The sequence below is a fragment of the Quercus robur genome, chromosome 2 (genome assembly GCF_932294415.1).
Source record: "Quercus robur chromosome 2, dhQueRobu3.1, whole genome shotgun sequence".
Lineage (NCBI taxonomy): Eukaryota > Viridiplantae > Streptophyta > Magnoliopsida > Fagales > Fagaceae > Quercus > Quercus robur.
In genome coordinates, this window is record NC_065535.1 from 85,580,136 (window position 1) to 85,651,675 (window position 71,540).

General features: G+C 35.5%; 5 protein-coding genes across 8 annotated transcripts; 2 read left to right on the forward strand and 3 right to left on the reverse strand.

Moving 5' to 3' along the window:
* Nucleotides 1-3,799: 3,799 nt before the first annotated feature.
* Nucleotides 3,800-15,334, forward strand: LOC126715514 (ubiquitin-like domain-containing protein CIP73). Of its 4 annotated transcripts, none has more exons than XM_050416142.1 (16): nt 3,800-4,189; nt 5,389-5,532; nt 6,728-6,845; nt 8,735-8,815; nt 9,813-9,931; nt 10,036-10,107; nt 10,469-10,594; nt 10,736-10,805; nt 10,922-11,100; nt 11,370-11,534; nt 11,626-11,697; nt 11,838-11,967; nt 12,095-12,505; nt 12,593-13,008; nt 13,226-13,303; nt 15,063-15,334. In XM_050416142.1, the coding sequence occupies exons 2-16, from the start codon at nt 5,410-5,412 to the stop codon at nt 15,069-15,071; spliced, it is 2,169 nt and encodes a 722-aa protein (XP_050272099.1). In that variant the 5' UTR covers nt 3,800-4,189; nt 5,389-5,409; the 3' UTR covers nt 15,072-15,334. The 4 variants fall into 4 exon arrangements, with proteins under 4 accessions (XP_050272099.1, XP_050272098.1, XP_050272100.1 ...); XM_050416141.1 differs by having other exon boundaries at nt 3,801-4,189; nt 10,916-11,100; XM_050416143.1 differs by having other exon boundaries at nt 3,801-4,189; nt 10,036-10,077; nt 10,916-11,100.
* Nucleotides 15,335-35,527: 20,193 nt separating this feature from the next.
* LOC126704613 (uncharacterized) lies at nt 35,528-40,948 on the reverse strand. The gene is made up of 3 exons (XM_050403649.1): nt 40,892-40,948; nt 37,464-39,578; nt 35,528-35,590 (listed from the first exon to the last, which is right to left on the reverse strand). Exons 2-3 carry the CDS (start codon nt 39,411-39,413, stop codon nt 35,528-35,530), a joined length of 2,013 nt encoding a protein of 670 aa, XP_050259606.1. The 5' UTR covers nt 39,414-39,578; nt 40,892-40,948.
* Nucleotides 40,949-41,320: 372 nt separating this feature from the next.
* Nucleotides 41,321-45,297, forward strand: LOC126715515 (probable protein phosphatase 2C 27). The gene is made up of 4 exons (XM_050416146.1): nt 41,321-41,696; nt 42,925-43,122; nt 43,732-43,943; nt 44,353-45,297. Exons 1-4 carry the CDS (start codon nt 41,595-41,597, stop codon nt 44,912-44,914), a joined length of 1,074 nt encoding a protein of 357 aa, XP_050272103.1. The 5' UTR covers nt 41,321-41,594; the 3' UTR covers nt 44,915-45,297.
* A 1,726-nt stretch (nt 45,298-47,023) lies between these two features.
* LOC126715516 (putative glycerol-3-phosphate transporter 5) lies at nt 47,024-49,499 on the reverse strand. Its single transcript, XM_050416147.1, has 2 exons — nt 48,252-49,499; nt 47,024-47,773 (listed from the first exon to the last, which is right to left on the reverse strand). The coding sequence occupies exons 1-2, from the start codon at nt 49,195-49,197 to the stop codon at nt 47,229-47,231; spliced, it is 1,491 nt and encodes a 496-aa protein (XP_050272104.1). The 5' UTR covers nt 49,198-49,499; the 3' UTR covers nt 47,024-47,228.
* A 2,020-nt stretch (nt 49,500-51,519) lies between these two features.
* Nucleotides 51,520-58,892, reverse strand: LOC126715517 (110 kDa U5 small nuclear ribonucleoprotein component CLO-like). The gene is made up of 11 exons (XM_050416148.1): nt 58,546-58,892; nt 56,635-57,399; nt 56,108-56,176; nt 54,790-55,989; nt 54,572-54,670; nt 54,321-54,479; nt 53,980-54,065; nt 53,702-53,900; nt 52,965-53,075; nt 52,587-52,793; nt 51,520-51,938 (listed from the first exon to the last, which is right to left on the reverse strand). Exons 2-11 carry the CDS (start codon nt 57,373-57,375, stop codon nt 51,840-51,842), a joined length of 2,970 nt encoding a protein of 989 aa, XP_050272105.1. The 5' UTR covers nt 57,376-57,399; nt 58,546-58,892; the 3' UTR covers nt 51,520-51,839.
* Nucleotides 58,893-71,540: the final 12,648 nt, after the last annotated feature.

Below are 71,540 nucleotides of genomic sequence, written 5' to 3' on the forward strand. Positions count from 1 at the left end.
CCACAACCCAAAACACAACTCAAAACAAACCCAAATGCAAAAACCCACATAGCAGCATCCAAGCCCACCTCCAAATGAACCCAAAAAATCCAAACCCACTGCCACAATTGGAACCACCAAGACCACCAATATCAACTACCACACCCCAATCAAAATCAACCCATAACCACCAAGATAACCCACAACAACCCAAAAAAACCACCACCACAAACAACTACCAACCCATCACATTCACTTCTTAAAACCCATCCCAAAAAAAAAAAAAAAAACAACAACAAACCCATAACTCACTGATCAAGAGAGAGAGAGAGAGAGAGAAAGATTTGGCAGCGTGGGTATGGCTTGGCGAGATGGAGGCATGGCAAGGTGACCAGCAAGGCGAGGTGACCAGCGTGGTGAGATGGCTAGCGTGACAGGTGTAGGTGTGGCACGGTGGTAGCGTGGTGAGGTTGAAAGTGTGAGTGAGAGAGGAGAAGAGTGAAAGAGGAAGAGAATGAGAGGTTGAGTGAGGGAGACGCATGGGACAAAGAGATGAAAAGTGTGTGAGAGGAGAGAAAAAATGAATAAATTTCTTTAGGATTTGTGTTCGTACCGTACTGTTCATTCATGCCAAATTTTTTAGTATTTAGAACATTTGATGTGAGAGAGTTTTTGGTGTTTGGTGTATAATATTTGGTATTTGGCGCACCTGATGCTAGTGCTCTAAGACGTTGCATCCAAATTCTATTTTAACACATAAAAACTTACATTTTCTACTTTAATATAGCATTTGATAATACACCCTACATCAATTGTTCTATTTTCATGTTCCATTAATTTTTGAACAATGTTTCTTTCCAAATTAGTTTGGAGAGAAACTTTTCAAACTCCTCATATATTTTTATGTTGAGTATGAATTTTGAAAATCTAATTGTTGGATTGCATGTTCTTATTATATTCTTCATGCTTGCAAAATTTCAAGAAAATCGAAAAAATTGCTATGTCATCAAAAAAATGTTAAAACTTCAAGTTTTTGTTATCTAAAATTGTGTATAAAAAATAAGTTTGTTGATTGAATAGTAAATAATATCCGATTTAAACGAAATTTGATATACATGTTAAGAAAATAAGGAACATGAAATTGAACAGTTAGATTTTCAAAATTCACACTAAAAAAAGAAATATATGAGAAGTTTGAAAAGTTTTTCTCCAAACTAGTTTGGATCGAAACTTTGTTCTTAATTTTTTTATTCATTTATCTATTTTTGCGTGCTATCATGTGATAGTTCTTCCAATTTCCTTTCCTTTTTCTCTTTCTTCTTCCTTTGCCGCTCCTGCCTAGACTTACTTGCATTTACCTATACCCTGTAAGGGAACCAAGAAGAACAATAAAAGTTAACCATAACAATATATCAACTTCCCTAAAATATATCCAGCTATCATTGAATGAAGAATATCAACCTCTAAACAAATTTTTTTTTTAGATCCCTTCATCTGATTAGTGATTACATCTGTCTCTCATAAACCAGTCAAACACCATCACCACCACAACCATTAAAGCCCATTAACAAGGGAACCATATCCATCCTAAAACTAGAACAAACTCACCATTCACAATCACAACTCTCAAAACCCATTCCAAAAACAAACAAATTCAACGATCCAAAACCCATCCCATAGCAAAAACAAACCCAAGATCTCCACTGGTGAACCAACCTCGATCTCCACCAACAACCACACCAATCTCCACTAGCAAACCGGCAAACTAGAGAGAGAGAGAGGACTTAGTGAGAGAGAGAAGAAAGAGGCAAAGTGGGTTTAGCTTGGTGAGATGAAGGCATGGCAAGGTGGTCAATGAGGCAAGGTGGGTGGAGGCGTGGTGAGGTTGAGAGTGTGAGTGTGAGTGAGAGAGGAAGAGAATGAGAGTCACAGGGCAAAGAGAGATGAAAATGTGGGAGAGGAGAGAGAAAGAATAAAAAATTAATTTTTTTAGCATTTCTGTCTATACCATTCCAAATTTGGACCAGTATTATTCATCAAAGCCAAATTTTTTAGCATTTAGAACATCTGATGTTAGAGGTTTTTTGATATTTAGTGTGCCAAATACCAAACACCTGATGCTAGTGCTTTAATGGTTGTAAGATTTGCCAAATGTTGTAACACTTACCCAAAGTCACACTATTTCACCAAAAGTGTATCTTTTCATGAAGAGACAACTCTTCGTTATGGATTAGATCAGGTCCATTATGGACATTCTCATTTGGGTTCAACCTGACTCAATATTTCTAATTTTATCTATATTTAGTATCCATTTGGGAATAGTTTATTTAGCTGAAATTGAAAACTTTTTGCTGAAAGTGTAGAAAAAAAATTGAAAAATAAGCTGAATAGTACAATGAGACCCATAAATAAATATAAAAAAGTGTAGTGAAACCCATAAATAGTAACACAAATAAGCTAAAATTGCAAATAAGTTGAAAATTCAGCCCATCCCAAAAGAACACTTAAGCTTCTCCCCCCTTTTTCAAATTAGTTTGGAAATAAAAAATTAAAATGTTTAAGCTTCTTTCCTATTTTTCTTTTCGCCCATATTTCCCTACTAATTAAACACAATTTAAAAGAATTAAAGTTCTTCCCAGCTTTGAGAGAAATACTTGAGAGAGAATATAATGGATTAAAGCAAATTCCATTTTCTCATGAAAAATGTTAAAAGTGATACAAATTTTACTACATAAAGTTTATAAGTTGATATGACAATAAATTTTATTGATAGAATTCAATCACTTTATAAATAAATATTTTAATTGTTTATTTGTGATTGGTAACGCTTGAATTGATAGTAAAACTTGTAGTTTCCTTAACACTACTCTATTCCCATTCACATTCTTTTGATTGCTTCTTATAATCAAATGGTTTGTTTCTACTTTTTTTTTTTTTTTTTTTCATTACATCATATATTCAAATTTCTCTACCAAATGGCTAAATAAAGACAATTTCGAAATATTTTTTTTTTTTTTTTGAAGTGGACAATTTCGAAATATAGTATACAATCCAGACTAAAACATCATTACTTGCTCCCCTTTGTTAGATCACATTATTTGTTAAAGAGTCAACCACACCAACCAATACACTTTCACTTTTTACTTTAAACTAGGAAACAACTAACATCATATCAATGTCAAACACTCACACCAACCATCCGCTCCTAATCCATCAAACCAAAAAAAAAAAAAAAAACAAAACCATCCTCTCCTAAAATTAAAAAGTAATTCCTAAAAATAAATAAAGTAAAACAAGAACAAAAAAAAGAGATAATATTTCAACATCCATTCTTCAAAATCTGAATTTTTTTTTATTCTTTAATTTTTTGTTGAGTTTGCATCAGTAACTTTCCATCAATTTTTTTTGTTTTGTTTTGAGTTTATTCTTTAATTGTACTATGATATCTTAATAATAATATAATAATTAATCGAATATGAGGATCCAACTATTATATAATTATTTCCTTAAAAAAATTATGATATTATTATTATAATCCATTACCCATCCTTTAATCCTTACAAAATCTCAAAAAATAAAATAAAACGCAAAAAATAGAAACCTTAAAAATTGACACTCACTAAAATCAAACATCACTCATGTCTCTTTCTCTCTTAGCATAAAATTGAATAAAAAACCACCCAAAAAAAAGAAAAGAAAAAAGAAAAAAGAAAAAAACAGAAGCAAATAGCAAGTCAGCACTCAAAGTCCTAGGTGCGGCTGTAGACTCACTGTGGTACCAAATTACCAAAATAATATAAACCCATGATCCCATCCTAGCTAAGTGCATGTCTTCCCTTCATCTTCACCAATCAAACCCTCCACAAAATGTTTTTACTTTTTACCACCACATCCACAATAAAAAAACACACAAATAAGACCCTCTCCAACTCACAGGGGTAAAAAGTAAAAAGGTAAAAATCTGTGGAAAAAGAGAGGAAAAAGGAGTGTAAGATGATCTAGTACAGCACGAGCAGAGAGACCAGCATCACTTCTCTCCCAGAGTCCTCGTCCTCGTCCTTCTTCAATTGCCACCCAGTCAGTCAATTTCTCTCACATATACGCACAGAGAGAGAGAGAGAGAAAGACAAAGAGAAAGAGAGCACACACTGTGTGTGTGTGTGTGTGTGTGTGTGAGATTTCTATTGGCTTACCAAGCTTTTTTTATCTGGTAACTATTGTAATCATATGTTTTTTTCTTGATTCTTTGATCATGTATTTTATTGGGTTTTTTAGGATTGAGGATAATTGGTTTGCTTTTTTGATGTGTAAGTTGATTTGTTTTGGTGGGTTTGGAATATAAAGGCGTGAGCTTTTTGTTGTTCGTTTCTGATTTTGAAAGCCCTAAGGATTCCTGGTACAGTGTTGGCAATTCTTTAAAATTTTTTTTTTTTTGGGTTTTTTGTTTTGTTGGGTTGTTGGAGCTATTAACCTAGTTCATGCATAGAAGTTGTTCCTGCAATCTTATTTTTGTGAATGTTGTATTTTGATTGGTTACTTGGAAGGAATAGCTGTAAAGATTGTGACTTTGGGTTCCTATGCTTAAACATTTGTAAGTGTTGGTTTACTTTGGGTTTGAGTTTCTTTGATTGGGATTGATGTTGGGTATTGGAAATTTTAAATCTTTTTGTAACTGGGTGTTTGTTGATACTGGGAAGTTGGGGTTTGTGAGCTGGGTTGATAGGTGGGCAAGTTAAAATAATGGATCAATGGATGCTGTGTCAAATTGAAAAGTTGGGTTCTTGATGTATAATCTTTCATGCTCAGAAAGTGCTAAAATCATTTTCGTGTGTGTGTGCGCGCACATATTTGGTTGTGTAAATATGTATATATTTTTATGGTTTTGATTGCTTCTCTGTGAGAACTGAGAAGCAACTGGGAAAGATTATGAGTTGGGTATATTTTTCTAAGTTCATCCAGTAGTGCTGGCCTGTTAGGTTTCTTCAGGTTTTGTGTTTTTAAGACTAAGATTAATGGTGGGGTTACCTTGGTGTGATGGCAAGTGCCTTCCACCCAAAGCAGCATGTTGTTGGTTCAAATTCAGGAATTAACCTGTCAGAAAAAAGGGGGGGGGGGGGGTGGGGTAACGCTGCTTATCAATCACCTTTCCCACACCTTGCAAAAGTAGGGAGCTTTGTGTACTAGGTACAACTGGGGTTTGGAAAGTTTCAATCTTGATTCATGAAGTTTGGTGATATTGAGAAGAGGCATTATGAACCCAGTGAAAAAGGACTTTTAACTTCTGTGAACCTAAAAGCAATGAAATCTATTTTGCGTGAATCTCCCCCTTCCCTCCTCCCTGCCCTCCAAAAAAGGAAAGAAAAGAAAAATAACACTTGAACTTTGTTGTATACTCTTCTTCTCTTTCAGGTGCCAAGCAATCTGAGAAGGATGGGAAATAATGGTGCTGATGCAGTTCCTAGGGTGGATGAGGCTGGAGGTGCTGAAGCCACCATTGAGATAAAATTAAAAACATTGGATTCTCAAACATATACTCTGAGAGTGGATAAACAGGTAATTTCTGTAGTTCTTTCTTGTTACATTTTTATTGAGTCATGGCCTTAAGTATTTTTGTGTTCAATTTACTTTAAAGTTGTGAATGCTAGTGGGTTAAAAGTTCCTTTATTCGTTACCTGTAATTCAGCTACATTAAGATTCTTTGGGGGCTGTGTTGAGTGTTAGCAGTGCTAAAGTGCACTTTTAGCATATCTACATGGTTGTGTTTTAGTGTTTGAGATGGCTTTTTAAAATTAATGTCTTAAGTATAACAAAATACATTCTTTAGCTATGGAGGGGACAGTGGAATCAATGTTGGTGCTACAAAATGGGAGTGGAAGGAGGGCCTGGGATGTGAGATTCCCCTGGGATTTTAATGATCAGGATGTAGAGCTGGTAGCCTCTTTTCTCAATTTTCTTGATTCCAATATCCCAATTAAGGAAGGACCTGAAAAAATGTGTTGCCGGTTGAAAAGGGATGGAGAACTCAATATTTTTTCCTTCTGTACTGGACTAAAGGTGCATGTGCCTGGGTCTTCCCTTGGAATAGTTTTCCATGTGTTAAGGCCACGTTGAGGGTCTTTTTCTTTGTTTGTACTGCAGCATGGAAAAATTCTCGTGTGATAATCTTATTAAGTGAGGTTATATGTTAGTTGGGTGGTGTTATTTGTGTTGGTGGAGCTAGGAGACAGTGGATCATCTTCTGTTGCACTGTACTGCTGTGTTCAATTTATGGGGCTTTACCTTTAGATCTATTGGGATTCAATGGGTGCCACTTGAAAAAACCCTTGATCTATTTTTTGGTTGGAAAAATTGGTTTGGCAAGCATTCATTAGATATTTGGAACCTAGTTCTGCTATGCCTGATGTGGACCATTTGGAGGGAACAAAATTCCTATACCTTTGATGATGCAAAAAGTACAAGGCCTCAATTGTTAGATATGTTTATTAGTTCTCTATTTGATTGGTCTCACGCTTGGGGTTTCACTAATTGCACCTGCATTCTGGACTTCGTACAGTCATTGCCTTTCTATACAAAATATTGTTCATTTGTAATTCTTTAGACTTCTTTGTATTCTGTACATGAATTAGTCTCTTTGCAATAATAAATATTCTTAGCTATCAAAAAAAAAAAAATTCATGAGAAAACTTGGAAAAGTAACAGACTGACTCTGTGATTCACCACATTATTCCATATTTTGAATATCTTGCAGGTGCCTGTCCCTGCTCTAAAAGAACAGATTGCCTCTGTCACTGGTGTGTTATCAGAGCAACAACGTCTAATATGCCGAGGAAAGGTTCTAAAGGATGATCAACTCCTCTCTGCATACCGTATCCAAATCTTTTTGACTTGTGGAAGTGATTTTAGCTTTAAGCTCTAGTGGCATATTCTTTGAAGCTTAAGATGCTCTTTCAATTACTCCCTTTTTTTTGTGTTTGTATACCTGATTTTCGAGTAATGGTTTTTATAAATAATTGAAGAAGCAATATGCTTGATATGAATGATTTCTTATTCATCATATATATGGTTCAATGAACTTTACATGTTCTGTTTATACACACACTCCATGTTGGTCCAGTCTCCCGATAAGCTAGGTAAACATCTCTTTTAGAAAATAGGTTCCACCAGACCCCAGGACACAAAAGAGGCAGCAATTACCAAGATCCCGTGTGTGTTGGGGGTATGTTTTTAATGTAGTTAAGATGTCTTTGTATTATGGCACAAAATGGGGAGTAATATCATGCAGAAGTCCGAAGAGATTGATAAGATTACTTGAAATCCCATGTTATAGTTGTCCTGCTGTTCAGGTTAATAAGTTTTAGGAAAGATTTAATTGAATTTTTAACATTTGTATTGCATTGCAGTATACAGTGCCAAGCAGAAGTGGGTCCTCACTAAGATCTCAAGTCTAGTGAATTTCTATACTCAGCAGTTCGCGCAGTTCCGCATTCTGCTTGAATGGTGATCCATGCTGTAGATCCTGTGGTCCATGATAGGTTACTCTTCAAATCCCAATTAATTTTGTGGATTGAAAAAATTATTCCTGTCTTCCCTTACTTTCTCCAAGGCTTTGTGAAATTGATGAAATGAAACTAATATATTTGTTTTCCAAATAGAGATAGTAAGGGGTTTGTGGTGGCAGTGTCCCATCCATAATAATCAAGAGCAACATGAATAAGGCATAACATGGCCAAGAGCCTTGTAGTTCAATTGACACCTTTTGGTGTTTCCAATGGAGATGTCTAGGGTTCAAGTCCCCCCTCCCCCATTGTAACTATTGAATTATCAAAAAAGAAAAAGAAAAAAAAAAGGCATAACATGCGTTTTGTCCCTACATGGTTGGTTATTCCTTTTTTGGTAAGTAAGAACGTTTCATCCATAAAAGTATAAATAATACAAAGGGAGTATATTAGCTACTATACACGTTAGATCCCCTACTAAGTTATGGATATGATGAATCCATTAAATCACACAAATTAGTTTGCCTGTCCTCATCCAAAGATATCCAAAAGCAAATATATTCTACAAGCTGAGATTTCAATCTCACTATAGATAACTATTGCCCCTCAAAATCCTCCCTTTCTTAACCCCCCCACACCCCCCCCCCCCCCCCCCCCCCAACACACACACACACACAATTTGCCACATCAAAACCAAAGGAACCATATTCCACTCCCTATTCCTAAAGGAATTGGTTATTCGTTGCCATGTGGTTAGTTACTCCTAAACTTCTGTTAATGTGTACCAGTAGCAAAGGATTTAATTGCAAATAGATTGTGAGCGATAAATGTTAGCCTTATCATTTTCCAGAACAAGTTAGTGGAAATGCTCATAGAAAAGTAGTGATAATTATGATTTTATTAACTAAGCATATAGTTTATTATGTTAAAGTCCTGTAACCAATCTTGCAAGAATGATTTAATGTTTCCTTTCCTCTAGCTGAATCCATTTTGTTACATGATTTTTTAATTGTCCATTCTTTTCTTTTCCCCAAAAAATTATAGAGACTTTTGTTAGAGAAGCTTCAATTTATGCTGGGTGTAAGTTGAAGCTACTCCTCAGCATTACAATACAAAATTCAAAATATCAAGAAAGTCTAAAAATGAGGAAATGTAAATACTGCAAAATGCAGCTGTCAAATTGTACAAAGGTTTTTACTGTATTCGCCATCTTTACATTTTCTGCATTTGAGTGAATTTCTTAACTTGACACTAATTAGATGTTGAAGACGGTCATACCTTGCATATGGTTGTGCGGCAACCTGTTCCACCATCATCTGAGGGTTTATCACATCATCCAGGTATTCTATGCTTTGGTATAACATAATACCTGATCTATATGTTATGATATTTTAATGTGCTGTATAAGGTAAAGCTTCTTTGTTTTGTAAGTTGAAGTACCTTTAAATGTGATGTATGTCTGTTAGTGGCTCCTCTTGATGATTGACTCACATCAAGTATTCTACTAAATTATTCTGCCCACCACCCCCACCCTACACCCCCCCCCCCCCTTCTTCAAAACCCCAAACAAAGCATGTTAAAATCTTGGGTTTTAGTTGTATTAAGTTGTGATGGATGTGTATTCTTTCCTCCTTAATCAAGAAATGCACAATCTACTATCCTTTGCAATTGCAATCCCTTAAAAATTGGCAAGAAACTCATGTCCCAACTCAGAAATGAACAGGCAGCTAGGTTTTTATTTATATTTTATTATTATTATTATTATTATTTTTAAATTAGTAAAAATGAATTTCATTAAAAAAGAAAACAGGATGAGGCCCCAATACACAGGGAGTATACTAAGGGACACTCAAACAGAAAAGAAATAGAAAAAATAATGTCAGCCAAGATACAGACTATCCAAAACTGAAAAGATCGGAATGAGATGCAAAGAATTGAGTCACTTGCCAATGGCCTTTGGGCCGAATGGTACTTCTGCCTCCCATAAGTATGGGGTGGTGGGTGAGGGTGGGGATTCTTATCCTTTGAGTATGTCAATATCTACCTTAGAAAAAATCTCTTGGTCATTTGTTGGAGAACCAGCAATTTGGTTGATAAATGGCTGGTGATTTACTAAAGTGTGAAATAAAAAGATTTGTATTGACTCGAGATCAATGCCAACTTTTTCTAGGATATTATGACATTCTCAAATGTATATTTTATCTAACTTGTCTCCTGTCCTCTTCTTTTCTATTCATTTTTTCTGCATTGATAATATTGATGTACATATAATTTGCTTCTTAGCATTTGGATTGCTTAGAATTACAACACTGTACTTCTGAATATTATTGTTTGCAGCAACTGATCCTGCTTCAAGTACAAGCCGTGGTCACAGCACTCAGGTGGCTCCTGGTGTTGTTATTGAAACTTTCAGTTTGCCTGTTCAGGGGGATGGGGTTCCTCCAGAAATCAATCGGGTGAGTCTACAACTACAGGAGGATTGAGGCACTTATATGGTATTATTGGTGCAACTGTGTCTCATGGTAACTGTTTCTCCTCTCTTATCTTTATTTCTGAGCAGATTGTCTCTGCTGTTCTGGGTTCTATTGGAATTTCAAACATTGTAAGTGGCAATGAAGGGACTGATGTCAGGGTAAATCTTACTGACTATTTCTGGATACTAATGACTTAGCTTGTTTGATGGACTGCAGTATGACATATAAATTTCCATGTCCATTCTCTCTCTCCCTCTCTCTCTCTTGGAGAATGTACATTGTTAAGTCAAAAAAAAAAATGTAAAAACTATTAGAGATGGCTTGACTAAGGAGATGTATGAAACTTTATTCGAGGTCTAAGAATTTAAATTTTTTTTTTTTTTTGGCCAACAACTATACTTGAATAACACGCGTGCACACACACACACAGAGATGACTGTGTTATCAACCCATCTTTTACTTTATATGTATATTTACCTTACATACACTTACTCTTGGGGTGGTGGGTGGATACTGAAGGAACATGGCCCACAGAATCCTATGCAGCTTCATCCTGAACAAGCTGGTGTCAGGGGTCCATCTGATAGATTTCATAGTACTTATGGACTTCCATCATCAGTTTCTTTGGGATCTCCACAGCCTCCTGTAAGTTGGAAATCATTCTTCTTTTCATTGATATGCATCTTCCCCTGTATTTGCTTTATTCTTCCTCTATATCAAATGAACCCCGTGGACAATCCATTATGGTTGAATAAAAATATCGTGCAATGTTCTTGGTTTTTGTAGGTAATTCCTGATTCTTTGACTACACTATCACAAAATCTAAGTTTTATGAGGCGTGAATTTGATGCCATTGGTCAGTTTATTTTTTAAATATATTTTTCAGTATTACAAAATTTTAAATTTATTTAAATTTCTGTTCCTCCTACAAAGCTGGGTTGTGAGACAGTGGTTTACACATTGTAGTGGCAGGCAGAGGTGGGGAAAGCAATGCTCAGGCAGCTGCTGCAACTAGGACTTCAGAGAGAGGTTCTCATTCCATACCACGTACAGGAACTGTACAAGAAGGGTTTCCGACACCTGGATCCTTGGCTGAAGTCATGCAATCTACCAGAGAAATGCTCGTCGACCATGTGGGAGAATGCCTGCACGTGCGTTCTCAAGTCACTTTACTATCTTTATATATTGTTGAAAATAAATATCAGTGTCCTGTAATTCAAGTCTACTGGTGGCTATACTCATATTTGAACAATTCAATTGCTCGAGGATAGATGAATCTGTTTTACAACCCCCCCCCCCCCCCCCCCTTCCCTTCTCTATTCTTTGGCCAAGAATCTGTATATTTGAAGGATTTATGAGATTCTCACGGTTTGAAATTTTTATGCTAAATGTCAAAAATTTTATATATTTATATTGGCAGCTACTTGCTAGACAATTGGAGGATCAAGTAAATATGACTGATCACTCAGTGCGGTCAAGCACTCAGACCAGTGCATTGAGAACTGGGGGTCTACTTCATAATCTAGGTGCATTTCTACTTGAACTTGGCCGTACAACCATGACATTGCGGCTGGGCCAAACACCGGTAGGATTATCCACGTTTCCTCTTTATGGCATCTTCTCAATAATGAGATCACATGTGCTTTATGTGTTGCTATTACCAATTTCTTACGCAGTCGGAAGCAGTCGTTAACGCTGGACCTGCAGTTTTCATATCCCCAACTGGTCCAAATCCTATTATGGTTCAGGCAGTGTTCTCACCTTATTAAAATTTTTGTTCAAAAAAGATTTTTTTCCCCTAAAAAAAAAAAACTCTATTTCTGCTGGTTAAGAATTTTATTTTATTTTAAATGTTTCTATTTCTGCTGATTCAACCTTGTGTGTTCAGCCTCTTCCTTTTCAAACAGGAACAAACTTTGGTGCTATCCCCATGGGATCTGTGCAGCCTGGCTCTGGCTTGGTTAATGGAATTGGTACTGGCTTTCTTCCGAGGCGTATTGATATACAAATCCGAAGAGGTACTATGTAAAATTTATGTATGGGTTATTTAAATTCTATGTGCTACTTTTTTTGATAAGTATAAATTCTATGTGCTACTTAAAGTGAATAATATCCCTAATTGACTGGTGTTCCTTTTATAATAAGGTTCTTCAACAACCACACCACATGTTAATCGAGAGGAACGTAGTGATACTCAGCAGCCCACTGGGCACAGAGACTCAGTAGCTAGTGGTGAAATTCCTATTAATCCACCGACTTCAAGGGTCTCAGAGGGTCCATCTTTTGCTGGAGAGTCAGGAGTACGGGTAGTACCAATAAGGACCATGGTTGCAGCAGTACCTAGTCCCTTTAGCCGCCTACCTTCAGATTCATCCGGTAATTCAATAGGTTTATACTATCCAGTTCTTGGAAGGTTTCAACATGTGGCTTCTGGAAATGTGAGTGGTGAACAAGGATTTCAAACATCTGGGGAGCGTCATCCTGCTGGTCTCCAGAATGAGCAGCAGACGGATTCTGCAGTACAACAACATAACACAGATGGTCCAGCAATAGATGGTAATCTGAACATTTGGTAATCCAGTTAATCTTTGTTAGAAATTTGAGTTTATAGTCATGAACTTCTCTTGGTGGCAAATCTTGCAGGATCATTTCCAACTCCCAATTTAAGACAGCAGGAGCCATCTAATGCACGCAGTGTAAATATCAACATTCTGTCAGCTGGTGGGACTCAAAACAACCCGGATTCTGATAGACAGCTACCAAGCAGTGTTGTGCAGTTTTTGAGGACCCTCTTTCCTGGTGGTGAAATTCATGTAGAAGAAGCCAGTTCACAGGAAACAGCAAGAGGTGCTGTCCCAGAGCATGCAGGGACATCTAATGGTGTTATGAATGCAATGGAACCAGAACCAAGAGTGAGTGATGAAGGAATATTTTTGTCTAATATGCTTCGTCAGATCATACCCTTAATATCTCAACAAGCAGGTGTAGAGCCAGATGGTAGACATACGGAAGAAACTAACACATTTGAGAATAGACTGCCTCGGGATTCTTCTTCTCAGGTGAGTGTGCTTCACCAAACTTGTCATGGCATATAGGTCTCATGTTTCAACAAACTTGTGATATTAACCCGTGAATGCCCTCCTGTATTCTGACCAACTAAAGTATAAATTCATAAGTCAGGTTGTTGGTCAAAATCATGATATTCCACAAAACAGAGATATTAATACTTAAAGTAAAAACTGTATAAAGAGAAGCTACATAATGAAGTATTTGCAGGCTGAGAACTCAGATGTTGGGACGTCTCGTCGACCAAGTGATGGTGAATCTAACCCTCCAAATTCTAAACGCCAAAAGGTACTGCTGCTGAGTATTCTTTCCTTTATTTTCCCTTTTTCCGTCACATATTCCTTTATTTATCTTTTCCAGTGGGTTTAAATTCCTTTACATCACATTTTTTAATTAGATTAAATACTGTTGTCAAAAATTATTTGATGTGAACCCATTAACCATATTGTCTACACTTATCAAAAAAAAATTAACCATATTTTCTACAATACAAAATTTCTTTGCAGAGCTGGATGGTTTTGTCAGGTATACTATATAACACATTAAGTAATATGAGACATAACTTAGTGGAACACAGCTTGTTAAAATTATTTGGGTAAATTAAATCACTATCCCTTGAGGTTTATCGAAATGACACTCCTCCAAGCGATTGTATAAATGACATATCCCACACCCCCCCCCCCCCCCCCCCCCCCCTCCTCTCTCCCTCCAAAACTCCAAATTGCAGTTTATAAATGCAATAGTTTAAGTCCATGCTGATCTAACGTCTCTCTTGGTAGGAAGAGCACAAAGCACAAAATTATGGGTTTGTTCAATACCCCCAAATAAAAAGGGGAATTCGTCTAGGGTCTCTTCAATGACAAATAAATAGGAATTTCTAGTTGTACCTCGTGAAAAAAGGGACTTCTTTTGTCGTTTCAAATTGTGATTCTATTAATAGAGTATTCCATTTTAGAAACAGATTCTTATCCAAACTATGGATGAAATGAAACTCCCCCCCTCCAAATCCCTTTTTGAGGTATGTATATTATATAGGATTTGTTTTTAAAAATGAAATATTCAGTTAGTGAAAACTTAACTGTTGCTTTTATACAATCCTCAAGGGTAGGGGGGAATATCATTCATGATTTTATTTTTTATTTTTTGTTGGGGGTGGGAGCCATTTCAGAAAATTTCAAGGAAGTTTGGTGTAATTAATCTTGTTTTGTTTAACAAAAAGCATTAACTTTGAGAAAATTTTGGAATTTCTAAGAAAAGTAGTTTAGTTTATTTGAGGAAACAAAAGGAATAAAGGAAAGACCTAGGAATCACTATCTAGAGTTTGCTTGGAATCAACCCAAATTCCATTAAATCATGATCAACTACCAACAATTGTGAACTATAGATCTTTTAAACAAAGTTCCCAAATTACATCAAACATGGAAAGAAAACAAACTTAATATGAGATTACTTTATTTATGAAATAAAATTCAAATACCAATCAAATCTCTCTAACAGCATCGATTGCAAATCCAACAAAATCAATGTACATTATAGGTCAAATTTGGTGTTCGCACTAGCTCTCCAAGGGTGGGAGAAACTTGACCTTGTTAAATGTAGCTCATGTGGTATTAGATGGGTCGTGAACCTTGGACCGAGTGGGGCTTTGTTTTTGTTTTTTGTATTTGTATTTTGTGGTTTTCACATTGGCTGGATTAGGCTGGTTGGTTGGTTTTTCATAAATGGAACAATTTGTTATGTGGGAAGATTATTACTTTTGCTTCCGGTAGTAAGTTCTGTATAACAAGTTATACATGGGTTTCAATTATCTCAACTAATAAAGTCTCTTGTCGTTAAATAAGAGATTTGAGATTCACAACTCTCGTTTATACCAAAACCCAATTGGTGTATAATGTATTGGCTTGATAATAAAAAACAATTATCATGGAGCGGACTCTATAATTTAAAATTTTATCGTATCTATCAAAAAAAGTATACAAGTTATATTATATTGACGTGTTTAATTTTTGTCAACTTTTTAATAATACTAAGTCTTTTGGTGATGCAGATGGAGTGATTTGTCATGCGACTTGATGCTACTTGTGGTTACAAAGTTATGATCAATGACATGAGAGATGCATATTGGTTCGTCAATATAGTGTATTTTTTTTTTTTTTTTTCCTTCTCAAGTGGGAAGTTGTGAAATTAATATTTATCGAGTTATAGGCGATACTCTTTGACAAAACTTGCTTCTTTCCTTAACCTTAGATAACATTTTAGTGTTGTAAGGCAGTAAATTGGATTTTACTTCATATAGTGTTATCTGTTGCTGATGTGCTATTTTTTCTTTTCACATGAATGGTGAATCCCGTCTTGAATTTAATTTCATTAGTGAGATCTTTTGTTATGTGAAAGGAGGAAGTACCGCATGCTCTACACCTTAAATACTAGATAATTGCTTGAGAGAAGCGTAGTGTATAATGGACTCATCAATTTCAAAGGGTGCTTGCTTATCAAAGTTTTTCATTGTTTGAGGCACCTTCACCAGGGATGAATCAAGCTCAATCTTTCCCATATCTAAATATAAAAATCAAGCAATTAGTTCCCTAATTGACTGGTAAAAGAAAAATTATACATTTACTATTACTAATTTTCACAAAAAAAAGGGTTAATTCATGAAATGTGTCCAAAACCACTATAATTCACATAGAGGTTAATATGAAATCTCAGTTTTACATTACAGTAAACTCACCTGTGGTATGGTCCATTTTCACTTTACTTACTCGTGGTTTAAACATTTACACTTTGTCCACTTGAGGTTAGTTTCGTTAGCCTTCTGTAACCCACGTCTTCGTTTGCTGTTAGAAAAACACATTTTTAGGCAAAAACAAATATAACAAGAGTCAAAAAGCTATAATTTACATAGAGGTTAATATGTAATCTCAATTTTACATTACAGTAAACTCACCTGTGGTATGATCCGTTTTTACTTTATCTATCCGTGGTTTAAACATTTACACTTTGCCCACCTGAGGTTAATTTCGTTAGCCTTCCGTAACTCACATCTCTGTTTATCGTTAGAAAAACACAATTTTAGGCAAAAACAAATATAACAAGAATAAAAAAGCTAGGGTTTGAATTTCTTTTGAAAGAGCTTGGATTATGCAGTTTTGTGTCTCTATGCAAACTATTGGTCCTCTGTTGAAATTCCTTTTGAAAAATAATCAAGATAGAAGAAGGCAAGAAAGATAGGGCAGCGGCCAACAAGGACAAAGACAGCAACACATGTTTCAAGAGTTGAGTTCAAGGGTTTGGTTGTGTTTAATGATCTATTTCTTTAACGAATAAAGCAAACTCACTATTACAATGACGTTTGGATCCTAGATGTGAGCACATGTTCATGGACTTAGCTTGATATATGTGGCCAACACCCCAATGGCCGATACAATATTTCCATGTGCAAAATGTTTGGAAACCATTGGAATCAAGAAAAGAGACGGTTCCCAAGAGAGGACGAAAATAACTTGGCACAAAATTATCTTGTAGATACATTGCATTCAAAGAGAATAAGAACTGCAAGTTCAAAGGCGCGGGAGGTTGAATCAGAACAAGAAAATTCTCTTTCACTTTCCCAGCATTCATCTCCCTCACAATTTGATCAAGAACATACCCCATTTAAGAAATCTGCTGATTCCATCTTAGGCTCAGATATTTTACATTCAATGCGAACTCAAATATTTTACGATCTCTCTATGCAAACTCACTACTCTTTCACGATCTCTCTCCCTCTCTCTGCTCAAATATTTTACATTTCTTCATGAAAATAAGATCAAAGCGACTACTCAGGCCTTTCCCAATGGGTCAATCTCTCTGCTCCAAACGAACCTATTGACGATTAAGCATGGTTCTGCAATCCAGGTTAGACCCATTTACTCCATGTTCATTTCCCAAGAAAGCCAAATGGAAAACGAAAATTATGAATCTGAAATGGGTTGTGGGAAGAATGGATGAGTGAGACAGAGAGAGAAATCAGAGATTGATAGAGAGATGCGAGTGAGATAGAGAAATGATGAACCAAATGTGTTGGCCTGTGCATTTGATCTTGTTTTGATACACATCTTGTTTCTCTACAAAAACCCCCTCTTTGATCTTGTTTGTTTGAGTTTTTTCTGTTATTTTTTGTTTTTAGAGGAAAGAGACATAAAAGTGAAGATAAAATACATTTTTACTCCTGATTTTAACAGAGGTGGGTAACGGATTGAAATTTAGGTGGGCAAAGTGTAAATGTTTAAATCATGGGTAGGCAAAATGAAAATGGGTCATACCACAGGTGGATTTACTGTAATTATCCCTTAAAACAATAAGAAAATATGAAAAATATTGGTTTCATTTACAAAAATATTTTAGATTTTACACTCATTAAAATAACATAAAATATCAAAATCAACTTTCTAATGTAATGTAATGGAAATATGCCTTTAGAATGTAATGTTTGGCATGAAAAGTATTAAAAGTATTTTTTGGCATGAAAATATTTTTTGAAAGAAATGGAGTATAAATGGATATTTTCTCTTTTTATTATAGTATACATGCTACTAACACCATGCCAGTGCAATGCACGAGTTTATTTAAAGAACAATGATACAGTCACAAACTATTTTAAAATATTTTTACAAATTATAGATGTAGCCAGCTTCTTATTGGTTTTCATTTAGCCCCATTATTAACATCACTTTTTCATCTATATATAAAATAATAGATGAAGCAGAGAGAGTGTGAAATTGAATTCCAAATTAGAACTCTAATTTTGTGCCATGTGTCTAGAATCTGAAATTGAGGTTGAATTTTGTATCATGTGGCTAAATGTATGTGGGCTCATTCTCATTAAAACCACTTCTATGTATCGGGTCAAGTGAGTTATTGTGCTAATTAAGTTTTTTCTTGATTTTGTAGTCAAACGTGAAAACCAAAGAGATTAATATGGGTGATAAGAACTTGGTTTGGGTACATTGCATAATTTCCAAAAAGATAGCAAAGCCAGAGTTTGCATCTTTGTTATAAATTGCTTACAAAGTTTGCATCTTTACATTTGCACTGATTTCGGATTAAAGTGCTTTCTTCTTGGTTCTAACATTGAGTTTTGTTTACTATTCACTTACAAAGTTTGCATCTTTACATTTGTTATAAATTGCTAATATGTGATTAGATGCACATTATGCCTAAAATTCACTATCCTTATATTTGGCTTTTTGTTTAGGTTTGGGACCTATAAAATGAAGAAAGCACTGCTGTGGACCGATGGATGATACTTTTTGCAGGCTGCAAAGGAACTTAGTGATCAATGGAATCTCATGCGAATTGGAGAGGACCTAGTTGTAGATGTCTGGATGGCAGATGTGAGTCACTATGTTTTTAAAATGTTCAGTGAAGGTAAAGGTTATGAACAATGTAAATTTTCCGGAGAGAGATTTATTATTCTATATTTACGCAAGTTTGGTCGCCTTCTTGGAGTGGATCACTCCACCCTGTCTTTCTATTGGAATTTTTTATTCAGATTGTTACAATTTAATTCGAATTTTTATTTGAATTTTCCTATTGTTGTTACTATCACATATTATCATTCCAATTGTTCAATTAGAATCTGAAATTGGAGTCCAATTTTACTATACACGTGTACAATCTAATTATTTTTAATTTTGCTATCATGTGCAGAAGCCAATGAGATGAAATTAATAACACATTAAACACTCATGCTTTGGGAATTGGTAGTACCAATCTAAATCCATTGGACTTGCTTCGTGATAATACAACTATGAAGGATGTATAAAAACACGCACAAACCCCTCTCTCTATAAAAAGAGATTGGAGAGAATTTCTTTTATCAGCCATGGAACTTCAGAGGTTTTTTCTTCACACAAATGCCCATCATGTTACAAAATGACCCATCGTAAAACTACAAAATGAGTACAACTCTGAGGGTTTTTTTTTATTATTATTATTTTTTTTATAATTTTAAATTTTTTAAGTTGCGAAAATTTCAATTACCAATAGAGATTGAAGATTCAAAAGCGTGAATGGATCTTTTGGATAAACATTGTCACCAAGGTTCATCTTTCTGTGTAAAATATATATACTGCTAAGTTTTGTTAATGAAATTTTCTGGTTAATAATTTTAATTTAGACTTAACTGAACCTTTTAAACATGAATAAACTTATGATTAATAATATATCCATTCCTGTGCGGTAGCACGGAGTTATATACTAGTTTACCAATAACTACCCATCACATCACTAGTTTGTAAAAAAATTTGTAAAAAAGTTTGTATCTCTAACATTATTCTTATTTAAAAATATCTAAAGTAGAAAATATAGCCTTTATGATTAAATTAAAAATTCTTATGCAATATCAAAATATCCAAATTTATAACCATATAGTAGATGATTAAACTAATTCTAATGCATTTATAATGTAAACCAAGCAAAAGGGGAGAAAAAGGAAAAATAATTTGAAGAAAAGAGAAAGAAATTGAAAGATGCTAAGGAAACTTTAATAAAACTTTAGAACCCTAAACCATGCTTTTTACAACTAAATCACTTTTAGCTAAACTAACATTCTAGTCAAATATAAGTGATTAACAATTTCCATTAAACAAGAATTAAACTACACTAAGCATAACATATGGAGAGCAATATGGAAAAAAGGTAAAAGTATGCAAACCAAAGTCAAACATCAAGAAGTGTTTAGAAAAAGGAAAACTTGAAACTTCGAGATGAAAAACCTTTCCCCCAAGTCCCTAACTATACAGTCAGAAATCTCTACTAGACAAGATAGTTGCAACACACAGGACATTATAAACCCTTCAAGCCCACAAGCCTAATGCACTTGAGCCCTCCGAGCTCCAAATAGCAATTGGCTTTACCAAGCCCTTTCTCCTTCTAGCTTACCGGAGACACCTCATTAAAGCACCAATGGAAAACCACAAAAAGATTAGATTTTTACTATGGCTTCTTAAGATTCCACAGATTCACTCACAACTCACATACTATGTAATGATGTGAGATGAATGTAATACAAATCTCAATCAATGGATGAATGTGAGGGAAAGGAGATGGTAAAGTGTTTTTACTTAGAATTAAGGCCCACTCTTTTCATACATAAAATTTGGCTTCAAATGTGATAAAAATGATTCATAAGGTTAGGTCACCCCTCTTATTTGATTACCAAGCCACACACATTAGCTTAGAATGTGTGTACTAGCAGTTACACAATGGATAGAAAAAAGTTTAGAGAATAGAGTACACTGATTGTGCAACTTGTGACCTTATTGCGGGCTAGCAAGTCATGAGATGGTCTCGACTTGTCTAATAAGCACTTTGATCTTGGCTTTTTGCTACGTGTCACTCACAAGCAAAGCAGGTCGATTGAGGTCGCGAGATGATTCTAAATGTAGCTTTTCACAATTGCAAATAATGCTCGAGCATAATCTTCTCTAAATACAATTAATTAAGTCCTAAAAATATATATTAAAATAACTAAACAAAATATACAAAAATTTGTTACTGAATAAAGCCAATAAATATAGACTTTTTAGAAATGGTATCAAAATTTTTTTTTTTTTTTTATAAAATGATAAACTTTATTAACAAGAAGTAAGTATTTAAGATATCAAAAGACATGATTTCTCCTCACACACAGTAGTTCAAATATAGCTAATTTTGATGTAAAATTATAATGTCTTTGATCTATAACTAGTTAACTACATTTCATTGAGGCAATAGGGTGAAACAACGTACTACTTTCTTTTAATATATCTCATGTGGGTAAAAAGTTCTTTTGTTCTTTTTTTTTTGAAGGGAGTTCTTTTGTTGCTGTGAGAGCTTGGTAGCTAATTCACATCAAGCAATATTAAATTTTAGTTTCGTTTCTAAAGTTTGCATAAAATTCATTTTTTGTCTCTAAATATTAAAAAGTTATTTTTTTTTCCACTCATAAACTATTGAAAATGTTATGCTTTCTTTTAAATATATATATATATATATATATATTTCAGTAGCTTAGGGGAAAGATAAAGACAAAAAAATAACTTTTTTTCTCAATATTTTAGGAATTAAAAGAAATCTTTTAAAGTTTAAGGAAATAAAGTGTAACATTTTCAATAGGTTAAGGATGAAAAAAAAATTTTAAAAACGTATGGGAAAAAATAAAAATTTTACGCTCCGTTTGTTTCGATGTAAAATATTTTTAAATGTAAAATATTTTGCATGTAAAAAATTTTACTGTAAAATATTTGATCATAAAATATTTTCAAGTGTTTGGAACGACAAAACACGTGAAAATGCAACCCACCACTAGCCACTCCAAACGAGCAAAAACCACCAACAGCCACCCCAAAATGAGCATAAACCATTAACCCACCCCTAACCACCCCAAAAACCAAATCTGGAAGAGAGGAAAAAGACAACCACCACCTAAAAATTTGACCATTAAACCACAAATCTGAGCACAAACCACCAGCAATCCACAATGAGCAGTAAACCACAAATCCGACCAAACAACTCCATAACCACCCAAAAGAAAGCAAAAAAAACCCACGAAATAAAAACCAATTTCATATCACAGTTCCATTTCATCTTTGCTCGCCACCATAGCACCTTCCAGACGATGGTAGATCACAACCGTAGCACTTTAGCACCTTCCTTTGATCTACCCATGAAACAAAACTGCGATCTACCATTTCAGACAAATCAAAACCCACGAAATCTTCCTTGGTCGCCACTATCCACCGTAGCACCAATCTTTGATCGCGGCTATCCAGATTATGCCAGAAAGCTTCCTTGACCACCATCGGCATCACAGCTCCCCACCAAGAAGCCCTCCTCGTGACTTTATTTTTTTGTGTGAGATGGGTATGAGAGAAGGGAGATAGATCCAATGATGGGCGGCGCCGGCAGAAGCTAGAGTTGATTGGTGGTGCCTCAGACCTTGGAGCTGGAAATTGGTGGGAGAGGGGACCGGAGGTGGCTGGGTTTTTAGAAAGAAATTTTACTTGGGAGAGTTTAAGCGTAAAGTGACTGTAGCACTAAAGAGGATGATAAGTATCAAGGTGTGAGGGAGTGAGCAAATGTAAAATGTTGTGGAGGAAGGATCAGGCCTGAAAGAGCTTGTGTCCAGTATCATGGAACGCTCTCTCTCTCTTTCCAGAGAAGAACAAGAGGAATTAGCACGTAATAATAAGAAAGTTAAAAATGTCAGCCATGCAAGCTTCCACGAAGGTCAGGAGTCCACTCCATCAACGCCGAGTCAAGGTTTCAGCCCTTGGAACCGTGTAGCCTCGTTCAAAGATAAGCTGGTAGACGAGATACCAGGAGCTTTCACGCAGACTTTTAGCTTTGGAGACCTTATGGAAGACGATATGGAGTCGGATGACGAGGTAGAAGCTCTCCGGGAAGGTCTTTTAGTGGTGAGATTCTCCAAGGATCTTAAGCAACGGATTCGCACACCATGGGCTAAAGCCCTCATTATGAAGGTGTATGGCTGGTCTGTTGGATTTAACTACCTCCACAATAGGCTCTTGTCTCTGTGGAAACTAGTAGATAGATTAGACTGCGTGGATTTAGGAAACGGCTTCTTCCTCACACGATTCTACTTGAGAGAAGATTTCGAAACAGTATTGAAATGGGGACCGTGGTTTATCGGTGAGCATTTTCTGTCCACTAGGCCGTGGGAGCAAACTTTCATCCGGTGACGGCTAATGTCTCTTCCATTGCCGTCTGGATAAGACTAAACGAATTGCTGATTGAATATTATCATGCTGAAGCGCTACACCAAATCGGTAAGACGATAGGTAATGTCTTAAGGGTGGATACTCATACGGCCTCTGAAACGAGAGGAAGGTTTGCTAGGCTTTGTGTCCAAGTTGATGTGAACAAACCTCTAGCCACAGCTATTTTGATCGGTAAGTTCGAACAACCTATTTGCTATGAGGGAATACATAAGTTGTGCTTTGTATGTGGGAGGATGGGGCACACACAGGAATTCTACCCACAAGTTGTCCGGCAAGATTTGCCATTAAAGAAGGCGGAGACGGTGGCAGAAGGGGAGCGGGAGTTAGGCGCATGCAATGAACGTGTTGCGGATAATGACAAATCTGTTTAGGGGCCCACTGAGAGCGTGCTTGCCAACGAGCAGAAGGGAGGTACAAATGGGAGGTACGGGCTGTGGGTAGTGGTTACGCGTAAGAAGAATGGGACAAAGAGTCAGAGGAGTGGTGGGGTATCTATGGTACAAGGGAGTAGCCAACCACAACAGCGCCAAAAGAGAAGTGAGTCGGTCTTGAGGACGAATTTTGTACCATGCCAGACTGAATCTAGAAGTGTAACGGCAAGGAAGGCAAAACGTAAATCAGATGGGTCTGCTGGAGATAGTTTTATCCAAAACTTTGTGAATGAGCCCAATCGGCAGGTCCAAGACAGGATTGAGAGTAGCCCAAAATTTAAAGAGTTGGACCTTGCTAATATCCGTTTTATTGTGGACTTAAACAAGCCCAACCCGAGTTACAAGTCCTCTGTAAAGGGTATGAAAGTCCTTGCACGGCTAAGGGCTTCCCAATCCTTGATAGTGCGTGCCGATGGAGAAGATATCTCTGCTTGTCCTTAATCAACGATCCTTTCCCATGAGCATGAGTTCCACGATGCAAGTACAAGTCGTAGCAACTATGGCGGACATCAAATTGCTTTTACTTCCCAATTTCAATTCACAACCGGTCAACAAGCCGTGGTGGGTCAGTTTCTTCAAGGGAATGGTAGTCACGATGGCACTGGCGATGGCAGTCACAATAGCACCGGTGATGGCAAACCCAAGTTCACAACCAATCAACAAGCCATGGTGGGCCAAGTTCTTTGAGGGAGTGGCAGTCACGATTCTGGAGATGGCAAATCCGATCCGTAAGTGTGTTGGAGAAGCAAGTTCACTGTGTAGTTAATACAGGTGCCTCAATTGATGGGTATGCCCAGTCTACGCGTGGCTTCACAAGAGATGGAGTTGGGGTTATCTCAGCACAATCTGTTCATGTTGCCAGGCAAGGGACAGAGGATGGATACGTTGAGGCGGAGTGAATGGATTTTGAAGGGAAGGGTAAAGCCGCTGCCACCTGTTGATAAGTGGTTCTCTGTTGATCACCAAACTCCTCATGAATATAATAGTGTGGAATTGCAGGGATGCCTCAAAGCCCTCTTTTCTGAAGCATGTTAGTGCGTTGGTCCACAACCATAGTCCAGCTACAATGGTTGTAATGGAAACTTGAATTAGGGGTGAAAGGACAAAGCAGATCACCGATAGAATGCCTTTTGACGGAGCTTATCACATGGAGACTATTGGTTATGCTGGTGGTCTATGGATGCTCTGGAACTCAGATAGAGTGGAGGTCACACCTCTGTCAAGCACGGAGCAAGAGATTCATGCAGTAGTTAAGGTACGAAATTCAAATTCTAGTTGGATGTTTACTGCTGTGTATGCTAGTCCTAGGACTGCTGAAAGACATATTATGTGGAATAATTTAGCTAGAGTTTCTGATCTCCATAACATGCCTTGGGTGGTAACGGGTGACTTTAATGAACCGTTTATAGGTGAGAATAAGTTTGGGGGCAGAGCAGTTAGTGTCAATAGGTCTCTGTTATTCAAAGAATGTTTGGATAAGTGTAGTATGATAGACATCGATTTTTCTGGACCCCGGTTCACTTGGACCAATAGAAGGGATCTTCATGGCCTTATATAAGAAATTATAGATAGATTTTTTGTGAATCCTAGTTGGTGCCTGTTATACCCGGAAGCTAAAGTGGTGCACCTTACTAGGTGCCATTCAGACCACTGTCCGGTTTTACTAGAGATGTAGCCAGGAGGTTGTGGGGGTGAGAATTAGACCTTTTAAGTTCCAAACATACTGGCTGTCTGACCCTTCCTTTCCTTCTATTGTGTCACGGTCTTGGAGTCAATCTGAAGTACTAGGGGATGCCATTAGCAAGTTTACTGATGAGGCTACAAGGTGGAATAGGATGCAATTTGGGAATGTCTTTAATAGGAAGAAGAATATCATGGCAAGGCTTAATGGCATCCAACGAGCTTTAGCTAATAGGCCTTCAACCTTTCTCATCAATCTTGAAAATGATTTGCTTAAAGAGTTAGAGGTAGTGCTTAATCAAGAGGAGGAGATATGGGCCTTAAAGTCTCAGGTTAACTGGTTGGTACAAGGTGATAGAAATTCTAATTTTTACCATGTTTCTACTTGGTGAGGAGGAAACATAATCAGATTTTGGCGATTAAGGATTCAGTTGGCGAGTGGATTTTTGAGGAAAGGGATGTCAAGGAGTACATTTGGAATGGGTTTGAGGGTATTTATACCTCTTCCTTTTCCTGTGTTACCCGAGTTGCCCCATCTACTTCCTGATGGCAGGTTAGTCTTTCTGAAGAGGAGAAACAAAGCATTGGGGGGGTTGCTTCGGAGGATGAAATTAAAGCGGTGTTGTGGTCCTTGAAAGCTTTTAAAGCGTCGGGATTGGATGGTTTGCATGCCGGGTTCTTCTATAGGTTTTAGCTGATTGTGGGTAGCTCGATGGTTAGCATAGTGAAGAAGGTGTTTTTGGAGAGAAAAGTTCCGGTTTATCTCAACAAAACTCACATTACTCTCATTCCAAAAATCCGAGGGCCGGAAACGATTTCCAATTATAGACCAATTAGTCTATGCAACACCATTTACAAAATCATAACTAAGATCATTGTTGCTTGAATAAGGCCTCACTTGGATAAGCTTATTTCTCCCCTTCAAGCAGCGTTTGTTCCCAGAAGGAAAGGAGTCGACAATGCAATTATAGTGCAAAGAAGTTATTCACTCTTTGAGTAAGAAAAAAGGGAAAGTGGGATATATGGCCTTGAAGATTGATCTTAAGAAGGCATATGACAAGCTTGAGTGGAGATTCATTAGGGAAGTTCTCATTAGAGCAAATTTTCCGGCTGATTTGATTGATATAATTATGAGTTGCATATCCACCGTCTCTACATCCATTTTGTTCAATGGTGAAGCCTTGGAGCCGGTATACCCATCTAGAGGGATAAGACAAGGAGATCCTCTTTCTCCATATTTGTTTATACTTTGTATGGAGTATTTGGGTCAACTTATTGTGGAAAAATGCAATGCTAATCTTTGGCAGCCCATTAAGGCGTCTAGTAGTGGGCTGGCTTTCTTACATTTGTTTTTTGCGAATGATTTGGTTTTGTTTGCAAGGGCTGATGGCACCAATTGCTCTACCATTAGAGATGTTTTGGATGAGTTTTGTAGCATATCTGGGCAAACTATTAGTGAGGCGAAGTCTAGAGTCTATTTCTCGCCCAATGTGGATAGGGATACTAGGGAATCATTAAGTGATATTCTTGGTTTTGCCTCCACTCCTTCGCTTGGTAAGTACCTTGGGATACCTATTAGGCACCTGAGATCCTCCTCCCATGAGTACAATTTTGTGTTGGATAGGGTTAAACAAAAACTTGCAGGATGGAAGGCAAATATGCTTTCCTTTGCTGGTCATGCCATCCTTATTCAAGCATCTTCTGTGGCAATTCCATCCTATATTATGCAGTGCGCTAAGTTACCGGGAAGAATTTTGGATGAGATTGATCAGGTTAATAGAAATTTCCTTTGGGGAACAACGGAGACCGCCAAAAAGATTCATTGGGTGGGGTGGCAAAAAGTTACTAGGACAAAAGAGGAAGGAGGGCTTGGGTTGCAGGCAGCAAAAGGTAGAAATACAGCCTTACTTGCCAAGTTTAATTGGCGTTTGCACATGGAAAGAGAAGCTCAGTGGGCTCAAGTCCTTTGGCAATTGTACCACAGCAATAGAAGACTCAATGCTAGCAATCCGGACAAATCGCCATGCTCGCAGGTCTAGACAACCATTAAAAGAGGTAGGGAGACCTTTAATAAGGGTAGTTTGATGATGATTAGCAGGGATAGTAATCTTAGCTTTTGGAGGGGCAATTGGCTGAGTAAAGGACCTCTCCGGAATTTGATTCAAGGGCCTTTAACTCAAGGTGCAACTAATTTTGAAGTGAAGGATGTCCTAACAGATACGGGGTGGGATTGGAGCAAAATTCCTTTTGAGTTGCCCTTGGATTTAAAATCCTTGATTCAGGCCATACCTACACCCTTCACTAGTAGAGGAAGGGAGAGAATCTCTTGGAAGGGTAACCCGAGGGGCACCTTTGATTTAAGGAGTGCATACTCTATTGCCATGGGAACGGAACCTGATCTGGTTGTGCGTGATTTTGGGTGGATTTGGAAGCTGATCGTGTTGCCCCGCATCAAGACTTTCTTGTGGATGTGTGCTCATGGTAGTATAGGGGTTAAGGTTTGCCTTGTGAGAAGAGGAGTGGTTGAGGAGGAGTCATGCCCAATCTGTCAAGGGACCTCGGAAACAATATTACATGCTCTTAGGGACCGCCATAAGATTAAAGATGTTTGGAGGCAGTTGGGAATTTAGAGGACTGACCGAGTTTTTTGGATAAGTAATCTACAAGATTGGATCAAGACCAATAGTAAAGATAGGAAAAGCTGCCTTCAAGGTAATCCTCCTTGGAATATTATATTTCCAATAGCAGTGTGGAATTTATGGAAGAGTAGAAACATGTTTATTTTCAAGAGGAAAAGCCAAAACCCAAATCTTTCCAATGAAATTGTTAACCAAGCTATGGAGTTTTTGTGTTATGTAGCTTCACTTAGGAACCCAACCCGAGTAGTGACAAGGAGCATCAGATGGGAGAAGCTAGCAATGGGATTGAAGATATTAAACACTGATGGGTCGGTTTTGGGTAGTATTGGTCAAGTAGGGTGTGGTGGTGTTGTTAGAGATGATCATGGGAATTGGATAGCGGGTTTCACAAGACATATAGGGGCTACTAACAGTTTTGCAGCTGAACTTTGGGGCTTAAGAGATGGGGTTAGCTTGTGCCTTTCTTTAAATATACCTTGCCTTGTTGTAGAGTTGGAAGCTAAAGCAGTGGTTGATGTTCTTAGGAACTATAGCTATGATAACAGGATTACATCTCCTATAATGGATGATTGTAGGCAACTGGTGTTATGTTTCCAGCAAATTCAGATCAAGCACTGTTATTGGCAAGCTAACCAATGTGCAGACGTGTTGGCCAAAATGGGAGTGGAACAGGAAATAGAATTACTTAATCATTTGAGTCCGCCTGTGGACATTTTGCAAATTCTCCAGGATGATAGGGACGGGTTGTATGTTAATAGGACTTGTCATGACTCTGTTGTTTCCCTTTGATTTTTAATGCATCACCTCTTTACCAAAAAAAAAAAAAAAAAAAAGCAAATGTAAAATGTTTTACCAAAATTTTAAGTGTAAAATATTTTTCATAAATTTGCTTAGGTTGATTCAATTGACTGAAAATATTTTACTGCAAAACAAACACAATAAAATTTGAAAATATTTTCCTGAAAATATTTTACATCGAAACAAACGGAGCGTTAATAACAAAAAACTTTTTAAAGTTTTTTCTCTTCTAAACTTTTTTTTTTTTTTTTTTTTGGAGAAAGTTCTCTCTTGTAGTCTGTAGACAAGTGTGAAGAAGCTGGGTCATTTGGGCCAAGGTACCAGTAGTAGATGTTGGAATTAAAAAAAATTGGGCAAAAATGGACAAAATCAGAAATTGCGGATTCTTGTACAAATGCCCCTTTTTTCTTCAGGTCATCTCAAAACTACCAAAACTAGGATTAGGGTTTTGCGTTTTCAAGTAGCAGAGTCTTGTATTCAAGTTTTTGCCTCCATTGCAGCTTTGGGTTCTTGAGAGGGAGAGCTTCCAATCATGGCTGAACAGATGCTTTTTTCTATCTCTACCTGTTGCTTTTGTTTCAAATCAGGGACTTATTATTATTATTTTTTTTTTGGATTTTAGACTGAGAAGGCATTTCTGAAGCAACCAAAAATGTTTTTATGGTATGAGAACAAACATAGGTCAAAATGCTTTTTTTTTTTTGGGGGGGGGGGGGAGGGATTTTTTTGTTTTTTGTTTTTTGTTTTCTTTTTTGGGTGGTGATTTTGTTTCTGTTTTGTCTGTTTTTGAAAACAAAATTATATATAGCTCGAAGAACATTGGACTCCAATTTAAGACCCCCAGAGAAGCCATTGAAGCTCTCTCTCTCTCTACATGTGTGTGTGTGTGTGTGTGAGTTTGAATTTTGGATATTGACTCTTAGTAGAGTATACACCAAGTACTTAGTTTGCTTTCAGTTAATTTGGGTTTGGGAGCATAAGTTGGGATTTGAAACAGTACTGATATAATGTGATATAGTCAATGAGCTCTAGCTCAAATGGCACCTCCTTCCCTTGTAAGTGCAAGGTTATGGGTTCAAGATGCATTGATGTGTGTGTAACTTACCAATATCAAGAACAACCAAGCCTTAGTCCCAAAATTTTTGGAGTTGGCTATTTATCCTTAACAAATTAGTCAAGTTTGGTCATATGTATTCTTTTCCACCATTCTTTTCTTTTTGAAGCCATACTATCTTTTACCCTTTTTTTATTATTATTTTTCTAAGCCTATGGCTAATCTATGTTGACATTATATATTCAACATAGATTATTTTTCAATTATAATCTTCAGTGTTTTTACTCTTTATGAAATTTCTTTGTTTGGTTAATTGATCTGACAATATATATGCTCAACTTAAGCATGCATTGGGTTGTAGAGATGCAAAGCTATTATATATAATTAAAGGCTCTAGTTTGAACCATAATATAACTTGATTGTTTGATGTAAACGTTTGATATTTATGTTGGTCAAAGCAAAATGGAAATGGTTAAGGGCAGGACAAAAATAGCTAGAACTAGGATGAACTCATTCTTCAAACTTTGTGTGTGGAGTCACTAAGAAGTGAGAGAATCGATTGTTGATAATAGCAGTGAGAAAGTTCTCAATTAAGATAATTTATAGTTCCACATTCCTGGTTTTGTTTTTAAAAAAAATGATATGACTGATAGCTTGGAGCTGAGTCTTAAGAGGTTGTTGTCATGTTGGTCTTGTCTGGAGAGTGCCACAAGCTCCATCTCAATCCCTGGGATTATATTTGCTAGGGTTGTCTCATTTGTATATCGCAGTGCTTCTTGATGGTATTAAAGAATATGACTTTTCATTACTTTTTCACAATTATATGGTATACAAAAGTAAGACTATTTGCTGATTAGAGCTTTTTTTTTTTTTTTTTAAATGCAGGAACCTACATTGATAAGAAATGCCCCTTCACTGGCAATGTTTCCATCAGGGGTCGCATCTTAGCTGGCACTTGCCATGGTTCTAAGATGATGAGGACCATTATTGTTCGTAGAGATTATCTTCATTTTGTCAAGAAGTACCAAGGGCATGATCTGCTTTTTATTGTGATGGATTCCACTATCACCTTTACATTTTCTCACTCTAGTGGAAGACCCCTTATTTTGTCATCTGTTTGTAATTCTGTGTACGGTTTGGTAATGCGTGCGTAGTTTCTCATTTTGACTGGCTATCTCACCCCCCCCCCCCCCCCCCCCCCCCAACAACATATTTCAGGCCACTGTCAAAGACAGTAAGGTTCAATGTGTTGAAAGTCACTCCGGCTGGTTCTTCTGGTGGTGTAATGAAGGCTTTTACAGGAATGTGAGGTGATTTCCAGTTAGGCTGGTTTCGGTGAGCTAGTCATGTAAAGAAGGCTTTTGAGCATCATATTGACTGGGTGGACCTGGAGTTTTTTCTGCTGCTCCATTTTGTTGATCTAAATATAATTTTGACTTATTTTAAGTATTATATAAAATTTTGAGTTTTGGAGAGATACCAATATGGTTCTTGAATAGGAGTGGAATCTTCTTTTATAATCACCGTGTATTTGTTGCATAATTCCGAGTCTCCAAAAGTCGTTTAAGATCTTCTTAAATTATTCTTTGAGGTGCTGGTGTCCCCCTCAGATAAAATAAACGTAACGATTTCTCTATTGCAGGGTCAGGCACCTTAGTTCCTTGGCCAAACCAAGTGTGACATGTTGGAAACTAGGACTCTCTACTTACCAAATTGTAGGCGAAAATGAGAGGCTTTTAATATTGTCCTAATTGATGGTTAATATTTTTGTGGATTCAAATGAGTAATGGGATCAGCAAATATTTTTTTTTAATCTCTAGTAAGTTACTTTTGGTAAAGCCAAGTGATCCACCTCCCTAGCCAATGGGAACGAAACCTCATCTTCATTGTGCCCATAAACTATGTAATTTTCAATTTCTTTTCCAACATGTTAGGACTCAATGTTGGGACTTCCTGGCCCTGAGTCATGATTGATACAATGACGCCTAAGCAATTAACAGCACAATGATGATGATGATAATAAGCTGTTGAAGAAGTTGAAATCGTCCTTGACTTTTTAATGAACGCTTAAGCTTAACTCAACAAGATGTTCATAAATCATGCCTACTTATCCTTTCTTAAGTAAAGAATATCTTTTTCTCAAAGACCACGGGCTTTCAAAAACGTAATATTCTTAGCAAAAAGGAGCATAATTATTGCGCATGGCTCTAACTCACTGTGACTGGATAATATTGTGCCATGTCAGGGTCTACTAAACCACGCAGCCCATAGATTCTCTACAACGTATGAACTAAATTCACATCACATCAACGTGTGAACTAATTTCACATCACATTGTACCATAATTTCAGTCCATTTTAATATAAAAATTTATATTTTTTATTTTATATAACCGCTTTTCAAAAGATTTCATATGGGATTATCTGTTATATTATATTTGAATATAATATTCATTCTTCATTTACTTTTTTCTACTATTTCAATAAATGAAAAGAGGGGGAGAAAATGAGAAAAAGCAAGACAAATGAACAAAATATTTATATTTTATATGCACATAAACATTATTGCGTATATTTATAATTATTGTAACTAGAATGTAAATTTTCATAATTTAATAAGCCGTGGTGAATGATTTCTGGAGTTGAATGAACAAAATTTTTCTCTTAAACTATTATGTATTGTTTGAGAGTGCTTTTATGGTTGACTTTGGCTTTGAAAATGATTTTTTTATTTATTTTTAGAAATGAAAGTGATAATTTTGATATCCCCTTATATAAAATATATATATATATATATATATAAAAAGGTGAATCTCCCAACAAAAAAATTAATATAACATTTCTTTGTTAAGTTACATTCACATGCCATGGTGGGCATTAAATTGACTAGAGGTCCCCCATCTATTGGAATTTTTTTTAGGGGAATTGGATTTGGAACTTAAATATAGGAATCCCAAAATATTAGAATTAGATATTGAGAGTTGAAAGAAATTATAAAGTACCGAAAATCTTCTTCTTTTTCTTTTTTTTTTCTTTTTCTTTTTTCTTGGTTAATTTTAAAAGTAATAGAAATTGAGATTGAGATCAATTTACACTTTACAAAAAGAGAGATGCTACGTTTATAATATTTTTACAACAAATCACAGGTGGTTAGTTATTATTGGTTCAAATTTCAAATTAACGCTAAAATTATTTTTTTGCCCTAACAATAACAACTAGTAACAACTTGTCATTTAAGATTTGTTATAAAAATGTTATAGACATATCATTTCTCTTACAAAAATGAAAGAAATTATATGTTCTGCTGAGTAAAATTAGGATCACATGCTGCATGATTTTATATTCTTATTAAGGAAATTACACTAATTGACAATTTAACTCATCTTCAAGAAAGTGAATCTAACACATCTTCAAAAAGATACTGATGCATTGGCTAAAGTAGCCACCTAATCTTTTTGAGTTAATCTGTTATAATATGGTTAACTCGTCAAATTTCAATCAAACTTGACAGTTTTGTAGGATGGCAGTTGTTAAATAATAGTAGGAAAAAGAATCTTACCAAAAAAAAAAACAAAAAATAAATAGCAAAAGAGAAGTGGCCTTTTCGTTTTCTTCTTTCTGCCTTTTGACCATTGGGATTCGGAACATTATTGTCCTTTTTCGTGTCTATTTGTAAAAGTGATTAATGAATAATGAGTCCTCTCACCTTTCGCATATTGAAAAAACAGATATCTTTTCTCCCTTTCACAAAAAGAGAGAGAAACAATTCTAATGACTAAAATATTATCTCTCACGTCATATTCCATTGAACACGTTCTATCAAATCTTTTCGTATCATCATCATGTATTCATAGAATGAGACGAACTTCCTAATGCAACTTGTTTTGCGTAATATTGCGGTTGGTAAAAGATAAATATATTTCTTGTTTTTAATAGTTGGATAATTACGGTGGGAAAGAGGTTTTGAAGTTTTAAATTCTAAACGTTTTTATTAGAAATATCAAGAAGTTTCGGTTAAGTTATAAAACTTTTTATAATATAATTTTCAATGACACATGAAAATAAAAAATAAAAAATTAATCAAGTAATGTTACGCAAAATAGTACGAGGATATTATGATTGGCAACCAAAATGATGTTGTGATCATTTCATTTTGTTTGGGTAAATTGTGGGAAAGAAAAATAAGAAGAGAAAATGTAGGAAATATGAGAACATTCTCTTGTGACGAGAATAAAAGGGGGAGGGGAAAGGAGAAAGAGATATGAAAATAGAAGAATTCAATTTTCTCCAAGACCCATTGTCTGGTTTCCTCCCTAATTATGAGGGATATACAAGAAAAGATAGAGTGATGTGTATTTTTTTTTTCTTTTTTTTTCCTCCCTAATTATGATATATTTAATAATATTTTCACAACACTTTTATAATAAATCCTAAGTGGTAGTTTGTTATTAGTTATAATTGGTGGACAAAAAAAATCATTTTTGTGGTAAGTTCAAATTAGAACTAATAACAATTTACTACAAATGATATGTTGTGAAAATATTGTAAAATTGTTGTGAATATAATACTTTCCAACGATAAATCACTACCAATGTAAATATATAATGGGTAAGATTTAGGTACAGTATTTAAGTATTGTTCCTTAGGTTCTCCTTCTAAGAATATGTCTTGTGAATTATTTCTCATGCGATGAAAGTTTATCTTTTAATTAAGTGGTCGCATAACTAAATCTCAAGAGGAAAACTTAAAGAATAGCACCTACCATATCTAAATTCTATTTATATCTAATAATGCAAATAACAATGATGACCATGATAGACAAAAATAAATGAAAAATCTTATACCCATATGACCATATCCCTAAAATCCTAACTACTGCTGCTGCTGCTTAATATCTTGGGAAAGAATCCAACACTTTTTAAGCATGTGTTGGAAAAGAAGTCAAAGAAGTGTGCACTCTACAATTATGACACACGTTAAAAAAAATGTCCTGTACAGCCTGTACGTGATGACTAATTGTGAAGCAATGATTGAAGTCAAGCTCATCACATTTCCCATCTTTGATATGCTACCGACTTTTCAAGAAATTATAGATTGGGTGTTAGATTTTTTTATTTATTTTTAAATATTTTTTTACTTTATTTATTAAATTTGAAAATTTTTTACTAAAAGTACTATAAATAAACGTAAAAATTAGTTGAAATAATACAATAAGACCCATAAATAGTACCAAAAAGTGCAATACGACTCATAAATAATAGGAAAATACGTTGAATAGTAAAATAAGCTGATTTTTTAATTTGAAACCAAACACACACTTAATAAACGTGTTAAATTGTTAAATCCTAAACTATCTACATTTTTCTACTAGGTGCTTAAATACTTAAACTACATCTTCGTTAGATAATACACGGATAATTGTATGCTTAAATACTTAAACTACATCTTCGTTAGATAATACACGGACAATTGTATTGCATCATAATAGTAAATGATATTTGGCATAGGGTTATCCATGGGTTGATTTAGGCCGAGTTTGTGCTTAACCCACAACCGACCTATAACGATCCAAAGAAAAGCGCTAGCTATATTTGCGCTATACCTCAAAAGGATTAGTCACAATTGAGGCTCCTTGTAGTTGTTAATAAAGTCCAAAATCTCATGTGGGCTCAAAGACACTACTCCACAAAGTGAGCCCTAACAAGGATGTTAGGGATTTAAGTGAGGGAGATTGTGATGCCCCAATTTGATTGATTGTGTGATGTGTGTGGGTGTGTGATGAGTCCCACATTGGGTATTTATTGGGTAGATCTGGGCTTTATTAACAACTACAAGGAGCCTCAATTGTGACTAATCATTTTGAGGTATAGTGCAGATGTGGCTAGCATTTTTTCTTGAGTCGTTACATGACCCAATCAGATCGGGTAGGGAATTTCCAGACCCATAGCCAACCTATTAGGGTATTGGGTTGGTCGGTTCGGGTTAGCATTAGGTGGTGGTCGGTTTCAGGTGAAGCTGAAAATCACTAAAAAATGGTGAGATCTCGCTGGATCCGTCCAAGAACCAATGAGATGTTGCCAGATTTGGCGAAGATTTGGTTAGATCTGGAGAGATTTTTGCCAAATAATGCAAAGAACTCACACGGATCTAATGAATTTTTGCAAGATCTAGTGTATCTACATTTGATCTAACTGTGTTAGTCTCTGAAATCTGCAGTATCTTGGTAGAAATATAGTTGAAAAGCTTGAGAAATCGTCGAAATTGATGTATTTCAGGTAAGTCAAGTTTCACGGATTTTGGAGGAGGAGACCCGCAACTGACCCACTGACATCGGGTTTTTAAGGGTTAGGACTAGCATCCAACCACTGGAGCAATCTAATCAAGTGGCGATGGGTCGAGTACGGTCAAGCTTGGCAGGTTGGTTGGGTGGACGGCTAGGTTGGACACCCCTAATTTGGCACAACATTGAATTCCAAATTTTAAAAATTCAACTCTTCAAGAAAAATTATCACCATTTTGTGCTTGCACCAAAATTTATAAGTGATGATGAAGGATTAGGTAAGTAATGAAGTAGTGATTGGTGAGTATTATTTATTAAAGTTACATGGGCGGTTGGGATATTTTTAAATAAAATATTGATTTTATAAGTGCAAGCCATAATCCAAAGTCATCCTACTTTTAAAATTTGAAGTTAATATTCATAAAATTTAATAAATTTAAACTGAATATGGTAATTAAATTAATTTTAGTTCAATATAGATTCAAAGGAAAAAAAAATTGAGTTTTATTTTTTCATAAAATTTTAGAATGAGAACTAAGAATGAGATTTTGGAATTCCATAATTTAATTCACAATCAAGGAAATATATCAAAAAAAATAGCAAGAGTTTGTGATAAGTAGATCAACAAACAATCTAGGCTACAAGGCGAATTAAACCAATTATAATGTATCTTGTTGGAGAAAATAAGTTAAAATGCTATTTACAATTCATTCAAGAAGAATAATAATTATTTTATGCATTTGATATATACATTTTTTTTCTCTTACAATGTGTAAATCCAAAATTGTATGGAGCCAACATACTACAAGAGGAAGGATGCATGAAATACCTTAAAAAACAAATCTTAATTTTTAAAAATCAATTTCCCTATATATAACCTGAGCTAAATCTTGGAAATCTTAATGCTATAGTGCATTTTTAATCCTCCAAGCCATTATTCTAATACAAAAATTCATTCTAAGAGGAATGCTCATGTTGTGGCAATTCCACTCAGAAGGGAACGAGCTACTCTTATAGCACGTCCTTGGCTTTAGGCTAAATAGCAGGAGCAACTTTTAATTTATTATGAGCCTAGATGATAAATTCAGTAAGTTCTTGCTAATAACCACGTCCACTAAAAGCCCATACAAAATGAGCACAGGGCCGGCTCAACGTATTTGGGGGCCCTAGGCAAAAGTTTTAAATGGGGCCTTTTATTATAAATTAATATATATTTTTTCAATTAAAATTTATTTTTCTTGCTTTTTGAGAGGCAAAATTACTAATTAAATTTTTGCATTCAAGTTCCGCTAACATTTCCTTTTCAATTGATAATATAGCTAATCCACTTAATCTTTCCTGTGACATAGTTGATCTTAAATATGATTTTATTAATTTTAATTTTGAAAAACTTCTTTCTGCGGAAGCAACTGTAATAGGTATAGTTAGTAATATTCTGAAAGCAATACATGTATTTGGAAAAGATTCTAGCCTTTTTATATAATTTAGTACATTAATTGGAGAGTTATCATTTATTTGCAAAACTTCTTTTAAAACTTTTAGCTCTGAATATAAATCTAAGCCATCAATATCAGAATAAGTTTCATGTGTAAGAAAAGATTCAAGATTAAGACAATTTTTTTTCAAACTATCATCATCTAGTGATTTTAGTTTTTCAAAATTAAATAAAAAACCAAAAATATTTTCATATATTTGAAATTGTTCAAACCTACTTTCAATTGAAAAAATAGCTTGATCTACTATATATAAAAAATAATTAATTCTAAAATATTCTTCAGCGGATTGTGTTGTCTCATCATTGACATTCTCATCAAATTGTTTCTTCCTACGAATGATACGTTTTTCACGAAATATAGGCTCTATTTCCATTTTGCTTGCAATTTCTTTAGATGAATTCATAGCAGATGTAAATCCATCTTCTCTATATTTTTTTAAAAAAGACATGAGACCTTTTAATTGATCTATAGCAATATCAATATGCATGTCTTTCGATTGTAAATTTTTACTAACAGAGTTAACAGCAAATAATATATCATACCAAATAGTCACAGATAGCAAAAACTCAAAACTTTCAATCTCATATGTTGCTAAACAATCAGCTTCACTTTTTGTTTTGGGATCTTCACTTGTTTTTGCCAATTGTAACAAAGCATCTCTTATTTCTAGAACTTGAAATTTTATTGCTTTCACACTTTCAATTCGACTTTCCCAACGTGTTTGTGACAATGGCTTAAGAGTTAAACCTGTCACATTATCTTGTAAAATGTTCCATCGTTTTGTAGAAGAAGAAAATAATGTGTATATTCGTTGTACTACTCCAAAAAAAGAAATAGCTTTAGGACAAGAATTAGCCATATCACACAGGACAAGGTTGAGATTATGACAACCACATGGTGTGTAAAATGCTTTAGGATTTATATCAAGAATTCTTTTTTGTACCCCTTGTTTTTTCCCTTTCATATTAGACCCATTATCATATCCTTGTCCACGTACATCATTAATATCAAGTTCAAGATTTTTTATTGCATTTATAATTTCATTGAAAAGACCTTTTCCAGAAGTATCATCTACCTTTAAAAATTCCACAAAATGTTCGTCTATTTTTATCAGACTTGTTGAAATATCCACACATCTTAGTATGAGAGTCATTTGTTCTTGATGACTTACATCGGGGGTACAATCAAGTATAATTGAAAAGTATTTTGCTTCTTTAATCTTTTTTATAATTTTACTTTTAATTTCATTTGCTAATAATTGTATCACTTCATTTTGTATATTATGTCCAAGATAATGATTATGGATTGCACCATTTTGAATACGTTGAACATGTTCTTGCATTATTGGATCAAATTCTGCAATCATTTCAATTATACTTAAAAAATTTCCGTTATTTTCTTGATAGATCTTTTCGTTTTTTCCTCGGAATGCCAAATTATTTTTACCAAGATTTTTTACCACCGCTATTATTCTTAATAACACTTTTTTCCAATGATCTTTCTCTTTCTTAATTTGTTCTTGGACATTTTTATCAATTGTTTTATTCTTCAATAATCTAAGTTCTAAATCAATCCAAGTATTCATATTAGTAATATGCTCATTAGTTGTTTCGTGATTTTTAAGAATAGAACTAATATTTTTCCAATCCTTAGTTCCTCCATTAGCTAGTTGATTTGTATTAAATTTTGAATTAAACAACTTGCAACAAAAACAAAATACTTTATCTAGGTCTTTCGAATACACTAACCATTTTCTATCATGTTTCTCTCCATTTGGTAATTTTCGAATATAATGCGTAGTAGAAAAATGTCTAGAGTTCTTATCTATAGGAAAGTTTAGATCATCAACTCTTATTGGACCATTTTCTACTAACAAATCTCTTAATTTTATATCAATAGTTTTCCATTGACTTGGATCAAAAATATTTGTAGGAATATAATTAGGTTGATCATTAATATTTTCACTCTCCTCTAAATTATTTTGAGCTTCATTATCAAGAATGGTGACATTACATGTTTGAACATTATCATGACCATCTTCATTATTATCATTTTGTTGTATATTTTCATTATTTTCTAACTCTTTTTGATGAATTTCTTCTTCATTTATGAAACTTTCACTCAAATTTTCTACAAGATTTTGTTTTTTACTAGTAATAAATTTGTCCATAGCTCCTTTTTGAGATTCAATTAGTTCTTCTCTTTGTCTTTTCTTTTTTAGTTTTTCATATCCGGATGGATATTTTCTAGTAGACATTTGTAATTAAAAAATATTTACAAATAAATGAAATACAATCTATAATAATAATAAAAATTACAATTTAACTAGAATAATATAAATTTAACGTATAAAACAATAGAACCTGGTTTATAAAAAGCACAATTGTAGCTTTACTTAATATGCTCACTTTACACTTTAAACCTGCACAAAAAAATTAAAATTAATATTAATACAAAATAAATTATTCTAAATTTATAATTTTGTTATCAATACTCTTCACTAACAAAATATGTAGAACTCAACTTGATTCACACATTCACTGATACTAAAAGTTCATCATGGCATCACACTAAAAAAATCTGATTTCTTAAAAAAAAAAAAAAAAAATCAAAAATCAAAAAGTGTAAGGCTTTCTCTGATTTCTTAAAAAAAAAAAAAAAAAAAAAAAAAAAATCAAAAATAAAAAAGCAAAAGGATAAACGTGTAAGGCTTTCTCTGATTTCTTAAAAAAAAAAAAAAAAAAAAAATCAAAAATCAAAAAACAAAAGGCAAAACGTGTAACTGTGTAGCTTTCTCTAGAAGCCACAGCACAGCCAGCTTTTTTTCACTTTTTGTAAAGTGAAATCAATGGTCCGGATGAATTGATGCTTCTAGAGACATTTTTAAGGGCCCGGATCAAGCTTCTAGAGAAATCTATTTCTCTTTTCACTTTTTGTTCTGTTGCCGCAGCTGTTTGTGCTCTTTACTCAGCAGTAATGAGCAATAACAGAGCTGAGCAAACTCCTCTTCAACCAAAAAAAAAACCCAGCAAACTATGAAGAAGATGAAAGAGGCAACGGAGGAGAAAACAAAAAATGAACCTGAAATGAAGATCTGTGAACACATCAAGTCTATTGCCAACACCAACTGATGAGTAAGTCAACAAAAAAAGAGAGTGTTTTTTGTTTTTTTGAATTAAGATGGAGATTGGAGAGAGTCAAAGAGTGGGGGATTTTTTTCTTCTTTCTGCCTTTTGTAATATTTTCTTTTACAAACCAAAGATTATTGCTTTTTATAATCTTTTCTTCTGCAAGTTAAAGATTTGATGATAGGATATTAGGATTTCATGTCACTTCAATGTAAGTAACGGGCAATTTTTTTTTTTTTCAAGATGAGAAACGGGTGTTTTGTGATCTTTTCTTCTGCAAGCTAAAGATATCATGTCACTTCAGTGAGAAACGGCCCTTTTTTTTTTTTTTTTTTTTTTTTCTCCTCAAATGAGAAACGGGCCTCTTTTCTTCTGCTGCTGCAACTTAAATGTGAGAAACGGTTTTTTTTTTTTTTTTTTCTTCTTCAGATGAGAACACAATATTATATACTATGTTTTTTTTTTTTTTTTTTTTTTTTCATCAGATGAGAACACAATATTATATACTATATATATATATATATATATATATATATATTTTTTTTTTTTTTTCAGATGAGAACACAATATTATATACAATATTATTGCTATTTGGGGGCCCTCTTACATGTGGGGGCCTTAGGCGACCGCCTAGCTCGCCTATAGGTTCAGCCGGCCCTGAATGAGCACCTAAGAAAAAGAGGCCATATGCATATACTTAGGAATCATTAAGTCTAAATTACCTGGGATGCTTGTGCCCATAAGAAACCGCATAGCCACCCATTAATGGTATATATATAGAGAAATGTTGTGTTCACAACATTATACAACAAATTTTAAGTGACAAGTTGTTACAGGCTGGTAGACAAAAAAAAAAAATTTAAACAGTGGATTCAAATAAATACCACTAATATTGTATCAAATATCATTTGTTATAAAAATGTTGGATACATACTTTCTCATAAGAAAACAAGAAAAAGACATTTCCATTTGCAAGCCGCAAGAAGGCAAAACCAAAAGCACAATCTTTATAATAACCCAACCAACAGTTTTTCAGCCACGCTTTCGTAGAAAAATCTGGAATTTAACGGCTCTCAATTTTCACACTTTCTCTCGCTTTTTCTATGTGACACTACAACTACTAAACAAGTCTCCCAACATATTCTATAGAATCTTTTCTCCCACATATAATTTGTTCTTTGATTCTCTCTCTCTCTCTCACCGTGTCTTTGCTTTGTGTTGCTTTTGATACCCACAAACAAGAGGTTGCTTAGGAACTGAACCACTTCTCTAGTTCTAACACCACCACCACCACTACCATCTTTATCATCATGTGTGTCCCGGAAGCTGAGCAAGTTGGCCAGGAGATTGAGAATATGGACAACAATAACAACAGCAGCAGCAGCAGCAACAACAACAACAATAACAACAAGGTGACACGTCCTTTGCATTGTGAAGTGTTGCATACCCAGATAGAGAAGTGGGACAAGAAATCTCCTTTGATGAGTTCCACTGATCAATTCTTTCTTGAAAGTTCATTTCCTTTAAGATTTCAGTTACTCTATCATTTATTTCTTCTGGGTTTTTTTTCAAATTATAAATATATATATTTTTTTGGAAGACCATTTTGGTTGAAACTGGGTTCTGTGTATTTGTTTCCTCATGTGATTGGTTATTGATGATTGATAATGGTTTTTTTGTTTTTGTAAATGGTTTTTTTTTATGTGAATTATTCTAGCGTATTTACTTATTTATTTTTGTTTATTTCTCTTGAAATTTAGAGGTTTATTACCGGTACATCTGTCTGAAATTACTTGGGCTTATTTGGGAAACCATTTTCCTTTTTGTAGCTCTGCACTGTATAAAAATGAGTTGGTTTTTTATTTATTTATTTATTTATTACAATTTTCAATTCGATGGAGATTGTACCACTTCGAATTTTTACTGTAGTTACCAGTTGGTACTGTATTCTTTAGGAAATTATTGCTTTTCAATCATGTTTCCCATAATTCATCTCAACTTGGCTGCTTTTTCCAGCTCAGCTTCGATCATCCATGTATCCTGCTAAATTTTTTCTCATATAAAAAACTTCCTTATTTATTTAGATTTTTATTTGCTTCTTTATTCTGGCTGTGGACGGTTGATTGGAAGACAGTTTTCTATAGGAAGGTGGTTGCCCCTTAACATGTTCTTTAAAGCTGGATGATGATGATTTTTCTAGATTGATTTTTTTTTTTTTTTTTGGTTTATATTTTGACTAATGTGGAAAATTTTTTATTGATCATTTTGATACTAATGGATAAAGAAAATAAGTGGTGCCTAATATAGTTACCCTGACTTAGACTTGCCCCTTGATTGTGTTGACTCATGAACTTGGCTCTTACTGTCAATTGTCCTGCGGTTCATTTTTCTAAAAAATTTCCATAGTTGCACTTGTTTTAAGAGCATTTGCTTTCCAATTATGATAGCCAGATGCTTCTATCTAATTAATAAAATCATACCTTTTCTGGAGAAGACTAACCCTGAGCAGTAAAATGGATACATTTTATCTTGGCACATTAGTAATTTCTATAACTTCATACTACCTTATCTTTCTTGCCAAGAATCTTTTAAGATACTTCTTATTCTCTTTCTAATTTCATATTGGCGTGGTTCATTCAGCTGGAAAGCATTTCTGAGGATAAAGCAGTTGTAGAGAGAAAACAGAACCTGTTAAACTTTGTCCCTTCCCTTCGGTCAGGAGAGTGGTCTGATATAGGGGGTCGTGACTATATGGAGGATACTCACATCTGCATTGGTGATCTGGCTAAGAAATTCGGTATTAATTCATACAGTGATGAAGTTATCTCCTTCTATGGTGTAAGTTCTCATACCTACTAAACTATCTGTGTTTTGTTTACCAAATACAATTTACACCATTTGGTCTTTTCACAAGAATTACATACTTAAATATGGATTAATGTGAGATTATGAAGTTTCAACAGTCATTGCCTATACATAGAGAAAGGCTAAAATGCACTTTCCCTCTCCAAGTTTGGGGCTGCTTCTAAACTGGTTCCTCGACTTTCAAAACTTGAAATTTACACCATAATTATGGTTTGTAACATTTTCACCATTAACCCACCTAAAAACAACATCATTTTTTGTCCAGAACGTCATTTTTTGTGGGTTAACCATAACCATAAGAGCCTAATAGATGTAGATGGAAGGGGCATTTTGATATTATTGTAATACTCAAGAGTGTAGTTGCAAGTTAAGGGACCAATTTAGAAGCAACCTCAAATTTAGAGGGTGTACATATTATTTTGTTGTAGACCAAAAAAAAAAATTGTGGGGTTCTTGTGCTATTTTGATGAATAACTTAGCATTACTAGAAAGCACTTGATCATATTTGAGAATTGTGAATGATCATATCTTAGAGGGTGTACAGATGTTTGACATACATTTAGCTATTGGTTTGAATAACAGGTATTTGATGGGCATGATGGAAAGTGTGCAGCACAATTTGTACGCGACCATTTGCCAAGAGTAATTGTTGAGGATGCCGACTTCCCTTTAGAACTTGAGAAGGTGGTTACAAGGTCATTTATGGAGACTGATGCAGCATTTGCAAAAACATGCTCCCTTGAGTCCGCCCTGTCTTCCGGGACAACTGCCCTCACTGCAATGGTATTTGGGAGGTAAGTTCAGTGTTGATTGGCCTTTGATTTAGGTATAATGTTCAAAATTATCCATTCTTGCATAGTGACACTGCAGAGTGAGCTGCAGGCACAAAAATGAAAAAGGGCCAAATAAAAAGGAGTAAAAATGAAATATGAAACAAAATAGAGACACAGATGTTGGTGCAGCCTGGTTTCCTCTTTTGGTCATAATTGTAAGTTGTAGTAATAAAAGAGGCTCACTAGTCACTATGATGAATTTAAAAAATTCCTTCTTTAAGGAATTGCTTATACTGTCTCCATTTGTGCATGCTTAAACTTTCCTTTTCACAGATATGAAGCCATGGCGTAGTGTAGCTTGTTTTTAGAAGATCTATGAGTGACATTTATACTGAGTTTCATTCTTAAAATACAACGATATTTTGGACAGGTCTCTGCTTGTTGCAAATGCAGGGGACTGCCGGGCTGTGTTGTCACGAAGTGGAACTGCTATAGAAATGTCAAAGGATCATAGACCCTGCTGCACTAAAGAAAGGACAAGGATCGAATCCTTGGGTGGATATGTTGCTGATGGTTACCTTAATGGTCAGTTGGGTGTTACTCGTGCATTAGGTGATTGGCACCTTGAAGGAATGAAGGGAATGGGTGAAAAGCTTGGACCATTGAGTGCTGAACCTGAACTTAAATTGGTGACACTGACCAAGGAAGATGAGTTTTTGATAATTGGTAGTGATGGAATATGGGATGTGTTTACCAGTCAAAATTGTATAGATTTTGCCCGGAAGAGACTCCAAGAGCACAATGATGTGAAGTTGTGCTGCAAGCAAATAGTAGAGGAAGCAATAAAGCGGAGAGCCACTGACAATCTGACTGTTGTAATGGTAAGTTTTCATATGGAGCCACCGGCGCATGTAGTGGTAGAAAGGGGAAGAGTCAGGAGAAGCATATCGGCCGAAGGCCTTCAGAATCTCAGAGGCCTGTTAGATCGCTAATCTTTTTTTTTTTAAATCCCTGGTGTGCATAGGTTAGAACTAGTCAACCAATAATACTAAGCTGATTTATCAGCTCTTATCTTGAGCTTTTTCTCTATATATGTATATATATTCTTCCGGGAAATGGAACTGCCTTTTCCTTACCCCTTTATTCATTGATGCCTTATTTGGTTTCTGAGAAGAAGGAAGGAAAGAGAAGAAAACATGGAATCATAATTTGCAATATGTTAAAATTGGGGAGGGAAATCCAACTTGTAAACAAATTGATATGAGAATTGTACTATTATTAATTCGAAGTATACACTAATGTACATACAATTATTCTGTAGTCATCAAACTTATTGTTGGTGACCAACAAGTTTTTACCTTTTCCTTTTTTTCAATGTTCTTCTTATCATCCATGGACTAGGGTGAAATTGGGCCCCTTAAAGCTGCTACTGCCTACTAAACTAAAGTTATTGAAGACAGTCAACAGTATCAACAACAAGGTTGGACTGAGACACATCACCATGAAATCTTCATTCTTCCAGCCAGGCATTAGATATCGTTGATCACTCCCTTCACCTGCCAATGACTTGTCATTTGCCTTAACAAAGATCTATTGTCTCCTTGCGGCTCCAGAACTATAACCCCGCAGAAACCTTTGGAAAATGCCGAGTATAGAGCTTCCAAAAGTGCTAAGCATCTGGCAATTGAACCTATTTATGGTGGGGAAGCAAGCAACCAGCAATGAGTTTCACTCCCTGTCTATTCTTGCCTACTAATGCTGTGCCACATGGGAAAGAGCAAAAATAGAAGGCTGCACTTCTTGCACCCTGCTGTCTGCCTTCTTCATAGAAAGCATCCTTGCACCTATGAATTGAATGCTTGCTAAATTGAGATGAAAACCTTCGAGTCCCACATTCACCTTGCCTGTATGGAGAACTAGTGAAAAAGAGCTGAAAGCATCGCTTTGAATTCGATCCAATACTTTAATTTGCACCTTAATTTGCGTTTGAAAACAATGACCCCTCATTCACAGATTTGCTTTCTCAGTCTTATTCTTAACGTTCTTAAGTTGCAAATCAGTGAGTTGAAACTGCCATCAATAATAATATACTAAGGACGTGATTCATAATAAGAGAACATAAAATACATAATATTTGTGTGCTGTGAAAAAATTAAGGGTTGAAGCCCCATGTTGAAAGCTTGTGTCTGAGGCAACAATACAAACATGAAAACTTTTACTGTTTCAAACTTCAAAGTTTAAAAGAATAAAACTTTCTTTCCAACTTCTTTATTCTTTTGAAAGCTAGTATTTAAAACTTACTGCCTCTTTGGCTTTGCAACTGAATATTAATAATTGCTTTTGCTAGGAGATTTTGAGTTTATGAATCCACTAGCGTTTATGAATACAAATTGAAATCTGGTTTTTTTTTTTTTTTTTTTTTTTTAATTTTTAATGAATCCACTATCGTCTATGAATGAGGGGTCATTGTTTTCAAACGCAAATACGACATCATTTATGGGAAAGGAAATTGAACTGCTGAAGTATAATTTCAGTGGAGAGGATTATAGAAACATAGAGGTAACAGCAACAAAGCCTCTCAAGATTGTTTACAGCACAATTCCTTAGTTTTTTTTTTTTTTTTGTAATAAAATTAATCATTGTTTCTTTTAAAAAAGAAAGGAAAAAGAAGAAGAAGAAGTGGCATGCCCGTTTAATGAGGTGGAATTTGGAAAGGAATAAATAAGGAGAGAGAGAGAGAGAGAGAGAGAGAAAAAAAAAAGATGCAATTAATTAGGTATGGATGTCAAAAGTAATAAACATTTAATGATGCATTTTTAACCATTAGATCTTTTTGAAATCAACGGTTTAAAAAAAGTGTAACCATTATGAAGTTACACTAGGTGTAACTTGAACCCATCTCATAAGTTAAATATTAATCCAACAACTGAACCAATGAACCGTACTTTAATATAGGAGTATTGAAATATACTTACTGAACAATTACATTACTACTTTTAAACATAGTAGCAGAAATGCAAGATGGATCAAAGAACATGTAGGGTATTAGAAGAGCAGGAACTAACAAACAGGCTTACAAGTTTAGTGGTGAAAAAAGAGAATGGAAAAAATACTCTATCTGGATAAGTAGTTCTTGTACATGTATAAACACTATCTATGAATAAAGAATGAGATACAAGAAAGACGTACATGTATGATCACTCAAGTAACTTCTCTATCTATGTGTTGTTTCCTATGTGAAATACACTCTTCCCTCCTATAAAGGTACAATAAGAAACATGATTCATGCCTCAAAGAAATTCACAATCAATGTGAGCTTATGCTGTTCCAAAACCATTTTCCCTCATTCAATTTCCCTTTAATCTCAGTTCTTGCAACACGAATCAAGAACAAAATCGCAAAGAAAATAGCAAGAATAAGCATAAAAAAGACGCTGTTCCATCCTCTAGAGGAAATATACCCAGCCAATAGTGGACCAAGCGCTGCCCCTACAGAACCAGTACCATCTATAATAGCAGTTACAGTAGCTAATGCTCGGGAATTCCCTCTAACAAAACTCTGGGTACCAAGATCGGCAGCAACAGCCGTTGTAATGAGTGAGTATGGACCATTTACAAGCAATCCAGAAAGAAACATCAATCCAATGTTGGCAAACATAGAGAGGCCTCCATATACACGGTAGAAAACAAGGGCTGGAATTGATAGTAACAAGAATGAGATTGAAGTAACCGCACGAGCATCAATCAAATCAGATATGTATCCTGCCAAAATTCCACCAAAGACCCCTCCAATATCGAAAATTGTTGAGAGGATCCCAGCAGATTTGTGTGACAAATACACACCAGCAACAGCTGCAATGCCAACACAGATTTATAAATGAACAAGAGAACATCATTACAAATTCAAATGCATATGGAAACACGGGCGCAGATGGAAATTGGAATGGTTCCATCATGCACCATATAGGATTTCAAAGCACTAATGATCTACAACAAAGGCATCATGGAAAACTCAAGCCACTACCACAAATATGTGTTCATACTAGTTGACAATAGCCAAATAAGTGATAATGTATTAGTACAAAAAGCTATGCCTATACAACAAGGCAACTTCTACTCTATGGGACAATCATAAAGATCAGTTTCAATCATTCATTCGCATCTAAGTTAAAGCAAGTACCTGTAGTTCATACTAATTAACAATAGCCAAATAAGTGATAATGTATTAGTACAAAAAGCTATGCATATACAACAAGGCAACTTCTACTCTATGGGACAATCATAAAGATCAATTTCAATCATTCATTCACGTCTAAGTTAAAGCAAGTACCTGTATGCCTAATGTAGAAGGGCAACCAATACAGAAAAGTGTAAGCCACCAGCTTCGAGAAGAAAAGGCAGAAAGCAAAAGGCGCCACACCCGGCAGCCTCCATGCCTCCAAAAAACCAATTGCAGACGACAAAGTATCCAAACTCTCATTTCCCAAAAGCCCCGCTTCCTCCGACACCACTCTCTCCGAATCCCCATTCACCTCCACATTCATCTCAACCTCCATTCCAGGACACTCTAACCCCAAGTCCTCAGGACTCACAACAAGAAACATAAACACCAAAATCCCAACCACAATCACCAACAAACCAGGCACCAAAAAAGACCAACCCCACCCGAATTCCAAAACCCCGGAAGCAACAACCGAACCAATAATGTTCCCAACCGAGGTATGTGAATTCCAAACCCCCATGATCAAACCCCTCTTAGATTTCCCAAACCAATTCCCCACAATTGCCACCACACAAGGCCACCCAATTGACTGAAACAAACCACAAACAATCTGAACCCCAACGAAAAAACCCAACAAATGCAAATCCAACCAATACCCAAATCCAAAAACCATTGTAAAAACACCACTTCCCATCATCCCAAACACAAGGAACAGCCTCAAATCCATTCGATCACCCAAATGGCCGGCGAAATACATTCCTATCGAATAGGAAGACAGGAACGCGAGGTCGACCTCGCCGAGCCTGTGGGTCCCTTGAGGCCCATCAAATGGGGCCCAACCGGTATCAATGGAGGTCGAATTGTTGGTTTCGAGTGTGGGACCAAGCACGCTCTTGACGATGCTTGGGGGTTTACGAGAGGCGTGGAAAGAAGCATAGGCGAAGAATGTGATGGTTAGGACTAGAATTTGATGGAACAGTAGGGTTTTGTGAGGAGGCTTGAGATTTGGGAAGAGGGTCAGAGCTGGAGCTAGGGATGGGGTTTTGGGTTGCATTTTTTTGCGATTGGATTATAGTCAATATTCATGGATTTCTACACAAACTGTGAGTGTGATTACTGAGAAAGAATATGATGGATTTTTTTTTTTTGGGGGTGCAAATTGAAATTTGTGAATTTAGAATACAAAGGAATTTCATACAGAGGAAAAGGTTTTAATTCTTTTTTCGGACACTACGACATTGATTGACTATCGAGGAGGAAGAAGAAGATGCAGTGTCTGAAAGGGGCTTTTTTGGTACTGTGGGTAAAAGGTTAATGTTTTTTTTTTTTGGTTTTGACCAATATTGTTAGCAGATCTAGATCTTAGATCTTTATCTCAGTTGCTCAAAAAAAACCCGTGTACAATGTTGTCTTCCCGAGAATGCCCTTCTTAAGAAGTTGTAGGGAAAGTGTGTTATATAACTTTAATATTAGTGTTCTTTTATAAGAGAATTATTAGAGTATACTTTTTACCCTTAAAGCTAGGGGGTTGTGTACATTTTACACCTTTTTGTTTTAAATTTCTTGGAACTTTTGCTAATGGATTAAGAGTGGGTTTGGAAAGCGATGAAAGTTGTAGATTATCAGAGTTTTTAGCTTATTTTAGTTATTATTTATAGGTTTCATTACATTTTTGATACTATTCATGGGTTTCATTATAATATTTAAGCTAACATTTAGCTTTATTTATTTTTTTAATACTTTCAACAAAAAAATTTCAGTTTCAGCTAAATAAACTGTTCCCAAACGGACTCTAAATGCATTTATGAAACTGCAATGCATTTTTATTTTTATGTGTAAGCTATTTTGTGCAATGACAATTGGAGAGCAAACCTTTTAAAGGGATTCACAAATCCACATTCATGCCATCAAGGCATCAACAATCTTGATAGCCCTACCCACTGGGCTATTGACATCTTGTTGCATAAACATATTGGAGCTCCCTTTTCTGTAGTTGTTCTTTCACTTGGGTTGAAAGAGAGCTTAACTTTGTGGTCCATTTTGCTTTCTAAGAGTTTATGTGATGTTAATAGTTTACTTTATTGTAACAACTCCTCCCCTGGTTGATGTTTGGGAGGCTTGGAGGACGGACTTTGTGATTGTTTCTTCTAATCTTTTAATGAAGTTTGGATTTTAGCACCAAAAAAAAAAAAAAAAAACAATGTATAGACAACTTTTATTTTATTGATAGTGGTATGCTCGTGTAATACACAAATTATTGAAAATAATAGCTATAACTCAATTGACACTTCTTAAGATCTTAGGTTAGACCCACTCGTTGTATTTGTAACTTCTAAATTAACATGTCATTTTTTATTATATTTTCCTCTACCTACTTTCATTTGAAGGTGTATTACTAATCTCTTTTGCACAGACCAATATATCCCAAGTAATTTTAGAAAAAAATTTCTTTCTATCTCAAGCCACTCTCTTTCATTTTTTCCTCAAAAGAAATCAGCCCTATCTTTAAACAAATTTATTTATTTTTTATATTAGTATGTTTTCTTGTATATTCATTCATTGTTCTCAACATTAAATCATTTTTATTTTTATTGGGTACGCTAATGTTTTCCTTTACGTATGACCAAACATCTCTCTCTCTTGTCTTTCTTCTTTTTCAAAAGAATCATCCATGTGTTTAAACAAATTTCATCATTCAATATACTATCTTTTTTTTTCAAGATGACACTCTCACCTTAACAAACACAAACAGAGCAAAACTACCTTCAAATCTAACGTTTATGCAGGAGAATGCCACCTTTCAAATGCATGCACATTCACGGGTATTAATTTATTAACAAAGTCTAGCTCTAAACCAGTTTGAAGCTATCTTCTCAACTTAATATATAATAATTTATAAGAATATTCATGTATATTATTTAAACAAGTCATATGACTCATTAAAATATTCATGAGACTAAAACTACACATATGTTCTTTTCCATCACAACATAATGGATTGAAGGAAGATAGTTTCAAACCGGCTTGGAGCTAACTTTTTTTCCTTAATTTCCATATCATTGGTTTATCCTCCGGCACGTAAACATAAAGTTCTCCCACAATCCTTTAGAATTTCTTTGGAGATCTAATCCTAGGCTTCTAATACGAGAGACACATTTTCATATCTATAGCATTTTATTTAATTCACCATTTTGGCAAAAATCAAGCTGCCTTCACCTCTTTACCATTATGGAAAATCAGGTCGGCTTTAAAAAAGTTGTTTCTTTGCATTGTGAATAAAACTACCCTTCACGATTTTGAAATGCATTTTTTTTTCTTCTCTCAAATTAAAAAAAAAAAAAAAAAAAAAAAAAAAAAAAAAAAAAAAATCTTCCGATTTCTTCTATCTAAATAGTTATCTGCATATTTACTCATCATACTGGTACACTAACAGAGATATATCCCACAGGAACACCAACAGTGAATGTCCATGTACTTACAGTACCCACCCACTAAAAGTAGAGGTGTTATTTTCATGATACTACTAGCTATAACTGCTGCTAGCAGTCCAAAACTCTAGCAACAAGCAACTACCTGATAACATAGCCCGTACAATCATGGGTAGCTCGATGTTTTCTGTAAGAATAACAATATTAAAGATGCTAGAACCACCTCCTAGCCGTGGGCACACGAGCACTAGTCTGTAACTGACTCTTATCATATCATTTGTTGATGAAGATCAGCTGCTTGCTGAGCCAGCTCAACCATCATGGCCTCATCAAAGAACTTGTTAATGCTCACATCCTCACTCATTCCCTGCCAAATTCAAGACAAACTCAAACATTATTTCTGATTCCATTATTGCTGAAATTGCATGATTGATAAAATTATCACTCCTATATCCACAGACAAACTTGCATGACTTCGCAGTATCCACCTTGAGTTATAAATGCAGATTGTGTCATTTAACAGATTGTGTGATAAATGCAGCACAATCATGGGCAGAAAGATTACCTACCTAGATATTTTTTATGTCCATGGCCTAAATGATAATTACAGGGAAAAGTCTTCTATTCATCAACAAAAAAAAAAAAATGACACAGCCCAATCATGCTGGTGCACTACTTGAAAGAATATCACAGCCCAAGCCTTTTGTGTGTGTGTGTGTGTGTGTGTATGGTTTGGTAGGTTACACTCACGGGTCTTGAAGCCACAATTTCAAAGCACACCCATAAATTTAAAATGTAAAATTATAGAAGGAAAAGATGTTTTAGAACGGTTTTCAAAAAGGCACTCTGGAGCATATAAAAGCAAACACAATGTACTTCAAAGCACTACTGTGAATTTAAAGAGTACAAAGGAGTCAGTGAGTGAGAAAGTCTGAGAGAGTTCAGCTCTGCTCTTTGTTGTATATGTCTAAAAGAGAGAAAGAGAGAGGGTGGGAGGGAGGGAGAGCAGCTATACCTTTCTACGCCTTGTCTTCACCATAAATTCACGAGCAAGGTGCTGAATTGGTGCAGGTTCAAGTGGTCGTAGAACAATACTCTTGTCAAGAGGGTCCCCAGGAACAATAGCCCAATGATCAAACACCGAGAGGCCAAATGCTTGTCCTTGAGTATGGTATCTCAAGTCTGTCTCAAAACCAAATGATTCGATGACAGGTAAATATGCCTGAAAATCCAATTGTGGAAAAGTTAGGAACAAAGTAAAAGTTCAAGGATATATATGTCTTCTTATGTAAATTAACAATACACCAAACAAATCAACAGTCCCAAAATTTTTCAATCAGTCATAAACGTGTTGCCTAGATGATTTTATGTAGAAAAAGTTTAGTCACCGAACCTTAACAATATAAGCAGGGGTCCCTGGTTGGGGAACATCAGCCGTTACATGTCCACGCCTGCGAGATAAGACTGTATAGATTGCAGAGACACAATCGATTGGGGTTTGTATCTGAAACAACAGCATCACAAATTTAATTGTGGCTTAAAGTTCATGCCTTGAGATAAGTCATAGCTCAAAAAATAGTTGTTTCTCAGAATCTCCATCATAATACAACCTCATGAAAGAAAAGCAGTTACTTAATCATAGACATTTAATATAAGGAGAAAATTTTGCACATGTTTTAGTTTAGTATCGTCGACGTTAGAATTGTATGATTAGATAATTAAATTTATCATATCCTAATAGCTTAAGCTTTTGGGAGAATCAGTAATTTAACATGGTATTAGAGCAAGAGGTCTTGAGTTCAATCCCTATCTCTGTCACTCTACCTCCCATTTAAAATCACACATGTTGGGCCTCATCTATTAAAAGGTAGTTTGAGGCTTTGAGTTCAAACATGAGGGAGAATGTTAGAATTGTGTGGTTAAATGATTAAATTTACCATATCTTAATAGTTAAAACTTTTGGGAGAATCAGTAATTTAACAGTTGATAAATTTCATTAACATCATTCCCACACTCATCACATCAACCTCCAATTTTTGTTCTTTAGTTGCATAGAAAGATACAGCCAATTGGATATCTTCCTTAAAAATGCAATCTCATCTAGATGTAGTAGAAGTAGCAAGAATTTACCTCCACATAATACATTGGTTCCATAAGCCTTGGAGTTGCCATAAGGAAAGCTGAATAGGCCACCCGCCGAGCTGTGGGAATGATTTGACCAGATCCCCGATGCAGTGGCTCAGGTGCAATCCTTGCATCAACTATTTTGAACTTGACGTTCCTGATGGGTTCATCGCAGAGGGGTCCTTCTCGAGCACCCCATTGAAATCTGTCCAAAATACATAAAATGATTAATGTTGAGGTAAAAGTTAGACCATGAACAAAAGAGAAGACATCATTAAGTTTACCCCTGAACAATGGAATCCTTGACAGCATTCAGCAAGTTCTTGTCAACTTCACCCGAGAGTGTGTCATCTAGTAGGATGTTAGGCCCCTGCATGTATGGCATTTTGTCAAACAATAGCATAGAAATCTCAAGTATTGCATAAAACACATCTTGAATATCTCATAAAAATAATTATAAATTTCAAAAAAAAATTGCGAACATTGCTGGGTTTAAGATATAAAAAAGAGCATCAAAATAGCATCCAAGACTAATAAGAAAGCAATAAAATTTCTTATACTTTCTTCTCTAATTCATAAAGAGCAGGCAAATGCACACATTCTCTCACACACACACACACAACACCTGCTTATCAGGGCCAAATGCCCATATGGACCGTGATGCAAGCACATCCCATCCATAACTCTTCTCAAAGAATTCACCAATTGTCTTCCGATTCCAATCAATGCTTACAGCACCATTCTCAATGTCCTCTGCAAGTCCTCTCTCCAAAGGCTCTGCAATCTAGAAAATGAGAAGAGGTATAAGTGATCATATTGAACAGAATCACATATGATTGTCCATGGCACCAAATTCAACTGAAATGGATCTCCTACCATGGTTATTTTGTTCTTTTTGTTTGGTGTTTCAGCAAAACATTTCATTGATGAAGATTCCACTACAGTTTCACAGAATGAAACGACAGGATCTGCTACCTAGATTTCAAGTTAAGCACAAGAAGAAAAGGAATCAGCACAAAGTACACTCCTCAAAACATCAGAACAGAAGAATTGATGTTATAGAAGTTAAGAAAGAAACACGAAAAAATAACTACCTTGACTTCTACTTCAGAATAGAGCTCCCTAAGGTCCTTCATGATTGAATCCAAGTACAGCTCTCCTGTACCTAAAATAGTGTGCTCACCAGACTCCTCAACTTTGGTAATGGCTAGAGGATAGCTCTTGCTGATCTTCCTAAGACCCTCCACCATTTTAGGCAACTCACTTGGATTCAAAGGCTCAGTAGCTGTTTTCACCACTGGAAGAGTGTTGAACTGGAGAGGCCGGAATATGTAGACATCCTCATAACGTGCAACATCCTCATCACAAAGCGTTGCAGTTTTCATTATGGAAGCATCCACACCTTCAATGAGAACCCAAGAACCAGCAGGAGCCTCAGCTATGGGTGTCCTATCTCGAGCTTGATAAACCCATAATTTTGTTACTTCTTTTACTGTCATGTCCTCCTCGTCATCTGGGGAATATCCCTCTCCTAATACTCGTACTGTCTGCCCTGTCCTTATCCTGCCACTATAAACCCTACCAAAAGCATCAAAGACACTACAGTCTGACTTGGGATACAGCTTGGTCACATTGACCATTAAGGGGCCTTCAGGATCGCAATTCTTCATGGCCTTGTAGATCATAGAGTCTTTTGGTCCTGTATATATATGATCGACCTTCCTTGTTGCAGAAGCTTTGGGGGAAGGTATATGCTGAACTAGCATATCAGTGAAGCCTGAGGCATTACCAAAAACTGAGCTACAAGCCAGTCTCAGTAAAGGCCTGACATTCAATTTATAAGCCACATTGGGAAGAGTCACACCAAGTTCGACAAGAGTAGCTTCCACACTCTTTTTATGTTCACCAATCACTTGGCTATATATTTTGTAAAGGGGTTCAAGCACAAATTGGACAAATGATCTTTCCCCTCCACCAGCAGGAGGTTTCTTCCTAAAAACCCTGGCATCCGGATGATAATACATATCTCCCCAAAGCCGAGACGCAAACTTATCAGCATCAAATGGGATCCCATGGAGTTTGACATATAGTTTAGCAAATGATTGCAAAGTGAAGGACCATCCTGCTGTACCACTTGCAAAACAAACATTTCCAGCAGCTGGATCTATAACTGGGACATTCCCAGCGTTAGAAGCGGCAGCAGCTATGTTGGTATTAATGACTTCCAGAGTATGCCTTAGCTTATGGTAAGCATCCTTTGGGGGCAGCTTAAGTTCTGTTATCAGCCTGTCAACCTAGAACAAATTTTTTGATATAATAACTCAAAGGAGTAATGGAAGTTCACTGCTCAATTATAAAATGACTAATACACAACAGATAGGCACTCAAAGAGAGAAGGAGCGAGAGAGCTACCTTATTGATTACAACTACAATAGGTAGGCGATCTTGGATTGCATGGCGTATAGCCCTCTCTGTATTTACCTGTATATCACATAATATTATTAAGATCAATATCAAACAGTCGCATCATTTTCACACATGTTACACTACTGATGAGATAGTAATTAAGTGTGGCTACCATTTTAACAAATCAATCCTGAAGGCAACTGATATAAATGGATCAAAAGATGATTGAGCTAAACATGGCACATCGTTTTGTCCGTCCAACGAACTGCAGTGTACAAAACTAACTTTCCTAATCTCCTGTCTAGGCAGATGCCCTTGAAGGTAACCTACCATCTAAGGTTTCAAAATTCATGCTACTTATCTTCAGTCTTTCATGGATGTCAAGCTCGAGCAGAGTCTTAGAATTTTGTTTTAGAGCCAAAAAAAAACTCATAAATTAATCCACAAGGTACAGGCTATACCAAAGCCTAAAATAGTTAGAAGAAAAAAATTAAAAATTATGGACCTTTCAGATAAAAGAAGAAATTGCTTACCATTACTCCTTCAGCAGCATCCACAATCAATACAGCACCATCGGCAAGTCTGAGAGCAGCAGTCATTTCATCAGAGAAATTAACATGCCCAGGGGTGTCCATGATGTTACAGAGGTATGATTTTGAATTGCTATCTTCAAGAACAAGAGACATTGGAATTGCCTTAATTGATATCCTTCTCTCTTGTTCATCAATCCTTGTATCCGTGTACCTCAAGTGCTTCTCACTATTTGCATCAAATGTGGACATATGGTGGGTTTGCTCAATCAACATATCCATGAAGACAGTTTTCCCATGTTGAAGGTGCCCAACAAGGGCAACATTTCGAACCAGAGTGGGATTCGACATAAGACCAACAAGGAATGGGGTTGGGACATACATTGAAGAATCCTTCACCCCAACCTCAAACTTGATATTCCTAACAGGTTTGACTATCGGTTGCTCTAATGGTTGCTCATCTTCATCCATCACCAATGTTTCAACATCTTCACCATAAACCTCTTCGGCAGTTGGGTAGTACTTTTTGTCCTCAGCAAGGACAATCTGGTTATCCATATCAACATCATTGGAGGCCGTTATCCACCCATTTGAAGCAGCAGCTGCATCCTCACCATCTGATGCCTCCTCTTCAGTAGGCCTGTCTGTAAGATCTTCGTCTTCATCCTCTCTGTCACTCTCTCTGTCAGACTCAATTTCAGGTCCAATATAGTTCCCGAACTCGTCATATAAACTATCATCCATGTTTTCCTTATTTTTTTTCCAAATCTGCCATATAGCATAAGCAATTAGAGCTCCTTTCAAACAACAAAGTTCAGTATAGTGAAATTCAATTCTCACTGAGCTTCTAGTAGCTCAACTTGACTGAAACACAAAGTGGGTTTTTTTATCTGCAAAATCTGGCTCCTGTAAATTTATTTGTTTTCATTTTCATTTTCATACATACAAAATCTTGGATCAGGAAATAAATAGGTCACCTATTTAACTAAATGGTTAATGGGTACCCAACCCAATCCATTTATTCTAGGTGAGACCTGACCCATCCATTTACCCCATTACCCACATAAATATACATATATGTAAAGGGCTAAGTATTGAAATGGCAACTCCAGGGCCTTGACCCATAAACTACAATTCATTTCGACCACTTCAGTTTCTACTTGTGATGCTGTTCTAAGATAAGTCTAAGCGTGAGACCAACATTGAAATTGAGTTATGGGGCTGGGAGGGAATCTGAATAGGCTTTTGCTTAAAAAATAAACCACCTCCCATATAACATTCTGAGACCATAATTCCATGTCCTGGCAAAATAGATTCAGGTTGCAGCCATATCAAGTTGTTTTTACTTCAGGACCATAACCATGTATCCAAACAACATGGAATAGTGCAGTGAAATTATTTTCACTTTGAATAAAATCAGAAGTCTCAAAAAGAAGGTTCTACTCATCCTTAATTAGGACTAATATGAATTCTGTTTATGGGCCTTAAAAGGGTGTAGCGAAAATTGAAAATTAGAAACAAGTGGCCAAACCAAATCCATAAAGCAAAATAGCCATTTAGGAACCAAGAATTATTTCAGATTAAAACAAAATCTGACTAATCAATATTTTGCATAAGAAAATAAAGTCATTAGTCACAAATGAGCCTTCTTTGTTTTCCTGTTGGAAGTCCATAGTGCATACAGATAAACAACCAGCAGTTGATACAAGAAATTGATTTAAACGCAACAAAAAGCACCCATTTTCCCACAATGATTCAAAGTTCCTATTAAAAGCTTTCAATATTAGATACAAATCAAAGCAAGCCCAAACAAAAACCATTCCAAAAATTATAGTATAATTACATGATTTACTCAGTGAAATATAATCAAACAGCTTATGGGCATAATAGAAAAAGCCAAAACTAAGCACTTACGAGCTAAGAAGTAGGAAACGGCGAAGATACACTGAGCCCACCAAAACCGTTGGAAGTTGAACCTATCTCCGAATCAGTTATGCAAAGACGAACTTCCCAAATTGAAGAACAAAACTTTATGACAAATTGTGCAATCCCACATATGAAAGGGAAGAAACTGGAAGACAATTTTTCAAAATCTGTTCGCTCTGTCGGCTAGAAGAAAGAGAGGGAAAATGAACCAGAAGAGTGTAGGGGTTTTAGAGTTTTAGAACGGGAAAAAAAGAAAAAAGCCCGATGGTTAGCCCATTTTAATACCCAGTTCTAACAGTACCCTTTTCTTTTTTTTTCTTTTTTTCTATAAAATCTTTGTTACAAACTTGGTATAGTCTTAGTTTTCAACCCATAATAAGAAGATAACATGAGCCTCTATTTTGTGCAAGTGATTATATACAATCATATTAAGTGAGTAATGTATATCATGTTGAACTTGAGCTTTTAGTATCTTGGAGGAGCTCGAGTTTGATTGTAGGTTTGACTCGAGCTTCAGCCGAGTTTGAAAATTTATTTTTATTGTTGAGTCAAGCTTAGTCATTTACTATTTAGCTTAGCTTGGCTTGATTATAGACCTATTTATGAATTAAGCTGGTGCCACAACTTATGTCACAACTCGTCCATGTGGCAAATTGTAATTGGTGGAAGGGTGATGGTGGATCCATGTAGGGACATCCCTCCACCAACCACAACTTGCCACATGAGCGAGTTATGGCACAAGTTGTGGCACTAGCATTGCTCCCTATTTATATTTGTTTGTGACTAGTGGATGATTACATTACCAATATTATCACTGATATCATGTCACGTTATTTTGACACTTTAGAATTTATTGACAAGGTAATAAAAGTTTTAGGATAATAATATGGTTTCTCTAATGGTCTATGGGAAATTCCCCTTAATCTATGAGGAGCATAAGGACGACAAAGATGTCAATAGGGTTTCTTGTTCTTCTTCACCAATAATTTTTACTCTCTTTATTTATTTATTTATTTTTGTAAATATGGAATTTTAGAATTATAGGATTAATAAGTTTTTATTTGTTTTTTTGATTGTATGTGTGGAACTTCTAATTCTTTTATTTAAAAGAAATTTCATGTAGTACTATTTTATTGAAGGGTATAAAACATGATGTGTTACACCAAAATTTTATTGAATTTAATATGTTATAAAATAAATATAAGGAGGGCTAAAAATTAAGAAGTACACAAGGGAACGAGTCCAAAGTCAGGGGCCATGGCCATGGCCTCCTAAATCATTCTTTTTCTTGTAATCCACTAAGGCCGCATTTGGTTTTGCAATAAATACAGGGGAAAATGAATTCTTGTAAAGAAAATGAAATCTGGGTGTTTGGTTCTGCAATGAAAAATAGTCTGGAAAACGATTTTCGATGTTTGGTAACATTTTGAAAATGCTATTTTCCTACAAATGCTTCGCATTTTCTCAGCTTCCAAACAAATTTTATAATAGAAAATTTCAAAATATACACTTAGCCCAACCAAAAATCAAAATAAAATCATTTATTCACAATATATACATAATATACTTAGTGAAAGGAGGAAGAAAGAGTGAGAGATAGATCGGAAAAGAGAGACATTGGTATCAACGGAGGACGGCGGCACCCAGATCGGGAAACAGAGAGATCGGTACCAACAGAGGGCGGCGGCAGCTAGATCGGGTGGGTGTGGATCGAGCAAGGTGGGTGTGGGTTTGCCGAAATGGGGATTGGGTTATGTGGGTAGATGGGTAGCTTGGATGTGGATCGAAGCTCATGGAGGAAGGTAGCTTGGATGATGGCGATGGTGGATCGGAGTCATGCAGCGGTGGAGAATGGCGGTGAGGTTGAGTGGGTGCGATCTCGCTGGTGCTGGGGTGCGATCTTGGTGGTGCTTCTAGTGGCACAATCTCAACGGCGTTGGGGTGCGATGAGACTAGGGCTTCTGGTGCGATGGGTAGCTTGCTGTTTCTCTCTCTCTCTCTCTTCTATTTTCCTAGGGTGGAAATCCTTTGAAGGTAAAATGGAACTTGAATTGATTTTACGAGCCAAGAGGGTTATTTTCCGGTCAACGCGAAAATTGATTTCCATTTGACCCAATTTTTTGTACTTACCAAACACATAGAGGGGTGTAAAATGATTTCCTAAAACCATTTTTAGCCCAACACAAACGCACCCTAAGTATCGTGAAATGACAATTTTGCAAGATGAATGGGTAGTGATGCAAAGGGTGCAGAAGATGTAGGACGAAGGGATTATACACACCATAGAATGGTAAATTTCTTGAAGAACTATTGACACCCCATTTTGTAACCTGCATTTAATTTCACATGAAGGGTAAAAGGGTAATTTTACCTTGAAAATAGGTATCTTAATTTTGGCCTCTAGATCCTTAATATCATTTCATCAAAATGATCTTGATGTTGTAAGATCAAATTGACTGGTCATAAGCCCAAATTGGACTATCAGATTGAAAACTATCATCAAATTAAGTTTTAATGGTCAAGATGCATTATTACAAATTAAGTTTGACTATATGTGATTATTGTTAGGTTCTAAAAGTTTAGAATAATTGGCAAACTATGAGCACAAACTTGTCTAGATATAGTTTCCTAGATCTATAGGTTTGATTAGATAATGTTCAAAGTGTTACAAGTCAGAACACAAAAACATACAAGCTGTAGAAAGAAGAATTCAAATTTTGTGAAATCCGACTGATCAAAAATTAGATCCAACTAATCAAAAATTAGATCCAACTGATCGAACATTAGATCCGACTGATCGAAAATCACAGAAAATAAGATTTTGCAAAATTTTAATTAAGCCCAACAACCCATTGGCCCATTACGTGATTAGGGTTTTAGATCTATTTCATATGGTATATAAAGGAAACCCTAAAACACGTTTTGAAGAGACTTTGGAAGTGCTTTTTGTGAGATCTAAAAGATATTGTGCCTTCTTCTATCAAAGTCACTACCGTAAATCATTTTCATATCATTAGATTTGGTAGATCTGAAGTTGTTGCGACAAGATCAACAATTGCTGATGATCTAAACCTTTAAGGGTGGTCTTGAAGTCTCAAACTGGAGAGTTCGTGTTACTAAACCTTTGAGTGGGATCTCAAAGTCACATGCGTGGGTGCTTATGTGCTATAAATTCAAGAAGAAAAGGAGTTTGTCAATTTGAAGTTTGCACCTGATCGTGTCAATAAGTTACTACTTGAGGTAGCAACAGATTTAGGGTTAAATTTGATTGTAAAAACTTCAATTCTCTTATAATAGATTTGCTTTACCTTAAGGATAGGTAAGTTAAATTCTCCTCAGGTTTTAACCTTGAGACAGTTTGTTTCATTGATTTTCCTAGGTCATCATATCGTGATGTTATTTACTCTTCCGTTACTGTACATGATATGATTTATTATTGTTTTAACCTAGATCTGAATAATTAACCTAAGTAATCATTTGGCTAATATATTAGGTTAAACAATTTGGTTTAAGAGGTCTAAACAGAACAAACAATTGTGAACAATGGATTCCAATTGGTTATAAATATAACTAATTTGAAATTAATGATGCGTCATAATTTAATTGGCTAGGACTACATCTTATGGTAAGGATGCACATACTTGATTAATTAGATAACCAAACATTAATTATTCAATGAGTAATTTGTGTAATTATCTTTTTGATTAGGGTAAATTTGGAACTAATTAAGTTTAACATGGAAGTGATTGGAGTCTATTAATGTTAATTGGAAACTAATTTGGGACCTATTAATGTTAATTGTGCTGAAATTATTTTCTAACAAATGACCTTTGCTTACCATTTCGTTGATATCTTTTAGAATTTTTTGAATCTGTAAGTGAGGTTAATTTTTCTAAAAACTAGACATCCGAGGCTTCAATTTGAGCATAAGAATGAGACATGTCTGATAAGAATCGAGTAAGATATGATTTTTTGAAGTTGGTTCCATGAGCTGTTATAATAACTACAGGAAAAACTAAATTTTGCTTGCTTGTCACTCTCACTAATCTCTACATTTAATGCACTAGCTTTTCCCAAAGACTGAAATAAGGTCTAGGTTCATGATTCATTTTAATCCTTTGTCAACTCTCATTAAATGACATTTAATTCATATTTTTTCCACTACTACTATATAAACCTTCCATAGCTCTTCCATTCTAAGACACAAAAACCCCCCACTTTTCTCTTTTTTTGAGTTTTAGTAAAGTAAAGTAGTCTTGTCATATCTTGATCTTCTTAAGACTCACTCTCCTTCTCCTAATTCTTCTTTTTTACTCCACCATTTGGACCTTCATCAAGAATCTCCTCCTCCACCGTATGGATTTTGCATGCAGGTATAATTCATTTCCCTCACTTGTTTTTTTATATTATTATGATGAGATTAGGATTAGAGTATGCTACTGTTTATTTAAATTCCTTGAATATGTTTGAATGTTCTTAAATGTTCATATGCATTCTTCACATGTTCCTGGTTGTTCATCACATGTTCATGCATAACACTAACTTTGATCTTAAATCCACATCAAAAATATGAAAAAAAAAATAGGTTTGTTTCATAATTCTCTCAAATCCTTGAATTTAGAATATCACCATCCACACACATTCGCTAGAATTTATTTTTCAATTTAAATGTAATGTTTAATAAATTGAATTAGGGTTTATTACAAGCACACACACATTAAATTCAATATATAAATTGATTGATAACATATTGGATGATATGATATGAATGTTGGTTACCATAGTCTAGAAGATCGGTTTCACCGGGCAAAATGGGTGCCTAACACCTTCCCATTTTGTAACATAGCATCTGAGCTTAGATCAAAGGTTGATAGATCAATACTTATCACTGTAATTTTCAATTTCTAGATTGTAACTAGAAAACAAAGTTAAGTACTTTATCTTAGATTTTATTTAATACAAAAGTAATGTAATTTCTTATGATTAATGTAAATTCATTTGCAAATCAATAAAATAAGGAATTTTTCAATTTTGGTTTTCTTATTTATTTCAATAATTAAATAAGTGGCAACTCTATTGTAATACCCTTAATTTAAAGGAGAAAATATAATCAGTTGAACCTTCGTTTTAAGAGGCAATAACACAACTTCACTCATTCACATGGGTTTGGCCTGACACCAAAAACAAGCTAGGCGCTGTCTCTCACAAGAACTTTAAACACTCAAGCTTGATGATACCTAACTTGGAGGCATGCTGCACATGCAAGATTAAACAAATATCTTCTCCCTTCCTTCCGAAAATAGAAAAGAAAATGGAAGAGGAAAAATATCATATTTAAAGCTAATGCTTATTAAACACATGTTTAGGAGCCAAAAGCCTTATAACTCAATTAATTGACATCTTTTAGTGTTTTCAATGAAAATATTTAGAGTTCAAATCCTCTCATGGCCTACTATTAAATTATAATAAATAAAAAAACAAAAAAAAACACACACACACACATAAACATGGGGTCTTTTTTATTTTTTATTTTATCTAATAAGCTGCAATTTCATTCATAAAACAGGATAAGATGGGCACCCTGCCTTACAGATAGAGACTAAAGATCTAGGAAGATTGTCCTTATTGAAAAAGAAAGACTCAAGAGAACTAAGGGAAAGCTTTGCAGCCGCATTGCAATCCTTTTTGACCCAACGAAAGCAACAAACTGAAAATTAAGCAAACGAAAGCAACAAACTGAAAATAAATGCTTAAGACATAACACATTATTGATGACATTGCTAATGGTCCATTCTGGGGAGAGGCTTTCAGAAGTTAGCGGATCAAAACAACTCTTGGTGTCTCCCTCAAGGATTATACGTTTCCAACCTTCCTCTTGAGCTAGCTGGACACCCCATAGAATTGCGTGGCTTTGGCTAGGATAGGGGAACTTTACAACTTTTTAGCCCAGATTTTTAACACATCACCTCTACTGTCTCTAGCGACGGCTGCTAGAGCTGAGTGTACTCGGCAATGGCTGCATCAACATTGATCTTGATGTGGTCAGGAGAGAGGGAGGGGAGGGGGGGTGTGTTCCATAGGTGCTGGGATTGTTCATTATTGATCTATCAAAATTTGCTTTTACATACAAAGACAGGGATGTGTGCTCTACTAATGGTTGGGATTGGCTCACTATTACATTCGACCTTCCTCCGGAGATTAAGGCCACTGTCCAGGCAGTCCCTACTCCATGTTTGCGAGAAGTGGGAATAAACTAGCATGGAAATTCTCCCCTAAAGGGGAATTTGATGCTAAGAGTGCCTATATCTTAGCTTCGGACTACAAGGACACTACCGCCTTTGATGGCACCTGGATTTGGAAGCTTTGTACTCCTCTAAAAATCCAAATGTTCATGTGGAAATGCTTACATCAGGCCATAGGTGTGAAAGAGTGGTTGACTGCTAGAGGTATGCAGTTAAATGGCTCCTGCCCAATGTGCAATGCAGCAAATGAATCCATTCTCCATGCTCTCCGAGATTGCAATGTGGTGAAACCAATTTGGCACCAACTTGGAGTACGCAACAACAACTCTACTTTCTTCTCTCAGGGAATCAAAGATTGGCTAAGCACCAATGCCAAGTCCAAGTGGCTGTCTTCCTCGAATCACCCACCATGGAATGTGTTGTTTCCCTTCGCTATCTGGCTTATCTGGCATCAACGCAACCAAACGGTCTTTAAGGGTAGAAGTGCAAACCCACAACTGACAAAGAATATCATCATGCAAGCCACGGAGTATGCTTTGTGCATCAACCGGCCTAGTAAAAACCAAACTAGAATGATTAGACAGATCAGATGGGAAAAGCCAGATTAAGGTTGGGTAAAGTTAAACACAGATGGGTCGGCTTCTGATCTTTTAAACGCTGCGGGGTGTGGAGGACTGATAAAGGATGATCAAGGAAACTGGCTTGGGGGGTTTTCGAGACACATTGGGCACACTAACAGCTTCATAGCTGAGGTTTGGGCACTCCGGGAGGGTCTTCATCTTTGTCACCTTATGAACCATCACTCTCTCATTATTGAGTTGGATGCTAGCGCATTAGTTACTGCTCTTAACAACCCTGTTTATGCCAATACTATAATCTCCCCTCTGTTTGATGACTGTAAACAGCTGGTTGCTCGCATTCCTCAATGCTGTATCAGACATATTTTTTGAGAAGCCAACATGTGCGCTGACAAGCTGGCTAGGATAGGACTCATGCAATCTATAGATTTTGTTTCTTTGTCTAGTCCGCCTGTGGACTTGATCCCTCTCATTGAGGTGGATAAGAGTGGCTTGTACACGAACAGAGTAGGCCCTGTAGGTGCCTCTGTTTTCTAGTTTTGTTTTTAATCGAATTTCCAGTTTACTAAAAAAAAAAAAAAAAGAAGACAGACTTTTATTGTCGAAGAAGCAATTTCTGAAGCGCCATGCGACATATATTAATATATATGCATAAATAGCCACTGTATTTTGATTGTTTAATTTCTTCTAAATGATTGCCAAAAATAAAAATTGATAACTATTTACATCGATCAGAATTAGACTTTACCTTAAAAAAAATAATTCATGGCGTAGTGACACACATTGAGAAAAATTAAAGAGTGAAAAGAAATAGAATACCCAAAAGATAGCACTAGATCAGATCATAAAAAGGGAGCAACCTACATACATGGTGCTCCATTTATTATTATAGTACCACATGTCCACAGCATATAGTTAAAAGTTCAAAAACACAACTTTAGGAACATGATTCCTGTTCTCCTACACCAAATTACAGTCTAGTTATTCACCGATTACACATATTATTATTATTTAGCTACAAGGCAGAAACAAGTGCATCACGAACATATAATTTGGTCATGTTCATCATGACTAGCAAGATATCTGGACCACAGACTACAGACTTCAAACTCAGTGACACCATTTAAGGTTCACATATATAGCTAGCTAGCCATTAATTGCAATAATCAGTGGTGATGATGAGGCGGGTGTGGCTTGTGTGGGTCATGAGGGCCCGGCGGAGGAGGGCCATGATGAGGAGGAGGTGGTTCATGGTGAGGAGGAGGTGGAGGGCCATGATGAGGAGGTGGTGGTTCATGATGAGGTGGCCCCGGAGGCGGAGGCTGATGTGGTGGCCCTTGGTGTGGCGGCCCATGGTGGGGGTGATGAGGGTCGTGAGGTGGTGGAGGGTTGTGCATCTTCTTAACTGCTCTTTTTTCTTCTTGGTGCGAGTCAAGTGAATTTTGTGATAGAAATGTAAGAAGCTTAGGTGAATTTATAAGGGTGTCACCTACATGCCATAAAATATCTAGATGATAATTGTGTCATAAAGTTTTCATATTTTAAAAATTATTTTATTTTCATGTGGTGATGAATAATCCCATTTGAATATGGCCAACATGAAATGAAATTTATGTCAGTCATGATTTGATCCGGTGAAATTAACCATTGGAGGGTGAGAAGGGGTGGATTGGCTTACCTTCAGTACTTTTTTAATTGGACATATCATTTTGTTTTAAATATACAATAACAAGTGGTAGTGAGTTTTAGGGTCCATTTAGATACAGCTGAAAATTGAAAATTGAAAAACACTGTAGCAAAATAATTTTTAAATATGTGAATAGTACTGTGAGACCTATTTTTAATAAAAAAGTTGCTGAAAAGTGAGGTTTGTGGATTCTGTGACTAAAAAGTTGTTGAAAATGTTACTGTGTGTGCACTGTTCACACTCCAAAATCAACAATTACGGTTTGAAAAAAAAAAGAAAAAAGAAAAAAGAAAAAAATGCAAAATGTGGATGTGGGAAGTGCGTTTGCGCTTCCCAAATGCACACTTAATATTTATCTTTTATTTAGTTAGTAAATTGCTGAAAAAGTTATTGTGTGTGTACTGTTCACACTCCAAAGTCAACAATTACAGTTTGGAAAAAAAAAAAAAAAAAAGAAAAGAAAACGCATAACGTGGACATGGGAAGCACGTTTTGCGCTTTCTAAATGCATACTTGATATTTATCTTTTATTTAGTTAGTAAATTGCTGAAAAAGTCATTGTGTGTGCATTGTTCATACCCCAAAGTCAACAATTACGGTTTGAGAAAAAAAAAGAGAAAAAAAAAAAAAACACAAAACGTGGACGTGAGAAACACAAAACACACTTCTCAAATACACACTTAATCTTTACTTTTTATTTAATTAATAAATGATACGGTAGTTTTTCATTAAAATAAAATGAAATTTTAATTTAAAAAGCCCAAATCCTAAAAGTAAAAAGACGATATATATAATAACAAAAATAAATTGATAAAAATAATTTTTACCGGACAAGCTTTTTCCACTGTCAACTTTAACCATTAATTTTTTATTGCATTATTGCGCGGACCTCAATCATGATCTTTTCGGAGAAGGTGAAAGTAAAGGTGATGTCCCTTCACCAATGGTCCTGACTCTCATTGTCGGTGGAGATCTCGTCTCAGGTCAATTATTGCTTCTTAGTCTTACACATTACATTATTTACGTTGTCGTTGTTATCCACAAGAGGTAAGGTGGTGGTGTTCATTAAAAAAGAAAAAAAAAAAAAAAAAAAAAGAGGTAAGGTGATGGCTAATCGCAGGGGCTCGTTCTGAGGCTTTTTTTCATGACCTTGGGCTCGGCCCAATGGGAAATTCATAAGCCCCCAAGCCCAGGCATTAAAGTTGTTTTTTATTTGAGAAACAATTTTGTTTTTGTTTTTGTTTTTTTTTTAATGAAATGGTTGAATTCTAACTTTTGTCTCTCGCTCCTTAAAACTTGAATATGAGAAGTGACTTTCGCACTAAAAATACGTGAATAGAGACAAGAGGTGTTATATAACTTTTTTTTTTTTTTTTTCTTTAGAGGAAGAGTGGTATGTAACTTATATTTCCTCTTTAAGATGAAAAAAACTCATAGAGGATCAGAGCAGAGTGGGGTAGGTATGAGAAGAACATAGTAGATTAAAGGTATTTTTTTTCATCCCTGTTGATATGGTTTCGGCACTAATGTGATAAAAACAAAAAAAAAAAAAAATTATAGGACAATTGTGAAAGTATTAAGATATAAAAAAAATATATATATATATATATATATTTATTTGTACCACGTAATACGAGTTTGAAGTCCACATAATAATTTAACTTTCTTTTTTTCGGCCATAAAATTAAGGTTAATTTTGGAATATATGTTGCCTATGCCCAGAGAGCATCTCATCTCATGGAGTGGTTATATATACAATCACTCCCTCGCAATAGTCTCTTAACTCTAAATAAAATAATTTTTCTTATATACGATAGCCTCATGGTTTTTGGAACCAAGATGTAAAATGGTTTTAACTAGAAATCCTTGCTCTCGACAGAAAATATCAAGTATATATTTAATAATTCATGGGAAATTGTTTGACATAGAACTATAAACAAATCTGCTATCACCCTTGCTATGGACCTCAATCTACCCTCTTTTATTGTCGAGGGAGACTCTGAGATGGTTATTTCAACCTTAAGGAAAAAAGAGGACTCTTTCTCTTCTTTTGGCCATTTAATTTCTTCCGTTAAGCAATTTTTAGTTTATTGTAATTGCATTTCTTTTTCTCATACCCGTAGATCGGGGAACTCAGTTGCTCATTCTTTAGTCAAATTTGCAAAAACTATTGATGGTGTGTTAGTGTGGATGGAGAATGTTCCACCACTGGTTTCAGATGTATTTTTAACCGACTTTGGCTGATTTCTTTTTTAATAGATGAAGATGAATTCTCAAAAAAAAAAAAAAAAAAAAAAAAAATATGCTATCATAAATGGAGCCATCACTATGATGACCATGTTAAAAATCAAGCACTGCCTCTCTCTCTAGAAATTTCTAGAGTTTCTCTTTTAATCTCTTCCTCTCCGGAATTCTCTAGAGCTTACCTGCATAATTTAATTTCAAACACAAATTTCTAAGATGTCTAGAAGGTTAGTGAAAAGCATTATTTTATTGCCAATAAAAAGGATTAAGTGGAAGCTCAAAGCCGGTTTCTTGACCGACATAAATCTTGTATAAATAGATGTGACCGTGTGACTTGAAGTGTGTCATAAGCACAGGATTGAAATCCTTGCCATTTGAACTATGCAATTAAGATATTGCGGCGATTTCAATCCATAAACACCAAATGTTGTCAAGTGAAAAGTGAAGCAAAGAAAAAACTAGAGCCATAGCGTCGGCAGCTGTTTAAAGAAGTGAGATGTGTGGTATATCTGGTGAGTGAGTGTATTCAAGGTTAGCAACCATGTGTGAATGTAAAAGTGCCGCGTGTGCACCAGTGTAAATAGTGGTGCTTGTAAATTAAGGTGTTGTAATTAAATATTAAAGTGTATTTGTTCATGTGTTTTGTTCAACAATTTTAATATCAGAGGTTCCGCTAACTAAACAGACCATCCTAACAAAAGTGTTCGTAAAATTAAAAAATAAAATAAAAAACGCTTCTATATTTCTAAGAAAGTATTAGGAAACATAATTTTTAACCCACGATCTATATATATATATATATATATATATATACACGTGAAGTTCGAACAAATGAAGAGATGAACACACATATAAACACCAAAATTTACATGATTCACTCAAAATTAGATGATTTCATCCTTGTAGTTGCTACATTGATCACTAACGACATATGCAACACGTTTAAAATTGTAATAATGAGTCTAGGAGGATGTTTCAGTTTAACATATTCTCAAATACTGAAAGTATCCTCAATAATTTTAGTAACACCAATTTTTTCTTATTTCTCCCTCAATCACTCAATATTTGAAGCGCAATATCCTCATATTTAGTATGGATAAATCTCAAACTTTTTTTCCTTAATTAAGAAGAAAAATATTATTAGATTACAAGTACTAATAAATCCCTTTTTTTGGGTCTGAACGTAGGAGATGTATCTAAGTTAATTCACTTATTTTTTCTACGTCAATATAACGCTTTATAAGTGTGAAACTACTTTAGAATCATAATACTCATTCGGTGATTCCATAGGGCTTGAGGTTTATATATCCTGAGTCTCCTGACCAAACAAGATTGATGACTAGTGAAAAGGAACGAAATGGGGGATAGCGAAACCAACAAGTAAAAAACGTAAAGACTAGACCATATATAATAAAAATCGTCTCGAATTGTTTTTTTTTTTTCCATTGATTTTTTTTTCTTTGTAATTCTTTATATGATTAACATCGATCTCGGAGATATATTTATTGACAGTAATTAACATGTCATGTTTATTACAAAGTAAAAAGAGTTAAGATACATAAATAGTAGTGCAATAAAAAACAGTAGCACAAACTTATTAAGCTAGCTTCTGGCAAGTTCTCACACCATATATATGGAGTATGCACAGCACATATGCTGCAACTTCAAGCCAATATATGATGATCAAGGGTGGTGATGAGGCGGATGTGGTTTGTGCGGTTCAGGAGGGCCTGGTGGTGGTGCATGAGGACCTGGAGGAGGAGGATGACCATGTGGGGGAGGAGGTTCTGGATGTGGAGGACCTGGAGCTGGTGTTGGTGCATGTGGTGGTGGTGGGTGGTGAGGATTTGGTGGTGGAGGGTCACGCATCTTTTACTTTTTCTTCTTCTTTTACACGCTGTGGCAATTGTCAAAGCATATAGAGGTACCTTGTGGAATTTATAATACTAGTGGTTGAGGATAGAGGCTAGCTAGTAGCTTATTTCACAACTGCAAGTCATACTCTTGTTTGTTGCAGGTAGCCCAGCTACCTAAAATTCATGGATTTCTCTGGATGATTGTAGCCCCATATATACTCCCATTGATGAGACTTGAGAAAAGCATTCATTGAAAATATGTGCTTCTAATAAATTGTTTTTGAAGAATAATGAATCAATGTTGGCCATCTGGACAGTATGAAATATGAATCATACAGTATGACAAATGAGGCGTTGCTGGCTGTTTGATAAGCAA

What these genes read in the sequence shown, in the direction of transcription:
- LOC126715514 (XM_050416141.1), top strand. Translation starts at nt 5,410, where the DNA reads ATGGGAAATAATGGTGCTGATGCAGTTCCTAGGGTGGATGAGGCTGGA. An exon ending in TCAACTCCTCTCTGCATACC is followed by an intron (nt 6,846 to 8,734) that starts GTATCCAAATCT and finishes GACACTAATTAG; the next exon opens with ATGTTGAAGACGGTCATACC. An exon ending in TGATATACAAATCCGAAGAG is followed by an intron (nt 11,968 to 12,094) that starts GTACTATGTAAA and finishes TTTTATAATAAG; the next exon opens with GTTCTTCAACAACCACACCA.
- LOC126704613 (XM_050403649.1), bottom strand. Translation starts at nt 39,413, where the DNA reads ATGTCTACTAGAAAATATCCATCCGGATATGAAAAACTAAAAAAGAAA. An exon ending in AGAAACAATTTGATGAGAAT is followed by an intron (nt 35,591 to 37,463) that starts GTCAATGATGAG and finishes AAGATACTGCAG; the next exon opens with ATTTCAGAGACTAACACAGT.
- LOC126715515 (XM_050416146.1), top strand. Translation starts at nt 41,595, where the DNA reads ATGTGTGTCCCGGAAGCTGAGCAAGTTGGCCAGGAGATTGAGAATATG. An exon ending in ACAACAACAATAACAACAAG is followed by an intron (nt 41,697 to 42,924) that starts GTGACACGTCCT and finishes TGGTTCATTCAG; the next exon opens with CTGGAAAGCATTTCTGAGGA. An exon ending in ACTGCAATGGTATTTGGGAG is followed by an intron (nt 43,944 to 44,352) that starts GTAAGTTCAGTG and finishes TATTTTGGACAG; the next exon opens with GTCTCTGCTTGTTGCAAATG.
- LOC126715516 (XM_050416147.1), bottom strand. Translation starts at nt 49,197, where the DNA reads ATGCAACCCAAAACCCCATCCCTAGCTCCAGCTCTGACCCTCTTCCCA. An exon ending in CTTCTACATTAGGCATACAG is followed by an intron (nt 47,774 to 48,251) that starts GTACTTGCTTTA and finishes TTGGCATTGCAG; the next exon opens with CTGTTGCTGGTGTGTATTTG.
- LOC126715517 (XM_050416148.1), bottom strand. Translation starts at nt 57,375, where the DNA reads ATGGATGATAGTTTATATGACGAGTTCGGGAACTATATTGGACCTGAA. An exon ending in TTGTAGTTGTAATCAATAAG is followed by an intron (nt 55,990 to 56,107) that starts GTAGCTCTCTCG and finishes AATTTGTTCTAG; the next exon opens with GTTGACAGGCTGATAACAGA. An exon ending in CATTTGGCCCTGATAAGCAG is followed by an intron (nt 54,066 to 54,320) that starts GTGTTGTGTGTG and finishes CCATACATGCAG; the next exon opens with GGGCCTAACATCCTACTAGA.